Source organism: Herpailurus yagouaroundi, unplaced genomic scaffold (genome assembly GCF_014898765.1).
Source record: "Herpailurus yagouaroundi ecotype Mexico unplaced genomic scaffold, PumYag 139, whole genome shotgun sequence".
NCBI lineage: Eukaryota > Metazoa > Chordata > Mammalia > Carnivora > Felidae > Herpailurus > Herpailurus yagouaroundi.
The window spans coordinates 73056272-73128360 of NW_024412394.1; positions in this window are offsets into that span (position 1 = coordinate 73056272).

Consider the following 72089-nt stretch of genomic DNA (forward strand, 5'->3'; position numbering starts at 1 on the left):
TTATCAGTTTTAAACAATGGATGTATCCCCTATTCCCCCTCCCACATACACACGCACAAAATGCAAGTCAGAGGCATCAGCAGATAATACATATTAAGAACTTAGCATGGAGATAATGTGTGTACCTGGCACATGGTATATATTCAATAAACACCAATTGTTTTTAAAGAGGAAAAAAGAGAACTTCACCTTTAAAAAGATGGAGCCTACGGGATGGAAATGGAAATTCATTTACATTTGCTTGCTTTCCATACCTTCCACAGGATGGAGCACAGAGCTTTCAACTAGTAGGCGGTTGGTATATGTTTGCTGAGTGACTGAGCGAGCTTGGGCTTAGTTACCTTGAAGGGGTTAGTGTCACCTCTGCGTTCATAAGGAAATAGCCTAGTAGCGTTAAGTAATAAAGAATGACTAAGCTGTTCGTAAAATAATAATAATAATAATAAATAATTTAAAAAGCAGTAGAGAAATAACTGTAATTCTAGATTTATGGAAGTACAGAATGTTCCAGCTAAAAATAGGAACTTTATTGTAAATTCAATGAGGAAATTGGGGTCAGGAACATAAAATGAAAAGGAATGAAAAGAAAATCAAGTAAAAATGAGTTAGCTGAGGCCAACAAGAACCATGCAAACATCTGTCTTTATTAGTATCATGGATTCAGAGAGCATTGCCTTACGCTTCTCCTGAGCCTAGCGCACTGCTTTGTCATATTGCACGAAGTAATTAGTAATACGTGTCGATCAGTAGATTCTGGTATCTGTTCATGAGCTAAAGGGGCATACTGCAAATAGGAGAGGCAGAAGTGTAAAATGTCCAATCCCTTTGCCTAACATGTTTAATTTCTATTAGACAACATTAAAAATAGGAATCTCGGGGCACCTGGGTGGTTCAGTTGTCAGACTCTCGGTTTCGTGAGTTTGAGCCCCAAGTCATGCTCTGTGCTGACAGTACACAGCCTGCTTGGGATTCTCTCTCTCTCTCTCTCTCTCTCTCTCTCTGTCTCTCTGTCTCTCTGTCTCTCTCTCTCTTTCTGCCCCTTACCCATTCATGCTGTTTCTGTCTCTCTCACAAAGTAAATAAATACACTTTAAAAAAAGTAGGAGTTTCTACATAGTCATCTGAACAAGGTTGGTTTATCCTTCTAGTTTATAGATATAAACCTTTGAAAAAGCAAAATCACAAAGGGAAGATCTACAGTTTAAGAAAAAATATATTGTGGTAACCATCCTTTATTAATGGTAACTGCATCCTATGTTGGAATATAGTTGCTATTTTGTTTCCAAAAGCATGCTAAACAAACAAATCAAATACCCCTACAGGCCTCACCAGAACTACTAAATAAACCATGACGGCAGCATATGAAATAAACAAACCAAATTAGAAGAGAGGACAAAAAAAATTAAATGCTGTGGATAAAAGTTAAAGACACAAGGTAGAATTGGGCAATATATAGACTACATTTCTTTCTCTCAAGGACGTAGAACCAAAACAATACAGCCTTTGTCTATAGTACTCTAATTTTAATAGAAAATTTGAACTTTGTGACAATTATATGCATTACACTAGAAAATGAATAATTTTGTCCTTGAATTTTCTATTTATAACGAATTTTCCTTTTTTATACCTATGAATGTTTTTACATTCAGAGACTCAGTTTTTAACATGAGAATAAATTTTAAATTTTAATTTGTAATTATTCTAAAAATATCATTTGACAAAAAGAAATTTGTTTTTATACTCAGATTTGCGGGGGAGATAATTTCTTTTAAAATTCATTATAATTTTATCAAAACTTACAATTATCATTTATAAAAATTATACTATAAGACAGTACACTCCTCTCTTAAAAAGAAACTATAAATACTTTAGCTTTGCCTAAAAGTGATGGAATGAGCAAAATTATTTTCCCAATACCTTTTTAACCCTGTGACTAAGTAAGATGATCGTGTATATTCTTCAGATATTACCTATCATATATTCCATCTTTTCCACAATGATCCCATTAATGTAATTATTTCACGTACTTCTAGATTAAGTTGATGATAAAAAAGCCTATTAGAAATTGCTTATTTATTTATTTCATTAACATTTATCATGCAGTTATTTTGTCTATGCGTCAAAACCAGCAATTGGGGGGTGCTTGAGTAGCTTAGTCGGTTAAGTGTCCGACTTCAGCTCAGGTCATGATCCCACAGTTCATGAGTTTGAGCCCTGCATTAGGTTCTTTGCTGACAGCTCAGAGCCTGGAGCCTGTTTGGATTCTGTATCTCCCTCTCTCTCTGCCCCTTGCCTGCTCACACTCTGTTGCTCTTTCTCTCTCTCTCTCAAAAATAAATAAAAATAAAAAACTTTTTTTAAAAACCAGCAATTGGGTGGGCCTGGGTGACTCAGTCAGTTAAGCATCTGACTCTTGGTTTCGGCTCAGGTCATGATCTCACAGTTTGTGAATTCAAGCCCCACATCAGGCTCCACACTGATAGTGAGGAGTCTACTTGGGATTCTCTCTCTCCCTTCTTCTCTCTGTCCCTCCCCAGCTCACTCTCTCTGTTTCTCTCAAAACATAATAAATAAATTAAAAAAAATTTTTTTAATTAAAAACACCATTTAATTACAACAAGCCCACTATGTACTATAAATTCAATATAAAACTTTAAGTAATATAAGTCATCAACACAGCATTGAAACTTTATTTTTACTGCCTCATAAACAATATTTATATTTATTTTTATACAAAAATATTTTTTTTCTCATTATACTGTCTTGGTAAACCAAACCAAAAAGAAGTTTTTCTCAGGATGCCAAGTATGATTCAAATTCTCACCATTCATCTGAATTGATAATTTGATATTTCTTTGAACAATAAATGTATTGGGGGCATATACTGAATGTCAGGGAGGGTAGGTGCCAGGGGTGCAAGGATGATACAGAAGATCCATGGTCCAACCTGCATCACAAAGAAGTTCACAGAACTGTGAAGAGGATGTTCATCATTCCCTTCCTTGGCTACAACCGGCATAATCTGCCTGGAGTTATAGCCACTTCAAATCTAAAGTTTTGTCTGGTACTTTGCAGTCGCCCTAGTCTAGCATTTGTCATGTTACCATGCTCTCATCTTTGATATCTACCGTTACTTCCCTGATACCGACCGTGTAGCCTGTCTACAGTACAGAACGTGGCCTGATTAAGATTCTAGATGTTGCTTTGTCTGCCTTTTGAAACGCCCTGTTCCATCAATAGGCTAAGCTGGACATCCTTGATATCCACTGCTTTCCCCCCCTTCCCCCAGGTACCTGCCACTTACATTTTAAGACATCAAGCTCCATCAAACTAACCACACCAGTATGCATTTCCTGAACTACAGCCCTCTGTTGTTTGTAACGTTCCATCAGTCAGTCTTTTTCATGGCAGTGTGGGTGGGAGAAAGAAATATTTTTCATCTAGTCATTTCCTCCACAGAAGGAAATTCTACCTGAATAAAAATTCCATCCTGGGTCTGAATAAAAAGCTTCAAGAAGCCTACGACTTTTTGTTCTCTCCTGAATGTCTTTTTTAATCGTTCTAAACAATAGTTAACACATTTTTTTCAAAATATTACCTTGAACCTTTCCAAACCCAACTTTTTATAAATGTAAATAAAATTCAAAGTGATCAAATGACTTTTCCAAGGTTGTAAGTAACAGCAGAGGTAGGATTTTTTTTTTACCTCTAACATTGGCATTCCATGATCAAAATCAGACTTAAAAGAAAGGCCAGTTAATGAACTTGCCAAAGTTTTATTACTTGGTGGCCAGAACTTTGATCTTTAAGATAGAGTTTATAAAAAATTATCCTCAATGTATCTAACCAATTATACTATAACTGATTATATATCTCAGAAGTTTCTGATTTTTCCTAGGTAATGTGCAAGATAATATGCTTAACACAGACATTTGCTGTATAATAAAGAAGAGAACAAAAGATGTTTGTAGGGAAAATGTAGTCAAAACAAAAAATTTGTATGTCTATATATTTTTTGATCATCATTTCCCATATAAGCATAAAACATATATTTTATATACGTACATGTATGCACACACACACACACACATACACAATAGCAAGTACAATGTCTTAGATCCTAAGATGTTAAAATAATCAGCATTCCCTAACCAAGCTATCATTGTGGATTTGCTATAAAATGAAATTAATTATACTAGCCCTCCCCAGAAATTCACCAATTATAGGGCCCACTGAAAACGGTTTAATAGCAAATCTTAAAGAATCAATACAACCAAGTGGCAAAAAATTCCTTCTAAAATACAAGATCTGAATTCTGAACATGTAACACTGGCGGTACTATCTGACATCCATATGAAAGAGGTTTCGCCCCAAATATGCAGCTCATGCTGTGACAGTGACAGTGATGTGCACTGTGTAATGTCAATTCAAGAGGAGAGGCCACAGCAGAGTGGAAAAGACTCCTTTCAACATGCATTTCATGGCACTATGAAATCGCTTAAGAACCTTGACTGGAAAGTGACTGAACAATAGGCCAGACGTGACACTTGCTTTTTGGCCGTTTAATGAAAAGAATCTAATAGGATGTCTATCTATTTGGTTAAAAGGGCAGATTCACTCATTTTACCTTTCCATATATCCAAATATTGGTCATGCTTTCTGTATACTCTGTGGAAAATAATATATTTGTCGAGAAACGTCTGTCATCATGTGGAAAAATATCACTTTAACCACCTCGGTTCCTCTGTGAGAGAGTGCCATTGTGGAAAACAGGCCGGTCGGGCTCTGAACCAAATATTTAATAAAAGAATACAGCCATTCTAGTCAACACCAAGAACTTAATTATAAAATACTTTTTTTGTACTATTGCTAACTGGTGATTATCCATTAGTTAATGGCTATTCCAATACTGTGACCTAATTTATTACACCAATAGTGGAGTCCCTTCTTTGTGACCTGCAAGCCCTCATATGGTAGTCATCTGCCACCATGCCTTTAAAATCCCAGTCCTGGTGTGTCAGGTGAGATTTATGCTTCTGGCAAAAGACTGTAACTACCACTACTGGAGTAAAGCCTTCTTAACCAAGTATCTCAGGGGAAACACGCTTCTCATCAAGTTCCTTTCAGCTCCATGAAGTGAGCCAGAAAGATTAGTGACCTTTATAAATTTGAAGGTCACTTGGGGGAAATTCTTTATTTTATTTTATGCGGTATTTATCGTATGACTAAAATGCAACCACTGGTAAAGCCCAACAGCCATGTTCTTACAATACTACTTTGGAATTAAGGAAATCGTTTTTTAAAAATATTTTGTCATTTTGAATTACAGAAAAAAAAAATGCCTTTGTGTGTCTCTAGGTATGGATGAGTATTTCATCTTACCAAAATCACTATCTTCTTCAAGGACACTATCTTGACCCAATTGTACTACCTCATGCATGAAGGGGGACTCACCTCATGCAAGTCCACAATTCTCATGGTTTCTTCGATAAGAAGAGTTTATTAATTCATTTATCACTTTGTTATCTTTGACATCTTTAATTTCTCCTATTAATGATACTCTTCATGGACATAAAATGTGACCAGATTTGGAGGAGTGGCCATTTTATGAGCATCGGATGTCTGTTTTTCCATTTCTCAACAGATGCATATTAGAAGAAAATGTCAATACTGTGTCATCTCTAGTTCAGATTTGTAGGCAATAAAGCTCTATGTGTGGGAATTTTACAATCTGGCAGGTAGACTAAGCTTCCATATCAATAAATCCAGAAGGCTTACCTGGTAGAGCTCCCCAGTCCCTGTGGCTTAACGAGAGTCTCAGAGAAGAGAAAATGCCTCCCAGCAGCCCCATCATTAGCTTGCATTCTCATTGTGGTTTTCTCCTTCTACTTCCCTGCAGTGATCACAGTATAACTGGAAATGCAGAGACAGCTTCTTGTGAGAAATGGTTTAGGGCCTTCTGTTGTAGAAGCAATCATCTACAAATCTTAACGATTTGCTTCTCCACAAGTGAGAACATTAGCAGGTATACTTTGGAATACAAGAGAAAAAAACTAACTTTTGGCTGAAATTATTGCTTTACTAATTTACTTAAATCATAGATTTTCAGCTAAAACAAACTAACTTACTCCCTTTTTTACTCTTGGCAAGGAAAAACAAAAACAAAAACTAACTCAAATCGCATCTTTTCTTAGCAGTTTGCAATTTAATTAATTTAATTAAAATAAATTAGTTTTAAATTTAGAGTTAGAATTTTGCAGGAATGCCTGGGTGGCTCAGTCGGCTAAGTGTCTAACCTTGGTTCAGGTCACGATCTCACAGTTCATGGGTTCAAACCCCACTTTGGGCTCTGTGCTAACAGTGCAGAGCCTGCTTGGGATTCTCTCTCACTCCCTCTCTCTCTCTGCTCCTTTCCTGCTCTGTGTGTGTGTGTGTGTGTGTGTGCGTGTCCCAAATAAATAAATAAAAAAAGAATATTGCAGATGGCCACTCTCTTTGTCATTTGTGTCTCTTGGGTGCTTATGGCCTTCTGCTGTGTGCTACACACAGAAGATGGGGCATTTATTGACGGGAATATTTTAAAATATGAGCTTTAGTCCTGAAAATGATGAAAAGAATATTTTACAATGTATTCACACAAATTATTTTTTATATAAATAGATAAAGTTTGAGGACAATTGCTTGGCTGAAAGCATCTATTTCTCAGGGTGATGTGGTGGGAGAGAATCCCACAGCCCCTCCTGCCTCCTTTCTACCCAGGCTAAAACAAGAAGTCTTTGATTTCTGGTTACAATTGTCATTTGCCTGTTCTGGTGTTTTTCAAATTTTGCCTCACAATTTGGGTTGACCTCTGCTTACTATGACTTCTATTTCTGAGTGCTACAATTATGACTGTGTCCTCAGGAGATTTCCTTGTTTCGAACTGTAACTCAATTTGCCTCTCTAATAGTTCTATGGTGTTGAGACAAGATAAATATGAACAAGAAGGGCAGAAGCGTTTCCTCTCTTCTGGTGCTGGCTGAACTGGAAGAATTCCTGAAGGAGCTTGCATTACTCATGTAATCCTGAGAAACTATACCTTTTAAGAGCTAGAAAAATTAAGAACGCTGGATGTCTCCAGCCAAGATTTTCGTAGGATTAGTTTCATCACAATGGAAATTCGAAAATAGCAAGAGCCAGACCAGTCAGAGTCAGAGTTGTAGACTCCCATTAGGCTGCATCAAACTCAGTGACAAACTGAACCTAGATATCACCCACACTGCATACAGTTAACCCAAAGGTGGAATTGTTTAATCTTTGAAAAGGCCCTGGACTCCAAAGAAAGCGTCACACATTTCATGATGAAAAGGAACACCCATTCATTCACCCACCAACTCATTTATTGGTCAATGTCGTGCTTCTCTGCATGCCAGGCACTCATGTTATGCTGAGGATACGATAAAAAAGAAAATAGACAAATAAAGCTGTCACCTTTTGGAAACTGCATTTTACTGGGAAGAGATAAACTATAAATACCTAAGTATTTATGGGGTAAATGTAATGAAGAAAATCAAGGCAGTTAAGGGGACAGGGTGACAGAGGGGATTACCATTTTAGCTAGCTAGCATGGTCAGGGAAGACCTGGAGGAGAAGGGGGAATGTCTTATGAGGAGAGAAGAAAGAGAAGTGACAAGTTACAGAGACCAAGTAAGTGTTTGATTCAGATGATGTGGCCCTAAGAGTGCTCTGAGGACCACCCAGGCATCACCCAGGAGCTTGTTAGAGAGGCCCCACTCCTGACCTCTTGAGTCAGAATCTGCATTTTCACAGCAACCCTCTGTGTACAGTTAGGTGTGAAAGTGCCTAATGTAGGAAGTTGTTACCCAAACAGTCCTGGAAAACAGATCTCCTAACCTCTCGTTTCTTCTATCCCTAAGCTTCATCTCTACATTACAGATGCATCTTTTTATCCTGCTTATTATAAAACAGATAAAAAGAAGACTATCTTATGTGGATATTTTTTCAATTCCGTAAAAATCATCATATTCTTTCAAGATGGTAAGAAAAAGTTCATCTTTTCCTAAATGTCAGAGCTGTCATTCGTACTACTGAACCCAGTCAAATTCATGGCGTTATACCCTAGAATTGAATGTGGAGTTAGAGAGTAGCACCTGAGCTGCATTCACAGCTGGGCTACCTTTTCATCGTGCATCCTGGAGCTCGGCACAGGGCCAGATGAGAAAGCAGCAGTGACAGAGAAATGGGAAGAAATGCATCCACTCAATTCTTCTCAACTTCTTATCCAGCTAGAGCCAGGCAGCACCTCTGCTCCTGTGCCATGGCTCGGAGCCTGGGAGGCTCTTCCTGCCTCAGCCTACAGCTATCCTTTCTGCACCCCGGAGCCTTTGCCCTGCCACCCTGCCCAACCTTCCTTCATCCACTTTGAAAGGCAAAATCTTCTGCTCATAGCACACTTAAATAATCCTTTCCCACCCTCTAAGAGCGAGGTCTTTCCACAAGGTGCCAGAGAATCTGAAGTGGAGTGACTCACCCTCGGGCATAAGCCATCACCGAAGCAATGCCACTTGCTGGCACTTAGTACAGTTCCAATTCTATATTTATAAAATCGACTCAGACCTTCTGCCAGAAAACAAAACAGCATTTAACAAAGCTGAAAAAAATAAAAATAATAAAACAACCAAGCTTACATGCTAATTTATGAAAAGCAACAAAGTGCCATCCTTTTCCTTTTTCTTGCTCTGTTCTTTTGAAGTGATTTCCCAAAATGCCTTCCTGTAGAGTGCTGTTCTTCAGAAATGTACCAGAGGGCATCTTACCAGCTCATTCTTGCTCTGTGCAAGTCTATAGACTTCTATCCCCAAAGCACAATGTTCAAAGATACCATGGTGATGTGTTGGGGCAGTTTGGCGAAATTCCAGATTATTTAGCAAGCCCTCCAAGTGTTCAATAATATGGGAAAAAAATGAGTTATTCAAAGAGTTCCAATATGAGCAAAGGGGAAAGCATCATAGTATTTTTTCTCTAGATATACCAATGACTTTTTCTGGAGGTATTTTTAAGGATCTTATATATGCTATATAAGCAGTACATTACAATGCACTAATTTCTTTACCCCCTAGAAATTCTAAATAAAGGATTTTTTTTTGCCTACTACAGTATGAAAGAAAGAAAGAAAGAAAGAAAGAAAGAAAGAAAGAAAAAGAAGAAACACATACACAACAGAGGAAGATGATGGAATACCTGAGAAAGATAAATCACAAGTGCTGTCACAGACAATAGGCAGAAATATTCTTCACCAGACTTGGATTCCCTAAAGTTTTCTCCTGCTAGATGTTCTGTGAAGTAGGAATTCATTGTCATCCTCTTCAGTTCCCCATTTTTAAGCCCTTGCTTTATGCCTGGCTGGTCAGCTGCACATAGGCTCCTCCATGAGAGTGTTAGGTTCCTCCCTTTAGCAGCCACACCTCTGAAAATTTGTTGCAGCCACATTTCCTCGGGTGAAGAGCGCTGGACTCTGAGGAACTCCCCAAATCAATATGAACAAGAACGGATGTTGCTAAATTTCAGGTTCTACAATTCACCACACCGCTGTCCCAGGGCGAATCTGAGATCTCTGTCACTTATAGATATAGAAAAAGACTGGAACATATTTAAGATCAAGCTACCTTCCAGACAATATTATTTTCTTCATTATTTATTATTAGCATCCATTCTATCACATCATTTATATTATACCTAATTCCTAAAGAATATTTAAAACATTTACATTGAAACACATTCATAACTTGACTATTAAAATATGAGGGGAAAGAAAACAAATAACATATGATTTCACTCATATGTGGAATTTAAGAAACAAAGCAGATGAACATAGGAGAAGGGAAGGAAAAATAAGATAGAAAGAGAGGGAGGCAAACCATAAGAGACTCTTAAATACAGAGAACAAACTGAGGGTTGCTGGACGGGGCCTGGGTGGGGAGATGGGCTAAATGGGTGATGGGCATTAAGGAGAGCACTTGTGATGAGTACTGGATGTTGTGTGTAAGTGATGAATCACTGCATTTTACTCCTTAGACTAATACTACACTACATGTTAACTAACTTGAATTTAAATAACATCTCGGAAGAAAAAAATATGGAAGGAAGAGAGACAGAGCCTCCAAAGTAAAGGTTCTTAAGGTTTTATGAAAATTTGATGAAAACTATAAATCTTCTCCTTAGAAAAATATAGATATGCACATTTGACAAGTGAGTTTTAAAAAATGCACACTCATCAAAAAAAATTTCTCAAAATTCCCGTTTGAAGGAACTAAATCGTTGTGCGCTAAGACTACAGGTTGCAAACTCACCTGCCTAGGAGACAGGCAGATCGCAGTGAAGTGGGCCGGGAGGAACATGTTAAGAAGCCAGGAAGCCTCAAGAGAACCAGACCAGAACCTCATCGATGCCAATAGGCTGTTCAGCAGCTACTCAGGTCCTGCCTTCTATTGCCAGGTGGCTACATGGCCCGTTGCTACTGCCAGACTTTCAGGCTTCTCCAGAGAACACCCAAGTCTAGATTGCTGTGTAAAATTTCTCAACGCCTGAGGTTTAGCCACTAAATTAAAATTGGTTTCAAACCCTGTGTCAAATTTCTCAACATCTAAATTTCATCAAAGAATTCAAACTTGTTTAAAATACTGGGCAGGACAGGGGTGCCTGGGTGGCTCAGTCGGTTAAGCGACCGACTTCGGCTCAGGTCATGATCTCGCGGTCCGTGAGCTCGAGCCCCGCGTCAGGCTGTGTGCTGACGGCTCAGAGCCTGGAGCCTGTTTCAGCTTCTGTGTCTCCCTCTCTCTCTGACCCTCCCCCGTTCATGCTCTGTCTCTCTCTGTCTCAAAAATAAATAAATGTTAAAAAAAATTTTTTTTAATACTGGGCAGGACAAAAAAGCAAACAAAATTTAAAAAAGCAACCACCACTGTGGCTGAATGGTGAGTGCCTGACGCCTATATATTCTGTTTTATTTGAAAAGAGATTGATATTGTTCTGACAATAAGTTCTCATTAGAAAAAGCCTGTATTTTCTCATAGAAAATTAAGAACCTAAAATGTTCTTGCCACTTCACCTTTATAGGAGGAAAACTTCAGGAATATTTGGAGAAATACTTGGCAAGGCCAAGACTTTCCTAAGGAAGCAGGTCCAGAGCTGTGAAAACTTGTATCATTAAAGTCACGGTTTTCCATAAAACAAAAAATTGTGTCCTAACAATTCCTGAGGGTAGTAGCTACAAATCAGTGACTTCAACCTTTAAAAGGTCTTAGTGTGGCTACTATAGCACATTTGTTCTTGAACAGGCTTCCTGCTGATTGGTCAACCAAGATCCACTAGCTGCAAAATGTTCCCTCAGATGACTCTGGGAATTGAACCGTGAAATGGAGTTACTCAGAATTGTCCTTGCAGGTGATGAAGAGCATCCGCATAAAATAGGCATTTTGTTTCTATCACTAAAGGCAGCACTAAGGATTTCAGCCTGCTTGGCTTGAGGTAAATTACTACTAAGTAAACCTAATATGACTGCATTTCTCAGAGAGTTTTCTGTCCCCCCGCCCCACCGCCTCCACCAAAGAGGTAGGTGCACTCGATGGCATAGATCAAACCATCTGCAGGTGCCTGGAGAATCAGCAAGAATAGAGCCTCAACCCTGCTCAAAGTTCATTGATATAGATAGATGCAAAGTAAAGACACTGTTAAAATCTCCCTAGTATTAACCGATGTATGTCTGCCCCCAAATGTTATTGTGCCACAAGGAAACAGTAAATCAGACGATAAACTTCTGTATCTCACAAAGGTCTCCCTGTCCAATTAGAATGGTCCCATGGTAGATGGGCATTGATCTGGCTGCAAAGCATTCAAACTCATTTTCCTGGCCCCTTGGGAAATTCTATAAGCTACTTATTGCCACATAATGTACCTGTTTTGTTTAAACCGCTTACAGCCAATTCCTTTCCAACAACTTTGAACTCTAACTGATAAAATACCTGAGCTTCAACGGAAAGGACTTTTCTTATGTTTTACAAGTTGGGAATGTTGCACTCCAGGCACATGGGCTCCCAGCCTCTCTAGCGTCCCTCCCCGAAGATTGGCATGAAAACAGCAAAGCCACCAAACCAGAAAGGAATCTGTAGTTCCATCAGTAACCAGTTTGTTTGACTAATTGCCATTGACTGGTAAGCCCAGATCGATGCTTTGGCTCTCAGGAAGAGCTGAAAAATTTTGCACAATTCTTGTTGAGGGGAGGGGTAGCACAACAATGACAGCATTGAATTTCTTGCTGGCTAAGCAAGAGAGGAGCTCGGAGATAAGCTTGAATTGATACTTTTTCAAAATAAAAAATATTATTTATTGCACTCTTGAGTTTACTGAAGAAAGTTCATATCCATAATAACAATGGTAATAATTATAATTATAACATATTTAACAGCATTGATATATAGCACATTTTGACTTATGTAGCACTTTCATTTATATGATCCAGACTGCAATCAGCCCATGTTAGTATCAGCATTTCTCCAAAACACACAGCACTTCTCATCTGTGTTTACTAGATTATCGACAACCATAAAGTAGGATGATCAAAGAGAAATTTAAATTAAGAAAATGGAAGAAACAGCCATTGAGCATCAAGTGAAAGTGGAAATGAGCTAAGAGATCTTACTAAAGAAGAATATAAAAAATCAAATATATTTCCAAAACATATGATTCTTGCCATATTAAGAACTAAGGAATAGTTTCCACTTGTTATCTTAGACGAAAAATTTACAGCGTCCTAGTATGAATATTATTCTCTCAGAGGAACATACTGTTGTGCAAATCTTGTCTGTATTAATGCAGTAAGCCCAATGCTCCTTGGTATTCTGACATAATAGTAAAATTAGCCTCCTCAGATATAAACCCAGGTTCTTACATTAACCTAGAGGCATCTGGATGAGACAGGAAAACTATTTTAGGAAATGAATGATGCAGTTTTCTATTGAATCTCAGTGATTTGGCTCAGTCCAATACAAACAAAAATGAGTTTACCTCATAGAACGCACCACTGAGATTGGCAAATGTGTCGTTTCAAATAACATTTTGAAATTAATTAAAATATGCATTTTGATAAAGGAATTTTGTTTATTCAGCAAATGTTTACTAAGGTCTTACAATTTGGCAGGCACTATTCTTATACACACACACACACACACACACACACACCATGTGATGATGAATTCTATAAGAAAAGTAAAACAGGTAAAGAACTTGATAGAAACTGTTGTGAGGAGTTCTATATGAGGTAGTGTATAGATGATCAAGGAAGGCCTCTCTGTCCTCATAGATGAGAGATTTGATCAGGGATCCAAATGAAGTGAAGGCATAAATCATAAAGATATGTCAGAGGAAACGAGGTAAGCGGCAAATATGAAATGCAAAAGCCTTGAGGCCAAGAATGTCCATGTGATGGCAGCGCATCCTGAAGGCCAGTGTGCAGGAAGCACGATGGTCAACATAAAGATAGAAGGTACAATATGAAATCACTGATGCAGCAGAAACCAAACCACCTAGGTTGTGGTATGGCCTTGAACTTCACACACACACACACACACACACACACACACACACACACAAATGAGAAGCCTTTGGGAGGATCTTCAACTGAGTAAATGGTATGATTTTTATATTAAAGCGTCAACCAGGCAACGGAGAGGATAAAAGTTTGCGGGAGGCAAAAGTGAAGCAAGCAGGTCAGTCAGAAGCTCTTGCAGTAATTAAAGAAATAAATGATAGGGGCGCCTGGGTGGCTCAGTCGGTTAAGCGTCTGACTTTGGCTCAGGTCATGATCTCTCGGTTCATGAGTTCAAGCCCCATGTCAGGTTCTGTGCTGACAGCTCAGAGCCTGGAGCCTGTTTCAGATTCTGTGTCTCCCTCTCTCTCTGACCCTCCCCCGTTCATGCTCTGTCTCTCTCTGTCTCAAAAATAAATAAACGTTAAAAAATTAAAAAAAAAAAAAGAAAGAAATGATAATTGCATGGAAGAGTGTGGTGGTAGAAGTGGAGCCTAAGGATAGATTGCAAAGACAGAACAATTTCCTCTTAGACTGGACGTGAGTGTGGAAAAGAGAAAGGAGGCAATCATGGCTCCAAGTTTTTGGCCTGAGCACCTGTGAGCGGGCTGGAGTTGCTACTTTCTGAGTCAGAGCACACTATAGTAGGATCAGTGGCAGAAACAAAATTCATGTTGGACATTTTAAGTTTGAAATGAGTGTTAAATGACCAAGAGTGATGTCAGAGGGTAATTTTATGCATGAGTCTAACATTCAGTAGTGAGGTTAAGGCCTGAGCTACCACTCTGAAAACCATGGTATTTACGTGGCACTCGAAACCAGGCCTAGATGAGGACCCCGAAGCTACACATGTTGATAGAATATGAAAGAGGACTCAAAGCCTTGTTGCAGTGTCCAGAGTTTACAAAGATAGGAGGATTCAAAATATGTATCATTGTAACCCTGGAAAAGGAAAACAAGGCAATAGAACAGAATTAATGTTTAAAACTACATTTTAGGTGGGCCTAGTTGGCTCTGTCACTCAAATGTCCAACTTCGGCTCAGGTCATGATCTCGGGGTTTGTGAGTTTGAGCCCTGTGTCAGGCTCTGTGCTGACACCTCACAGCCTGGAACCTGCTTTAAGTTCTCTCTCTCCCTCTCTCTCTGTTCCTCCCCCACTCACTCTCTGTCTCTCTTTCAAAAATAAATTAGCATAAAAAGATTTTAAAAAAATTAAAACTACATTTCTAGAAAAGTTTCTGGACATAAAAAATTACCTGTATATATATTACATACAATATACTATCTACTTGGGAAAATCGACCAAGAATGGTCAATTCTGAGACATATTATATTAAGCCTCTTAGACGTCAAAGATGAAGAAAAAATCCTCTGGTTCTACAGGAAGAAAACAGCAATTGCAAAAGGAAGTTAGGCTGGCATCAGACTTCTTTGTAACAATGAACAAAAGAAGACAAAAGCAAAACAAAATTTTAAGAAACTTGAGGGGTGCCTGGGTGGCGCAGTCAGTTAAGCGACCGACTTCAGCTAGGTCACGATCTCGCGGTCCGTGAGTTCGAGCCCCGCGTCGGGCTCTGGGCTGATGGCTCAGAGCCTGGAGCCTGTTTCCGATTCTGTGTCTCCCTCTCTCTCTGCCCCTCCCCCGTTCATGCTCTGTCTCTCTCTGTCCCAAAAATAAACGTTGAAAAAAAATTTTTTTTAAATAAAAATAAAAGTAAAAAAAATAAAAAATAAAGAAACTTGAGAAAAGAAGATATGAGGAGATGGAGAATAAACAAAAAGAAAACAGAGCACATAGAGAAAAAATATAGTATATAGTAAATATAAAAGGATATGAGTAAATATAATGAAATAATTTTTTAAATATCACCAAAGTTAATTGTTATGATAAATGTAAATGGGCTCAACCCAGCCACGCAGTGAAAAAAAATTACAGATTAACTAAAAAAGCAAATTTCAACTCTATACTCTATACAAGAGAAATATCTAAAAGGACTATTCCAGAAAAGTTAAAAAAAAAACAAACTAGGGAAACAAATAGAAAATGTAATTTAAACAATGCAATTTACAGTATCGTCAGAAAAATTTAAGTAACAAAGAATGTGTATATAGAATGTTAAAAAGTTATAAGAATTCACACAGAAGTGAAAGTTAGAAAGTCAAAGCAAACTTGAAGAAGCACAAAACCACATGGTATGAACATGTAGTAAGTTATACCAGTTACTATTGTACAGTGTGGCACAATGATAAGTAAGCAGACGAATGAAACAGAGTAGAATCCGGAAGCATAAGTGCACAGATAATGTCCACTTTATTTAAAAGAGAATAAAAATCTTACTGGACCTAATTGTATATCCATAAGTGTATATTCAAAATACATCTATATCGTGATCTTCTACCTACCATCATACCAAAAAAAAGTTATTTCCAGATGAGTCACAGAAATAAGTGTGAATGGTAAAACAATCAAGTTTCAAAATGGAAACGTCTACATGGTCTTAAATGTAGGCAAATTTTCTTAAACAGAACACAATTACTAGTCATTAAAAAAAATGATAAAGTGATCTATATTGAAATTAAGAAGCTTGCTCATCAAAAGACACTATTAAGAGAGTAAAAACAACCAAGAAAGTGAAAGATGTTTACACTATACATAATCAACAAAGAATTTGTGTTCTGAATATATGAAAAACACCTATGAATCAATAAGAGACAGATAATTCAATAGAAAAATAAAGGGGGAAAGACATCGAACCTTTCACAAAGGAGGAAAATAAGCACTTCACTGAAGAGGCAAAATAAAAATATATAAAAACTATAATGTGATACTGTTTTAATGCTCACAGTGAGAAATAAATGTTGTTGAAGGATATGGAGCCATAAGAGGAGAAGCTAAGACAACAGAGTCAAAGGATTACCCTAGGCCTGCCTGGTCCCTTGAATGCAGCTAGATAAATATCAAATCATTCTGAATATCTAAGAAAGCAATGTGAAGACTGACAGAACAAACTGCACAGCTAGAGGGAGAGAAGAGACCACATCATGGAAGTAAGAGGTGCAGAGATGCAATTTGAGGGAGAAGTGGATGGCAGGTGCCATGGAAGGGAGCAAGCCCTTGTCTTGGAGAGAGGAGAGTGAGGAGCACACAGGAGATGGCACAAGGAAGATTTCCTTAAAGCCATTGACCAGGAAAATGACAGGAGCTGATTTTCATGAGTTTTCACAACCACCGGGCTCAAGGACCAGAGTTTTAGAGGTCCACAGCATGGCAGATGTGGAATCCAGCTGGCGCTGCAGTGCTCCTGTGCAGAAGGAGGGCAGATAGCCTGGGGGAGGGACTGAGTGATCTGAAGATCCCTTGGGATGCACCAGGAGAGATGATTCCCCCTTCTTGTAGTGCATCTGAGAGAGGTGGCTTTACCTCTCTGGGGACAAAGGAGCAAATGTTTCCATTTCTCTTCCTTACCTCTCAGCATAAACTAACTTCAGTAAGCATCATAGAGCCAACAGTGGTGGCAAAAACCTATTACACCAAGCCACTTCCCCCACCCACGCTCTTTAGGTGCTGCTTTTCTTGGGCAAGTGTGCCTGTGAAACACTTCCTCAGCACAAACACCCTCCCCCCGCATGCACCACATCTACAGATCATAGAGGTCTGCAAACCTTCAGCTCTAATGGAAATAGTATCAGGTCCCTTTTAACAAGCACACCGGAGTACATCTAGTTACAAATCACCCACAATTTGGCCAAGGTCCAAACACTCCCCACTGCAGGCAAGGCAAAACTCAGTCTGCAGGTCAGACTGACCTGAGGAAAAGAGTAGCCAAAACCCAGCAGCAGAGGGCACACAGCATACACTAGAGACACTTCCTGAAGTGCCAGGCCCTGGACAGTATATAACCTCTCCTTTATAAAGCCAATACTCTCAGGAGCATAAAACATAACAGGCTTTCCTAACACAGAGAAGAAGACAAAGACCTAGACAAAATGCCAAGATGGAGGAATTCATCTCAAAAGAAAAAACAAGAAAAGGTCATGGCCAGGGATCTACTCAAAACAGATATAAGTAATAGGCTTGATCTAGAATTTAAAGCAACAATCTTAAGGATACTAGCTGGGCTTGAGAAAATCATAGAAGGCCCCAAGGGGTCCCTTACTGACGGGATAAAAGACCTAAAAACTAGTCAGGCTGAAATAAAAAATGCTATAACCAAGATGCAAAACCAACTGGTTGTAATGACCCCAAGAGGAAGAGGAACAAATAAGTGATATAGAAAATAAAATTACAGAAAGTAATGAAGCTGCAAAGAAGAGGGAAAGAAAAACTACAGGATCACAAATGTAGACAAGGAACTCAGTGACTCCATAAAGCATAATAAGATTGCTATCTTAGAAGTCCCAGAAGAAGAGAGGGAAGAGGGGGCAGGAGGTTCTTTTGAGGAAATTATAGCTGAAAATTTCCCTAATCTGGAGAAGGAAATGGACATCAAAATCCCAGAGGCACAGAGAACTATCAAAATCAACAGAAGCATGCCAACACCAAGATACATCCAAGTTACATTGCCAAAAATAAAGCTAAAGAAAATTTCCCTAAAGCAGCAAGGGAAACTAAATCTCTAACTTACAAGAGAAGACAAATAGATTAGCAGCGTGTCTCTCCACAGAAACTTGGCAGGCCAGAGCAAAATGGCATGATATATTCAATGTGCTGAATGGGAAAAATATGCAGCCAGTAACATTTTATCCATAAAGCTGTCATTTAGAATAGAAGGAGAAATAAAGAGTTTCTTGGTCAAACAAAAACTAAAGGAGTTTATGACCACTAAATGAGCCCTGCAAAAAATATTAAAGAGAACTCTTTGAGTGAGAGAGAAAGATCAAAAGTGACAAAGACTAGAAAGGAACAGAGGAAATTTCCAGAAATAACAGGTAATAAAAATTGCACTAAATTCATATCTATCAATAATCACTCTGAATGTAAATGGACTCAATGCTCCAATCAAAAGATACAGGGTATCAGAGTAGATTAAAAAAAAAATTATATGCTGTCAACAAGGGACTCATTTCAGACCCAAAGACACCTGCAGAATGAAAGTGAAGTATGGAGAACCACTAATCATGTTAATGTATGTCAAAAGAAAGCCAAAATAGTCATACCTACATCAGACAAACTAGATTTTAAACCAAAGACTATAACAAGACATGAAGAAGTACACTATATCATAATAAAGGAGTCTATTCAACAAGAAAATCTAACAATTATAAATATTTATGACCCCAACTTGAAAACTCAAATATATAAAACAATTAATAACAAACATAAACTCATTGACAATAATACAATAATAGTAGGGGACTTTGACATTCCATTTATAGCAATGGACAGATCATCTGAGCAGAAAATCAACAAGGAAATAATGGCTTTGAATTACACAATGGATCAGATGGACTTAACATATATTCATAACATTTAATCTAAAAGTGAGAGAATACACATTCTTTTCAAGTGCAAATGAGTATTCCCCAGAATAGATCACATAGCCAGCCACAAATCAGGCCTCAACAAAAACAAAAAGATTGAGATCATACCATGCATATTTTCCAAGTACACTATGAAACTTGAAGTCAACCACAAGAAAAAAAAATTGGAAAGACCAAAAATATATGGAGGGTAAAGAGCATCCTACTAAAGAATGAATGCATTAACCAGGAAACTAAAGAAGAAATTTAAAAATACATGGACGTGAATGATAATAAAAACACAACAGTCCAAACCTTTGGGATGCAGCAAATGCAGTCATAAGAGGGAAGTATATAGCAATACAGGCCTACCTCCAGAAGCAAAAAATTTCAAATACCCAACCCAAACTTACACCTAAAGGAACTAGAAAAAGAACAGCAAATAAATCCCAAGATTCATCTGAAGAAAAGAGAAAGAACCCAAATAAATAAAATCAAGAATGAAAGAGGAGAGATCACATCCAACAACACAAAAATAACAAGAGAATATTATGAAAAATTATATGCCAACAAATCAGGAAATCTGGAAGAAATGGATAAATTCTTAGAAACATATAAACTACCAAAACTGAAACAGGAAGAAATAGAAAACTTAAACAGACCCATAACCAACAAAGAAATTGAATTCGTAATAAAAATTTCCCAGCAAACAAAAGTTCAGGGCCAGATGGCTTCACAGTGGGAATGTTACCAAATATTTAAATAGCTAATTGTGCCCCCCCCAAGAAAGAGAGAGAGAGAGAGAGAGAGAGAGAGGAGAAAGAAAAGAAAGAAAAGAAAAGAAAAGCTCTCAAACTCATTCTACAAGGCCATCATTACCTTGACTCCAAAACCAGACAAAGATCCCACTAAAAAGGATTACAAGCCAATATCCCTAATGAAACAGAGATGCAAAAATTCTCAGCAAAATACTAGTAAATCAAATCCAACAGTACATATAAAGAATCACTCACCACGATCAAGTGGGATTTATTCCTGGGCTGCATGGGTGGTTCAGTATTTGCAAATCAATCAGTGTGATACACCACATTAATAAAAGACAGGATAAAAACCATATGATCCTCTCAATAGATGCAGAAAAAAAGCATTTGACAAAGTATAGCATCCATTCTTGGTAAAAACCCTCAACAAAGTAGGGATATTGGGAACATCCCTCAACATCATAAAAGCCATACATGAAACACCACAGCTAATACCATCATCATTGGGGAAAAACAGAGAGCTTTTCCTCTATGGTCAGGAACAAGACAGGGATGTCCACTCTCACCGCTATAACATACTACTGGAAGTCACTGCCACAGAAATCAGACAACACAAATAAATAAAAGGCATCCAAATTGGCAAGGAACAAGTCAAACTTTCACTACTCACAGATGACACGTTACTCTACATAGAAAACCCAAAAGACACCACCCAAAAATTGTTAGAACTGATACACAAATTCACTTACATTGCAGGATACAAAACCAACATACAGCAATCAGCTGCATTTTTAATGCCAATAATGAAGCAGCAGAAAGAGAAGTCAAGGAATTGGTCCTATTTACAATTGCGCCAAAGACAATAAAAAACTTAGAAATAAACCTAACCAAAGTGGTAAAAGATCTGTACCCTGAAAACTATAGAACACTTATGAAAGAACTTGATGAGGACACAAAGAAATGGCAAAACATTCCTTGCTCAGGGATTGGAAGAACAAATATTGTTAAAACGTCTATATTACCCAAAGCGATCTACACTTTCAATGCAATCCCAACCAAAATAACACCATTCTTTACAGAATTCTTTACAGAGCTAGAACAACCTTAAAATTTGAGAAGAATCACAAAAGACCCCAAATAGCCAAATCAATCTTGAAAAAGAAAAGCAAACCTGGAGGCATCATAATTCTGGACTTGAAGCTGTATTACAAAACTGTAATTATCAAGACAGTATGGTACTGCAACAAAATCAAACACATAGATCAATGGAACAGAATAGAAAACCCAGAAACGGATTCACAACTATGTGGACACCTAATCTTCAACAAAGCCAGGAGGAATATCTGATAGAAAAAGACAGTCTCTTCACCAAATAATGTTGGGAAAACTGGACAGCTACATACAAAATAATGAAATTGGAACATTATATATGTGTATAACATATAAATCTCTATTATGTGATACTAAATGGAATATTGTTCAACCATGAAAAAGAATGAAATCTTGCCATTTGCAACAAGGTACATGTAGCTGAGGTGTATGATACTAAGTGAAATAAGTCAGAGAAAGACAAATACCATATGATTTCACTCATATGTGGAGTTTAAGAAACAAAACAGATGAAAATGGGGGGAAAAAGAGATAGGCAAACCATAAAATAGACTCAAGTATAGAGAACAAATTGAGGATTGCTGGAGGGGAGGTTGGTGGAGGGATGGGTTAAATGGGTGATGGTTATTAAGGAAGGCATTTGTGATGAGCACTGAGTGTTGCATGTGATGAATCACGTAAGTCTACCACTGAGACTAATATTACACTATATGTTAACTAACTGGAATTTAAATATGAACTTAAAAAAAAAGAATGTGGAGCTCTCTAATATATTTCTAGTAAGTATAAATTGGTACACCTTCCATGGAAAACTTTTAGCTGGTATCCACTAAATCTAAGCATACACTTGTCCTTATGACCAGACATTTTATTCTTACATATATAAAAAATGCACACTTTTTTATTCTTACATTTATAAAAAAATACACACTCTTTTAATCTTACGTATAAAAAAATACACACACATTGACACATAAACATGTATCAAATTTTACATCTCCAAAGTAGAGAATATTCTTTCTTTTCAAGTGGACATAGAACATGACAATTGACCATATATATTAAGTAACAAAAGAAAAATGTCAATGATTACCATAAGGTAAGTATAATACAAAAAGTATTCTCCAATTACAGTGGAATATAACTAGAAGTTCAAAATAAAGCTAGAAATTCTTATCATGGGACATTGAAAAACTGATTGTTAAGTAACTCTTAGGTAAATAAAATGAAGAAATCATCCTTGAAGAAATAGCAGATTCCATGTCAAGGCCAGAGAGAAAGCGAAAGGATATCTTATGCCAGGAAAAGATTGAGGATATGTCAAAAAGACATCAAAGGCAGCTTAAAGGAACTCCAGTGGCAAATATGAAATATTTTCAACATTAAAAAAGTAATAATATGGGACGCCTGGGTGGCTCGGTCGGTTGAGCGGCCGACTTCAGCTCAGGTCATGATCTCGCGGTCTGTGAGTTCTTGCCCCGCGTGGGGCTCTGTGCTGACCGCTCAGAGCCTGGAGCCTGTTTCCGATTCTGTGTCTCCCTCTCTCTCTGCCCACCCCCTTTCATGCTCTGGCTCTCTCTGTCTCAGCAATAAATAAATGTTAAAAAAAAAATTAAAAAAAAAAAAGTAATAATAGTAAAGTGTTACAACTTACCGAATCTGAAAATGCAAAAAATTATAGTGATATTCAAAAAAAGGGGAGGGGAAGAATATCTAATAGAGCAATGCCAATTAATAAGTGTAAAAGAAGCAGTGAATTTGAAAATTACCTTTTTTAATCCATCAGTGTAATAATTGAGTGAGTAAAAGTTCACCAATGTATACTAAACTCATCAGATGAAAGATATTGGCGAACAGGATATTTACACATTCTCAGAGTATCACTCCACCCAAATACTTATTAATTATAAAGGGAAAAAAGCTTTTTCTATGATGGAGGCACCCGGTGGACTCATCTTAATCCAGAGATTTTAACAACGGGCGTTATGGGTCTTTTGATTCAATGCAATAAGAATACATACCACCTCTCTAATATTATTGTTTAACCTGAATCTAATCATTAGGAAACAATCAAGGAAAACCAGATTAAGAAATTTTTTACAGAACAATTTATTTGAAATCGTAATGAAAACCAAATAAGGTGAAAAAACTCTTTTAGAAAAAAAACAGAGTAGAGGTGCCTGAGTGGCCAAGTCGGTTAAGTGTCCTACTTCGGCTCAGGTCATGATTTCCTGGTTCGTGCGTTCAAACTCTGCGTCAGGCTCTAATGTCAGTGCAGAGCCTGCCTCAGATCTTCTGTCTCCCTCTCTCCCTGCTCCTTCCCCACTTGTGCTCACTCTTTCGTTCTCTCAAAAATAAATAAACATTAAATATAAAGAAAAAGCAGACTAAAGAAACTTAAAAGCCAAAACCAAAGAAACTATTTTTAATTGGACTCCAAACTTAAAAACAAAAAGTTTTAAAGCACATTATGGGAATAATTGCAGCAATTTAAGTATTTGCTGTATAATAGAAAATGCCGTATCATTGTCTAAGTTTTCCATGTGATAGGGTTATTATGTTTACGTTAAAAAATATTCTTGTTCTTGGGGCACCTGGGTGGCTCAGTTGGTTAAGAGTCCAACTTCAGCCCAGGTCATGATCTCACAGTTCATGGGTTCGAGCCCTGCATTGAGCTCTCTGCTGACGGCTCAGAGCCTGGAGCCTGCTTCGGATTCCTTGTCTCCCTCTCTCTCTGCCCCTTTCCTGCTCATGCTCTGTCTCTCAAAAATAAATAAATGTTAAAAAATATATATTCCTGTTCTTAAGAGACTTATGATGAAATACTTTATGAAAAGTGAGAGAGAAGCACTTTGGGAAAAAAAGGCTGAAATTGTGTCATTCCAAATGACTATCACATACCAAAAAATTCTGTAGTAAAAATTAAAATGATCTAGTGGCTTAAGAGAATGGAAGGGAAAAAGGAAGAGAAATTCGGTGGATGTGCCAGACAGCACCAAACAACCTGGCTGGTGGCCTTCAGTCGGTCGTGAGCTAGTGTAAATGGTTCTATGTTTTCCTTCAGCCACATTTAAGGCTAAAGTGCAGGAATAGGGTGAGCGGTTCAGTTTTCCTCAACCCGGGCCAGGGTTTCACCCAGTGGGTTTTGTCATGGAGAGGTCCGCAAATGCATTATGTTTATGAAAAGAAAGTATGATGGAAGAGACCCCTGAACTGAAGGGGTAGAGGGCTATGGCTCTAGAGTTGTGTTCCTCAGCATAACACCCTGCTGGGTCTCTCTTCCAGACCAAGGAGTCTGCCTCTGAACCGCCCTACATCCCGGGAATCCTATGTTCCAAACGTCTCTCCAATCTAGATGTCTTCTCCATAGATGCTATTTATCTCCTTTCTTCTTATCTTTCATCTTATTCTTCATTTTGCCCCCAGAATGATTCCTCAAAAGCCCAAATATGATCACATTACCCCTGCAGTGTCGGGGCCAAGGTCATACTTCTTCACATAGACCAAGGAGGCTTGACCCAGGATCCCCAAACATACCTATTCTATCAACCAAAGCTGCTTACAGTCTCTGCCACCACATTTCTGTGCCCTTGTACATGCTGCTCTGGAAGCTACAGCTGACAGTCATGTCTGCCTGCTTATGGCCTATTGCATACCTGCTCATCATTCCAGACTCAGCTTAGATCCTAGCTCCTCCATGATTTTCAAGCGTGACTCCTCTGTGTCTCACCACTCAGCGATCTACACTGAGTCCTCACTCAACGATCTACACTGGTAACCACCCTGTCCCTTGACCTCCTATAGAATCTGTGAATTTCTCTAAATTTTTGGCTTTGCTTTGTTTTTACTTTGTTATATCTTTTTTAAGGGCTTCAACATCAGACAAAGCTGAATTTAGACTCTGACTCTGACATTTATTATCTCTGCAACTACGAGCATATTCCTTAACCTCTAATTTCCTCAGTTTCTTTATCAGTTAAAAGAAAGATAAGAGCACATATTGCCTTGGTCCCTCCCTCTCAGCACCCCCATTTCTGGAATTTCTTTCCATCCGACAACAGAGCTAAACAGCACGAAAAGAAAAGATACCCCCAAACCATTTTTATGATGAAGCAGAGTCTATCTGAAGAGAACTCTTTAATTAAGGTATGTATTTCAGTAACTATAACTAATACTGCGAATATCACCACTATAAAACCATTAACTAACTGAAAAAAAATTTTAATGAAGAAATAACAGCAAAAACTGTAATTATGCCCCTTTGAGGACACTGAAATTTTTCAAAAAGTATACCATATATAAAATACCAACATGTAAAAGAGGTTGGGTGAGGGGTTCAGCACACAAGAAAATTTTACAATCACTCCTTGAGAGTTTCTGTGTGTTGTATTGGGATGTATGTGGGACGGGCAGATGGTGGTTAAAAAAAAGAGAGAGAGAGAGTCTTGATTCTGTATTGTGTTACCTACTGTCATCAATGACAGCAAATGGATCTCAGCTCCAAATCTGCAGTCATAGACTCAGAGCGGTTAGCCCCAGTGATTACCTAGGGTAATGTTGTGTGCTGCGTTTCCCTTGCTTTTAGTGGCAAAGCCTTTTATTTCACTCTGGTAGCACTAATTAATTATGCATTACGATTGCCAAGTAAGAGAAAGATTTCACCCTAAATTTACAGAGACATAAAAAAAGGTTAAGTAACCTTATCAAGGTCACACAGCAGGCAATCCACAGAGTGAGGCATAAGCCCTTTGAATATTCACCAGTGAAATATTTAATATTAAAAACAAGTTTTCCCAAAGTACCGTCAAATGTAATGAACACTGCATTTTTAGTATAGAATGAAAAATGAGAATGCTCTGAGGGAAAACAGTGAAATGACTCACTGTTGGTTCTAGTTGAAAGAAAAACACTCATTACAAATGTCCCTGTGTTGCAATCCACTTTCTAAAGAAATTTTGAAAACCTTTTACAATTTGTAAGGTTAAGACATCCCACGCTATTGTAAAATGGTCTATAGTCAAAAATGCCCTTAGCTATATTTAAGAGTCAAAAGATCTGGGTTTGAGTTCTGACTTCAATTACCACCTGTGTGACCTTGGACAATCACTTGTGCTCTCAGAACATCAACTCCATTATCTACAAAAATGAGAATAAGACAATAACTACCAGGGCTATCACAAGGGTTAAAGGGGATAACGGAAGTGAAATTGTGCAGATTGCAAATGGCTATACAAATAAAAGGTATTATTATAGGAAAAGAACACAAAGGGTTTTTCTCAGTTAGAAAATGATAAATGTGTAACTGCAGCTTGGAATGTCACTTTGGTTTTAAGCAGAAAAAGCCCTGCCAAGTGGAAATGGAGATGTGAAGTCAGGAGTATTTGGCTACTTTCAACTGCATTGGAACAGCATGCCCTTTTGGGTCTGAACAAATCTGTCCCTCACTCGTTGTGAGCCAGCCTAAAATAATAAATCCTGAGGGATGTGCTGAACTCATTTGGCCAAGGTTTTCAGCTTGGGGCTAAAAATCTTGTGGAGCAAGCACTCTGGCCTCACAAAACCACCGTGGAGTCATTAGTGTCCGTATTGAGCAGATCAGGCTCTGATTCAGGTTTTATCACAAGCAATACCTTTGATATATTTTTCATGTTCACTACATTAAACATTAATATGTGAATGTCACAATAAAGAGTGCGGTTTTTCATTAAATAAATAAATAGGCACCAAACTTGAGCCAGAAAAGAACCATTTTAAATCAGATTTCATACAGCCGTGAAAATAAACCAGTGTTGTCATCACACATAAGAACTGTAGAAATGACTTATAGGGAGAAGGTAAAAAGGTCAGACAGAGGGGATAAAATCCTTGACATGCCAGGTAAAGAAAATCATTTCTGCTTTTTCCCTTCTGAAGCCCATAATGCTAATCAACACAGATACAAAAAGAAGGTTCAACTAAAACCTGCAAGTGAGTCACATCTAGAAAGATAGCATAATCCATGTAATACCCTCCGAGATTTCCCAGTGAACATGGTATTATCATTTTTGCCTTCCAACAGTTTCAAAGATTACATTAAAATTAAAAGCAGGGACATCAATGTAGCACATGTTCCAAAATTTCTTCAGACAGTTTTCTAAATGTACTGTCTTTAGAAATAGCCCACCATTCCCGTGTAGTAGAACTAAAATTTATTAAATGATTAAATTTATTAAATAACTCCATTTTAAAAATGCTATTAAGCCACAGTAACTTTATTTGTTTGTTTGTTTGTTTGTTTGTTTGTTTTGAGAGAGAGAGAGCTCATGCACGCCAGCAGGGGAGGGGCAGGAAGAGTGGGAGACAGAATCCCAAGCATGTTTCAATGCAGAGCCCCACAACAGCTCAAACTCAGGACTCAACCGTGAAATCATGACCTGAGCTGAAATCAAGCATTGGCTGCTTAACTGACCATGCCACCCCAGCACCCGTCAGCCAGAATAATTTTTAATTGTTTCAAAAGAAGGACTTACAAAAGTGTTTGGGTATTTTTTTATTGTTGGTCTTTTTCTTTTGGTCAGATAATATAATCTGTTTTATTAAACTGCCAAGTTCAGAATTGAACAGAGCTTATTCCTATTGCTACTATTGCTATGATGGCTCAACTGAAACTACAGTTCAGTGGATTCCCTGCACAGTAAGCATATGACTTTTGATTCCCCCAAAAGTTAACCACTAAGAGCCTATTGTTGACTGGAAGCCTTACCAATAACAGTTGATTAACATATATTTTATATATGTATTATATATTGCATTCTTATAATAAAGTAAGCTTGAGAAAAGAAAATGTTATTTAAAAAATCATAAAGAAGAGAAAATATATTTATAGTACATACCATAAAAAAAAAAAATCTACATATAGGTGGGCCCATGCAGTTCAAACCCATGTTGTTCAAGGGCTTAAGGCAAAAGGGACAATTTTGCCATTTCCAGGGTAATTGGGCAACTGCTTTTCCACTATGAGTGGAGCTTAAATTGCTGAAAAGTGTATATATATATATGTGTATATATATATATATATATATATATATACACATATATATATGTGTGTATATATATGTATACATATGTATATACATATATATGTGTATATATATGTATACACATGTATATACATATATATGTGTATATATACACATGTATATACATATATATGTGTGTATATGTATATATGTATACACACACACATATATATGACATATACACATATTATATATGTATATGACATATACATATACATATCTATATCTCTCTATATACAGAGAAAGAGAGAAAGAGGGAAGGAGTTGGAGGGAGAAGGTGGTAGAAAGTCTATATGTGTGTGTCCTGCTAAAAAAACAAAAAACAAAAAACAGATGTTGCCCACAGTTCTCTCATAATGCCTATATCAGTTAAGACCCAAAGTTGGGAAAAATTGGAAATAGTTTTCAAAAGAAAATTGGATGGGTTGGAAGTGGGGGAGGGAGTAGAGGGAGAAATAGTTGAGAAGTTGGAAAAGAAGCCTTTGTTCCTGGGAAAACTTTCTTCCTGAGTTCAAAATATAGAAAGAGCCATTCTGGGAAAATGATCATAAATTCTGTTTGCAAGGGGATAAAAGCTGCCTCTGATTCAGCCAGATGGAGACATAAAGTCAGTATTGGGAACTACAAATCTGGAGTCAGAGAGGAATCTAAGGCAGAGCTTCTGAAACTTTAATGTGCATAGAAATCATTAAGGGATCTTGTTAAAATGCAGATTCTGATTCAGCAGATCTGTGGTGGGAGCAAGATTTCCTCATCTCTTACTAGTTCCCAGGCGATGCAAGTATCACTGGTCTAGGGATGAAAATTGGAACAGCAAGCCTCACACTAAACAGGAGTAAACTGTTCAAATAGGGTTCCTCATGTTTGAGGGAGTGAGCCTAGGATATGGACAAGCCAGAGTGGTCTTTAAACTGACAGAGAAATCAGATGGCACCAATTTAATACAGTATCGTTCCATTTTGTTTCATAGCTTTTACCTTCTAGATGGTGAGTCAACAAGCGATACGTAAGTTCAATTGCAAACAAAAACTTTCCATTTAACATGACCACATTCAAGACAAACTTAGGATACAATTTGGTGAATGCTATAATCTCGGAACTTGCAGTGCCGAATCAGAGGACATGGTGATGAACATGTTCACAGATTTCCCTAAAGGAAACTTGGTTTCCAGTCCCACTTGTGGAGCCAGCTTACTGTGGGACTGCGTGAGCCTTCCACTTCTCATCCATTAACTGAAGAATTTAATCTAGCAGATTTTTTTTCCCCTCTGTCTCATTCCTCCCCTGAACTTTGCACCCCTCTTAAATCATTTGTGTGAGTTGGCTTCTATTGGTCATTTGGGTGGGTGCCTCTGCCCTTCCACAGGGTTCCTGTCCAAGAAAGGCAGAGACCATATTTGGCTCATTTTTATGTTCAATCCCAAACCCTCACACACAGCCTTTTTCTCACAATAGCCGCTCACTAAATGTGTGTCTGTTAACATCCATCTCTAACATTCTATGATTCCTTAATTCCAAAGTTAGCACCATTATAATTACTGTCATCTCTCAGTAAAAAAGATGACACAGCAACTTGGAATAGTCTGTTTGTTGTACAACTGTCCACTCAGTGTGCACCTCTGTGCTGCAGTGTGTTCTGGGGCAAGGAGCTGTCTCAGAACTTGGCCTAAGAGATGCCTGGAAGCCTTGGAGGTATGAGCATTGATTCCAATCCTTCCAAAATTTGCTTGTGGCTTTCTGATTTATAATCACAGTAAGACCCAGATTCTAGCCTCTTGGAACTATCGTCCAAATATACAGACATTCTACTCTGATCTCTGGGGCCTGAGACATCAGCTGGGAAATGAGCATGCACTGGCTTTCTACTGACCACAACAGCAAGCTGTGGATAAGGCCTTCCCAGCTCCTTGTTTACAATAAGCCTATTTAATTCTCACTCTCTTGCATATGATATTCCTTCCAATAGGCCACACCTGGCTACCCCCATTCGTTGGAACCCAGACAGCCCCTGCTAGTAGAAGGGACTTCTTATGCAGACATACTATATCTATATTCCTTCTGGCCCCAAATAACAGTCATTTTTGAGCAATATATATCATTTCTATGAGTTTCTGACTCTTCCATATACCCCAAATACAGAATATGCTTTTTGCTATCTTTACCGTCACTTTGTACCCAACTTCATTTCTTTGTCTTTCCACTACCTATGCCTATTACTGTTGTGCATCACGAATCTCCTGTCACAGTCTTTTGATAATTTAAGTTGTCTTAATGGCCTTCCTAAACACCCTCTGCAGTACAATCTGTTCCTCTTGGCACTCACAAGCACCACCGGCTTCTTTGGGTACATTCTGTTCATAATCCTTCCTGGCACTGTCATCACACCCCATGACACAGCTCATTGCCCCAGTGTTCAGTGACTGCCACCATGAGAGAGAAGCTGTGTGAGGTACAGGAGGCTGCTCATCCAGACTCCAGGCTGATGATCACCACACCCTCATTACAGCCCAAACGACTTGTGAAAGTGCCATTGGAACACATTGGCATGATTATACACTTCTAATTTGAGAACCCAGTGCAGAGCAGCAAAGAGGGCTAGAGTGAGGCACTGCCGAATGGCTTTGCTCCTTATAATATGATGACAAATCTCTACAGCAGGTGCCAGGCCACTGCTAATGCTGCTCTTGGATGGAGCAGGTTTGAAAACAATATGAACAATAACTTCTATTCTTCAATCAGTCAAGAGTAGCATGTACTGAGCACTCAGCCAACACAGGTGCCCAACTAACACTATAAGGCTTACAAACAAGAAGGACATGGTGCCTTTCCCAGAGGAGTCTGCCACAACAAATGTCTTCCAATAGCTTCAAGGAACAAAAGCAGATTTTATAAGCCATCCTTAATTACCATGATGAAGTTAAATGATCTTCATTTCTCCCTCTGACTTCCCCTATTGATCTTTGCACCCTATTAAATCATTCATTTGAGTTGGCTTTCTATCACCCTTTTGTGTGGCTCCCTCTGTCTTTTCATAGCATACAAGTCTGGGAAAGACAGAGACCATAAATGGCTTCTTTGGACACTCAACCATTAACCCTCACATAGTCCTTTGCTCACAGTAGGTGCTCAGTAAATTTGTGACTAAATTCATGTTCTAATATTCTATGACCATTTTAAAATAGGTGAAGACAGTCTATTTCCTTTTATATCTCCCCTTATATGGATCAATAAATAAACATCCACCAATAGATCTTGGAGAATTATATAATACTAGAGCTATAAAATGTTTTACTTTTTTAATTAATTTATTTATTTTGAGATAGAGTGAGCATGAGCTGGGGAGGGGCAGAGAGAGAGGGGAGAGAAATCCCAAGCAAACTCCATGCTGCCAGCAGAGAACCTGATGAAGGGTTCAAATTCATGAACGCTGAGATCATGACCTTAGCTGAAATCAAGAGTCAGATGCTTGAGAGGGGTCAAGATGGAAGAACAGCATGGAAGTTTTTTTGCATCTCTAGTCCCTGAAATGCAGCCAGATCAACACTAAACAAACTTGCACACCCAGAAAACTGATCTGATAATTAACACAACAATCTGCACAATCTGAACTACAGAACTTGGCAGAAAGAGAAAAATTTTATTTTTATTTTCCATTTTTATTAAAAAGGGTTTTCTTTAATTTTTTTCTACTATATTTTTTACTTTTTGTAATTTTTTAAAATTCTATTTTACTTCCATAATTTCATTTTATTCTGTTTAATTGTACCCATTTTTTGAAATTTTCACTTTTTTTTCTTTTTTCCTCTTTTTATTGCCTTTCCCTTTTGTCTCTAATCTATCAAGGTTTTTCAACAACCAGACCAAAACACACCTAGGATCTAGCATCCTTTATTTGATTTTTTGTGTTGTTTTTATTTTTTTTTTTACTTCATTAGTTCCTTTTCTTCCTTCAAAATGCTGAAATTAAGGAATTCACCCCAAAAGAAAGAACAGGAAGGAATGATAGCCAGGGACTTAATCAACACAGATACAAGCAAGATATCTGAATCAGAATTTAGAATCACGATAATAAGAATACTAGCTGGGGTTGAAAATAGATTAGAATCCTTTTCTACGGAGATAAAAGAAGTAAAAAGCAGTCAGGATGAAATAAAAAATGTTACAACTGAGCTGCAATCTCGAAAGGATGCCACAGAGGCAAGGATTGAAGAAGCAGAGCAGCGCATCAGCAATACAGCGGACAGACTTATGCAGAATAATGAAGCAGAAACAAAGAGGGAGACTAAAGCAAAAAGCCACAATATAAGAATTAGAGAACTCAGTGACTCATTAAAAGGAATAACATCAGAATCATAGGGGTCCCAGAAGATGAAGAGAGAGAAAAAGGGGTAGAAGGTTTTTTGTGATCAAATCATAGTAGAAAACTTTCCTAACCTGGGGAAAGACACATACAACAAAATCTAGGAAGCACAGAGGACTCCCATTAGATTCAGCAAAAACCAACCATCAACAAGGCATAGCATAGTCAAATCCACAAAATACACAGACAAGGAAAGAATCACAAAACAGCAAGGCAAAAAAAAGTCCTTAACCTACAAGGGAAGACAGATCAGGCTCTCAACAGACCTATCCACAGAAACTTGGAAGGCCAGAAATGAGTGGCAGGATATATTCAATGTGCTGAATTGGAAAAATATGCAGCCAAGAATTCCTTATCCAGCAAGGCTGTCATTCACAATAGAAGGAGAGATCAAAAGTTTCCCAGAGAAACAAAAATTAAAGAAGTTCATGACCACCAAACCAGCCCTGAAAGAAATTTTAAGGGGGAATATCTTAGGGGAGAAAAGTTGAGACAAACAAAAAAGATCAAAAGCAACAAAGACTAGAAATGACCGGAGAACACCACCAGAAACTCCAAGTCTACAGGCAACTTAAAGGCAATATATTCATATCTTTCTGTACTCACTCTAAACGTCAGTGGACTAAAAGCTCCAATCAAAAGACATCTATATGCTGTTTACAAGAGACCCATTTTAGACTTAAAAAAACACCTTCAGATTGAAAATAAGGGGATGGAGAACCATCTATCATGCTAATGGTCACCAAAAGAAAGCTGGAGTAGCCATACTGATATTAGACAATCAAGATATTAAAATAAAGACAGTAACAAGAGATGAAGAAGGGAATTATATCATAATTAAGGGGTCTATTCACCAAGAAGACCTAATATTGTAAACATTTATGCTCCAAGCATGAGAGCACCCAAATATGTAAATCAATTCGTCACAAACATAAAAAAACTCATTGATAATAATACCATAATAGTAGGGGACTTCAACACCCCACCTACAACAATGGACAGATCATCTAAACAGAAAATCAACAAGGAAACAATAGTTTTGAATGACACGCTGAACCAGATGGACTTAACAGATATGTTCAGAACCTTTTATCCTAAAGCAGCAGAATACACATTCTCCTCTAGTGCACATGAAACATTCTCCAGAATAGATCACATACTGGGACACAAATGAGCCCTCAACCAGTACAAAAAGATTGAGATCATACCGTGCATATTTTCAGACCACAACTCTATGAAACACGAAATCAACCACAAGAAAAAATGTGGAAAGATAACAAATACTTGGAGACTAAAGAACTTCTTACTAAAAAATGAATGGGCTAACCAAAGAAGTTAAAAAGGAAATTAAAAAGTACATGGGAGCCAATGAAAATCACATCACAGCTCAAAACCTACGGGATGCAGCAAAGGCAGTCATAAGAGGAAAGTGTATAGCAATCCAGGCCTTCCTAAAGAAGGAAGAAAGGTCTCAGATACACAACCTAATCTTATACCTTAAAGAACTAGAAAAAGAACAGTAAATAAAACCCCAAAACCAGCAGGAGACGGGAAATAATAAAAATTAGAGCAGAAATTAATGCTATCGAAACCAAAAAAAAAAGCTCTGACAGCTCAGAGTCTGAAGCACTTTGGATTCTGTGTATCCCTTTCTTTCTGTACTTCCCCTGCTCACACTATGTTTCTGTCTGTCTCTCAAAAAGAAATAAATGTTAAAAAAAAATTTAAAGAATGAAAGAGGAGAGATCACAACCAACAGAGCAGAAATAAAAACAATAGTAAGAGAATATTATGAGCAATTATATGTCAATAAAATGGCAATCTGGAAGAAATGTACAAACTTCTAGAAACATATAAACTACCAAAATTAAAACAGGAAGAAATAGAAAATTTGAGCAGACCCATAGCCAGTAAAGAAATAGAATTAGTAATCAAAAATCTCCCAAAAAACAAGAGTCAAGGGCCTGATGGCTTTCCAAAGGAACTCTACCAAACATTTAAAGAAGAGTTTACACCTAGTCTTTCGAAGCTGTTCCAAAAAATAGAAATGGAAGGAAAACTTCCAAACTCTTTCTATGAAACCAGCATTACCTTGATTCCAAAACCAGACAAAGACCCCACTAAAAAGGAGAACTATAGACCAATTTCCTTGATGAACATGGATGCAAAAGTCCTCAACAAGATACTACCCAACCAGATCCACAATACATTAAAAGAATTGTTCACCACGACCAAGTGGGATTTATACCTGGGATGCAGGGCTTGTTCAGTATCTTCAAAAGAATCAATGTGATACATCACATCAATAAAAGAAAGGACAAGAACGACATGATCCTCTCAATAGATGCAGGGAAAGCATTTGACAAAATACAGCATCCTTTCTTGATAAAAACCCTCAAGAAAGTAGGGATGGAATGATCATACCTCAAGATCATAAAAGCCATATATATGAAAGACCCACTGCTAATATCATCATCAATGGGGAAAAACTGAGAGCTTTCCCCTAAGGTCAGGAACACAACAGGGATGTCCTCTCTTGCCACTGCTATTCAACATATTATTGGAAGTCTTAACCTCAGCAATCAGACAACACAAAGGAATAAAAGGCATCCACATTGGCAAGGAGGAGGTCAAACTTTTACTCTAAGCTAACAACATGATACTCTATATGGAAAACCCAACAGATTCCACCAAAAATCTGCTCAAACTGATCCATGAATTCTGCAAAGTCACAGGATACAAAATCAATGCACAGAAATCAGTCACATTCCTATACACCAATAATGAAGGAACAGAAAGAGAAATCAAAGAATCAAACCCATTTACAATTGCACCAAAAACCATAAAATACATTGGAATAAACACAATCAAAGAGGTGAAAAATCTATACAGTGAAAACTGAAGAAAGGTTATGAAAGAAATTGAAGAAGACACAGAAAAAATGGAAAAATATTCCATGCTCCTGGATTGGAAGAAAAAATATTGTAAAATGTCAATACTACCCAAAGCAATCTACATATTTAATGTATTCCCTATCAAAACAACACCAGCATTCTTCACATTGCTAGAACAAGAAATCCTAAAATTTTTGTGAACCAGAAACGACCCTAAATAGCCAAAGCATTCTTGAAAAAGAAAACCAAAACTAGAGGCATCACAATCCCAGACTTTAAGATGTATTACAAAGCTGTAATCATCAAGACAGTATGGTACTGGCACAGAAACAGACACTCAGATCAATGAAACAGAACAGAAAAGTCAGAAACGGACCCACAAATGTATAGCCAACTAATCTTTGACAAAGCAGAAAAGAATAGCCAATGGAATAAAGATAGTCTCTTCAGCAAATGGTGCTGGGAAAACTGGACAGCGACATGCCGAAAAATGAACCTGGACCACTTTCCTAGACCATACACAAAAATAAATTCAAAATGGATGAAAGACCTCAATGTAAGACAGGAAGCCATCAAAATCCTCGAGAAGAAAGCAGGCAAAAACCTTTTTGACTTTGGCCACAGCAACTTCTTACTCAAGATGTCTCCGGAGGCAAGGGAAACAAAAGCAAAAATGAACTATTGGGACCTCATCAAGAGAAAAGCTTCTGCACAGCAAACGAAACACTCAACAAAGCTAAAAGGCAATTACAGAATGGGAGAAGATATTTGCAAAAGACGTGTCAGTTAAAGGGTTAGTATCCAAAATCTTTACAGAATTTATCAAACTGAACACCCCCCCAAAAAATAATAATCCAGTGAAGAAATGGGCAAAAGACATGAATAGACACTTCTCCAAAGAAGACATCCAGATGGTCAACTGACACATGAAAAAATGCTCAACATCACTCACTCATCATCAAAGAAATTCAAATCAAAACCACCTCACTCCAGTCAGAATGGCAAACATTATCAACTCAGGCAACAACAGATGTTGGCAAGGATGTGGAGAAAGAGGATCTCTTTTGCACTGCTGGTGGGAATGCAAACTGGCTCAGCCACTCTGGAAAACAGTATGGAGGTTCCTCAAAAAATTAAAACTAGAACTACCCCACAACCCAGCCACTGCACTACTAGGTATTTATCCAAGGGATAGAAGTGTGCTGTTTTGAAGGTGCACATGTACCCCAATGTTATAGCTATCCACAATAGCCAAAGTATGGAAAGAGCCCAAATGTCCATCGATGCATGAATGGATAAATGTCCATCAATGCATGAATGGAGTATTCCTCAGCAATCAAAAAGAATGAATTCTTGCCATTTGCAACTACGTGGATGGAACTAGAGGGTATTATGCTAAGCGAAATCATTCAGTCAGAGAAAGAAAAGTATCACATGACTTCACTCATATGAGGAATTTAAGATACAAAATAAATGAACATAAGGGAAGGGAAGCAAAAATAATATAAAAACAGGGAGGGGGACAAAACAGAAGAGACTCATAAGTATGGAGAACAAACTGAGGGTTACTGGAGGGGTTGTGGGAGGGGGTGAATGGGCTAAATGGGTAAGGGGCACTAAGGAATCTACTCCTGAAATCACCATTGCACTATATGCTAACTAACTTGGATGTAAATTTAAAAAATAATTAATTAATAAAAAAATAAAAGAGGTGCTTAACTGACTGAGCCACCCAGGCACCCCAAGAACTATAAAGAATCTTAGCTATATCATCTAATACCATTCTAGGGCCCTTTTGGTGAAGGAAAAGAAAACTCCAAAAGCCAAAAGAACTTCTCAAAGTAGCAAGGCTCCTTTGTGGCAGAAATGACTAGAACCCAGGCCTTATCTTTTCCAATATAATACTCACCACACTCACTATTGTATGATGCCTCTGAGCTGGTTGCCATTACTGTCTCCATCAAGCTTCGTTAAGTTCAGTTTGCTGGACTTCTAACTCAGACATGTCCATTAAAAATAGTAACATTTCTTTCCCATTAGCATCCAAGGCTGCAGCCTTATAAGGCACAAGTCATAGACAGCTGCACCCCCAAGTTCCCAAGTATCTTAAGGCTATGGCAAAAGAAAAGAAACTTTTCTTCAATAAGCAAATGTTTTTGCTTATAAGAACTGGTCATTCAGAGAAAAGCCCTGGGCAACTGGTCATTCAGAGAAAAGCCCTGGGTAACTGGTCATTCAGAGAAAAGCCCTGGGCAACTCCGATTGGCATTACTCACAAAGCAGTCCTTTCAATGGTGATGTAGTTACTAGGGGATATAGAGTCCTGGTTCATCACTTGTTCAGATTCACAGCAATTATCAGGGCAGTTGTTATGCCAGGATCCATAGAGGTGGCAAACAGTTCACTAAATCCTTTCCTTTGGTCTAGTATGAATTTGATCAATGAGCAGAATTGAGTAGGGGGGATATTTAGAAGAAGAGTGCCTTTCTTCAAAACGTACTGGTCACAAAGACTATGAAAACTTCTGTCTAAAATTTGAATGACAGGATAACAATGAGTATATAAGATTGATTCTCAACCCTTCCCACATAGCAGGAATTACAACAGGACTCTTAAAAGTACCAGTAGCTGGGTTTACTCCAGACCATTTAAATCAGAATTTCTAAGGGGCATTATCGTCTTTTAAAAGCTCCTCAAATGTTTAAAAATGGGCAGAGTACCCCTGAATACATATTCTTCCAAAGAAGGCACACAAATGGCCAGAAGACACAAGAGAAGATGTTCAGCATCACTAATCATTATGGGAACGCATATCAAAACCACAGCGAGGGTAGCACCTGGGTGGCTCAGTCGGTTAAGCATCCTACTTCCTCTCTGGTCATGATCTTGCAGTTTGTGGGTTGGAGCTCAGTGTCAGGCTCTGTGCTGACAGCTGGAAGGCGGAGCCTACTTGGGATTCTGTGTCTCCCTCTCTCTGTCACTCCCCTGCTGGTGCTCTGTCTCTGTCTCTAAAAAATAAATAAATATTAAACACACACACACAATAAGATGTCATCTCATGCAAGTCAGAATGGCTCATTTCAAAAAGAGAAGATATAATGGGTGTTGGCGAAGATGTGGAGAAAAGGGAACACTCGCGCACCTCTGCTGGGAATGCAAACTGGTGCAATCGCTGTGGAAAGTGTTTGGGTGTTCCTCAAAAAATTAAAAATAGAAATACCGTAAGATCCAGCAGTTCCACTGTTGTGTATTTACTCAAAGAAAACAGAAACACTAATTCAAAAAAACTATGTTTATTGCAGTATTGTTAACAATAGTCAAGATATGGAAATAAACTTAAGTGCCCCTCAACAGATGAATGGATAAAGAGGATGTAGTGTATATGTACAATAAAATACTGTCCTTCAGTCCTAAAAAGGAATGAGATTTCGCCATTTGCCACAACATGGATGGACCTAGAGGGTATAATACTAAATGAAATAAATCTGACAGAGAAATACAAACACCATACGATTTCACTTACATTTGGAGTCTAAAGAAGAGCATAAATGAATAAAGAAACAAAAAGCAAAAACAGGTTCATAAATACAGGGAACAAACTGGTGGTTGTCAGAGGGGACGGGGGAGGAATGGGCAAAATAGGTGATGGGGATTAAGAGGTATAAACTCTCAGTTATGAAGTAAATAGTCCCAGAGATGCAAAGTATAACATAGGAAATAGAGTCAATGATATTGTAATACTGTTGTATAGTGACGGATGGTAACTACACTTATCATGGTGAGCATTGTGTAATACATGGAATTGTCGAATCACTCTGTTGTATACCTGCAACTGATATAATATATTTCAACTAGACTTCAATAACAAAAATTTTAAAAAAATAAAGTTACCTCTTTCAGTAATAGGGGCTCACTAAAGCATTGAATGGGGCAAAGGAGTTGTTTGTGAATGAGATAAGATGGGTATCTTCTAGGAAAGCATGTTAATCTCATCAGGGAGGGAAAGGCAAAGAAATGCTTCACACTTCCACCCTCCCTGATGGTCATAGACCTTTTGCAAGATTTTCTCTTCCTCCTTGTTAAAATGGAAGTAACATCTAATTCCATCTCACCTTGCTCCAGGCTGTGGTGCAGAAAAGTATTAAAGAAGTCTCTTTGTTTTTCTTGATGCCCTCTCCAGATCAAGTCTGGTCTTATCGCTTTTGGCCAAAGGCTGTTTCAGAGTTTACAGAGCAAGTCTCTGTAATCTGATCTTCCAAGTGAGTTAGTTTGGGACCGAGCACTTAAGTATGCTAAAGAAAAGAAAATGTAGCATTTTAGAGGCAGTTTTTAAAATAAATCATTATATGTGTTATGTTTTCCCATCTAAAATAACTTTACCTCTGATTTTTAAACAGCCATTTTAGAAAAGCCTCTTAAATTTATGTCTGTGTTAGGTGAGAGACAACTTACTTTTTGAGTGGAGTATTGATCGTGAGTAAATATTAGTTGAAATTTATTTGGAAAACATTTGATATGGAACCAGGCACATAAGTGAGAATATGTGTGTGTGTATATATAAGATCTGCTCCATCAAGCCTCCAAATGCAGGCCTACTGGCTGGAGGAAGATATCAGTTGGTCATAAAAGTGTGAGTTTAGGAAGAATAACAGTGTCCAGAGAGACTAAGCTCCTATGATCATTTTGGTTCTCCAGCCCCACCCTTCTTGAGGGGAAAATACATTATAAGAAAAGAAAATATCAGTCTCAAAAACTAATGATAATAATAAAAATCGGTCACGCAACCATGGAAAGTGAGCATGCAATTTATGCACTCTCATTAATCCCCTTGATTATCTATCTTCAACTAGTACAATTTTGTCATGGGTTTGTGGTGATTTTTTTTTTTTCTAAAAGGAAAGAGATGTATGTTTCAATTAAGAAAAGGACACACACGCACACAAAAGTCAAAAGGTAAATATAATTTCAATCTGATTAGATCTGTTTTATTTACTAATAGTGCTTTCAGTATTAGAGGTTACCTTGAAAGAAGGGGAAACAAACTATTAGCAACATATTTAACTCATTTAGCACAAGGAAATATTCCACTAAATTCAGAAACATATTTAGAGCATCTATCTGGAGACAGACAATGTACTTCGAGTCCATAATGCCTTTTCTCAAAAAGTTTACAACAAGGGTCACTTCCTCAAGTGAGACCTCCAGCCCTCTAGAGACCAGAGGGCTCTGTGACACTTTCTCACAGCAAACACATTTCTCTTTACAGCACTTCCTGCAACAGTCTCTTAGTCACCTGTTTTGAAATGAATCAGTCTGTCTTCCTAAAGAACATCAGCTTCATCCAGAAAGTCACTGTGTCTTGTTCACTAATATCCCCCCAGAAACTAGAACAGTGCCTGGCACACAGACCATGCTCAATAAATATTTGTCACATAACTAAACAAGTAAAGAACAATAACTAAAATAGAAGATAGAAAATAGTAAGAGAGAGAAGGTAAGAAAACAACGGTTATGCATCTACTTATTAACATAAAGGAGGAATTCATAGAGTGAAAGACTCTTTTTTTTGACACCACATATTGTTGAAATGTTTCTTCAAGGAAGGATATGAATCTGTTATTTGCCTTTTGCTCTCATAATAGTGTCTTCTGAAGAGCCCAGAGGTTTTTCATTTTGATGAAGTCAGAGTCATGTCTCAAATATTGCAGAAGCTATAGAGAATCCTGTCTGACTAAGTAGCTGCCTGCTTTTTGATTTACCAAAAGGAAGTGGAATCACTGTTGAAATCATATTCAAGAGCCAATAATTTGAATCTACATTATTAGTCATCATGCTGCCTCATCAGATCTAAGTTTTAAACTAGAAAAGTAGGGCAAGGATATCTCTAAGGAGTCATGTTGTGTACCCTTCCTGGGCCTGAACAGCACCCTAGTATCAGGCATTCGCTTAGTAGACAACCTGTCTCACAAGACCACTATCCACCCTAGTGTATTACTGATTTTCAGTTCTATCCCTTGGCAGGTTTAATGGTGATAATCCAATAAGGAATATGGCTTAGAAAGAAGTTTCTACCTTTGTAGTTCTTCAGACTTAATGTAGACTATAGAAAACCTATTCCCTAGGTGTTTGGCTAATTGCACACTGTCATCGGGGTTAGCATGTCCCTTTGTTCTTGCAAAATCGGTTGGAGTAAGCCATTAACTTTCTATTAAACCAGCATTAGTGGATTCACTGTGTTGATCCCCTTCTGATAGAAAATTTATATGCAATAAATAATTTAACACTGAAATTTACATTACACAGAAACTTCCTGGTGTGATATCAGGGATTATTATCTGGAACAAATTATAGGCAAAGAAAAAAATCATTTGTACAATATCCGTACACCAAAGATAAGGTTTAGAAAATCACCATTAAACCAACAGACCATGAAATGACAATAGGCACTATTAATTCAAAGAAAAAAATGATCAACTCTCTTATTTAGACATTGACACTAAATTATGAGTTACATTTGGGACATCAGTGTGTTTTTAGAATTAAAGAAAAGCCAACCAGAAGAAAAACGCTCGCAAAGGCTTTTTAAAAATCCTTTATTTAAAACTATTTGTGCCCTGTTAGCACAGTTTCAGTCCTAACTTGTGAATGGGAAAATCATTCCAGGATAAAACATTCAGCATCAAAAATACACCAAAAAACATGCAATAATCTATGTCAGAGGAAAAGTAAGAACTTTGACGTTACTAGAAGAGTAAAGCACACAAGCCTTTCTAGATTTAGAAATATTGCGCCTACGTATTTTCTTTTTATTTCAATATATTTCCTTTCCTAATTGCAATATTGTGAAAAATAGCATCTATAATAAGAGACAATCTATGATAATGTAAGTAAATTCCCAGAAATGTTTTCTAATGCATGGCTGCCATTTGAATAAGAAAATGAGAGGAGGAAATGCATTATTGCAACATTAAGCAATTAAGGAAATATTATCAAATTAGAGTGTCCAAAAAGTATTAAAATTTGACATAATTTTTCTCCCTGTCTTGGTCAAGCATCACTCATTTAATTCAGAATACTTTTTAAATAACATCAGTGTAATTGTCTTCTTAGCCTTCAAAGAAGGTGTAAATAACACTCTTCTCGACATACATGGTTGACGGGGGTGGGGGCGGGGAATCTGTCTTCCCACTTCCATCAAAATCCAGGTGACGTTTGCCCAGAGCTGGCACAGAATTTCTTGCCACGTCTCAGTAGTCACCCACAAAACAAATTCCAGAAGATCCGTACATCAGTATGTCAAAGCAGAAGTTGTGGTGTGGCAGCTGTGTGATGAGAGTGTGTCACCGGCAAAGGACCCAAGGAAGCCAGGTTCTGGTCATCACCTATCACATTTGTTCACCTCCTGTAGCATAAGAGCCATGGGGAAGACAGTGGTGTGGATTTATTTCCCCTTCTTCCTCCTCCAAAAATGTTAGCACAGAAATGGAGTTGGGGGGGTGAGATTCTATGCTGTGTATGGACATTTTCTGACTGGAATAACAAAAATATCACAGAATCCTTTGTGGATGATATTGTTTTGCCTATAACCCATATGAGGGAAATATGGTGAAGGATAGTTGAGGCCCATGTGTGCCTTCTCTCAGAAAGGCCCTTTTGCATCTGAAGTGTCAGTCTGGGCCAGGCCCTGGACCAGGGGAAGACAGCCAATCACTGGTGCTGGTCCTAACGTGTGGAAGAGGGGTAATGGTGGGAAATGCATGGCAGTGTTTCTGCCTCCTTTAAATAATTAGTACATGTTTCTTTCAGTGGCCAGCAGGACTGGTGTGAATACCTTTGAGGTGGGGACATCAAATATCACCTAAATATTGTGGGATTTCACATAAAGCTAAAGAGATCAGAGCAGGGAGAAAATGTTGAGAGGTGCCTGGGTGGCTCATTCGGTGAAGGGACTGACTTCAGCTCGGGTCATGATCTCACGGTTGGTGGGTTTGAGCCTCGCATGGGGTTCTGTGCTGACAGCTCAGAGCCTCGAGCTTGCTTCACAGTCTGTGTCTCCCACTCTCTCTGTCGCTTTGCTGCTCATGCTCTGTCTCTGTCTGTCTCTCTATCTCTCAAAAATAAACAAACATTAAAAAAATAAAACTTTGAAATATGTGACTGGTAGCAGCAGTCAACATTTTTGTAGGATTTTAGTTTACCATGTACATTAACCTTCTTCTTCTACAAAATCGTGAAAATAATATTACCCACATCATAAGATTGCTATGGAAATTAAATTGGATAAAACTTGCAAGAATCTGAAACAGTACCTGGTACATACAATATTATTATGTGTTATGCATTTTAACATTATATGTTATTATTATTAGTTTTCATACTCCCCTATATTTTATTATCCCAATGTTATGTACAAGAAAACTGAAATTTTCTAATTGTACATTTTGTGGGTTTTTGATACACCATACTATTTTAATAACACTAATTATTACTATCATTACTAATATAGTTAGCATTTATTCGGTGTTTATTATGTGCTAAACTTGTCATACATGTTAATCTGGTTTGAACCTTGTTGCTCTCACAGGAGGTAGACAGTATTATCTGCATTTTACTAATGAAATGACCCAAGCCCAGAGATCCTAAAGAGATTCACCAAAGGCACAAAATTCAGATGTTGAGCAGAGATATGAAAGCTTAAATCCCTAACTATTCTTGCTACTGTCTCCTATTTTAGTATAATTCCTCTAGGATTTGCCAGTTTTCAAGTGAATCACCAACTGACACACAGATCAAATGGGTGGTCTTGGTGCACCTTGTATTCTCTCTTACTCCAATCCTGATCTAACAAGGAGGAAACTACAGATACCCGGTGCCATGCTTTCGGCACTCGCTCACCATCCTCAAAGTGCCAGTCCTGCTCTTTGATATGTGGCTCTTAGCTTTGCTGGAGGCAGGGTGGGGATTGTAAGATATGAAGCAGCGCCCCTAACCTGTACCTTCTAGATCAAGCACACCATCACAATAGTGACAGTCAACAGCGTCTCCAGATATTGCCAAAATCCCCTGAGGGACAAAAATCACCCTTGCTGAGAACCGTTCGTCTATACTTCCTTGTTAAAATGTTCACACCTATTTCGAAACTATGAGCTTTAACCAATAACAGGGACTGAAACCCAGATTATAAGGCAGGATTGGGTCCGGGTTAATTTGGAGAAGATGAGAAACGTCAGTTGCAACAGGACTGGCCACAGGGATGAACTTCAGCTTAAATCAGTTGAACAAATATTCACCAAGCGCTGACAAGACTCCGGCTGTGGACTGGGCCTGTAAGAAGGAACCAGAACAACTCCAATTTCAGGATCCACCATCAGGCATCACCCCTCCACCCTCCCCAGATCCGCCTGAGGCCTGCTCCTCTGCAGTGAGGCTTTCTTGGATGTTTAATTTCTGCGACTTTGATTTGCTGACTCATCACTTGCTCTTCCTGTCGGAAACTGTCTGGAGACGGGAACTGGATTTAAACTTTTAGTTAAAAGGCACAGAGTAGAAAATCTATGTTTCCTGAGGTCATAGTGACAGTCAGCTCTAATTTCAGAAGCATAGAACTCTACTCAGGTAGAAGCAAAAATTATCCTCTGTCCAAACCATGGCAGACTAAGAGTGTGTCACCTCCAAAGGTTTCTACAGCTATTTTAGAAGTTCATTAGGTTTGGGGGGCTTTGTTGGTTTGTTTGTAGATTTGCTGCTGGCTTTGTTTCTATTATTTTTTAATATAATTTTAAATGAGCTTGCTTTTTTCATTGCCTTAAAGCAGACAATATGAGTTCAAATTCTGGCTCTGCCACTGTTTGTGTGTCCTTGGGCAGATTACTCAAGTGCATTACAAATTGGAAAGAACAGTGCCTGAATCTCGGGTTTTATATCTACAAATATGGAGACAGTATTTACTCTGAATTAGGGACTGTCCATATGACTCTTGGTTTCAGTTCAGGTCATGATCTCACAGTTTGTTTCGTGGGATCAAGCCTGTGTCAGTGCCGAGCTTGCTTAGGATTCTTCCTCTCTCTTTCCCTCCCTCTCTGCCCCGCCCCTGTTCGCACTCAAGCACTCTCGCTCTCTCTCAAAATAAATAAATAAACATTTAGAAAAGAGGAAGAAGTGGCAATTAGACATTGACACAGGATGAGGACAGCATCAAACATAACAAAGTCTTTAGAGGCAAGCAACTCTGGGTGTGTGGTGCCATTTTGACAGGTTTCTTTCATAAACGGTTATTTTTTTTATAAAATATTATAAATATTTTTTTATAAATGGTCGATTTTGTTTAATATATAAATGGTCAAGGTTTTCCTAAGTTCTGTGTCACCTGAAGGGGCATACTTCTGTCCTTTGGAAATTTCAGTTACAAGGGAGAATATGAGGTAAAGGATACTAGGCAGAGAGTTACAAAGACCCTTTAAAAAATAGCTTCATCTAGTCATCCGTTCAGTGTGTGTATAATCATCAGTATGTATAATAATCATTATGGGTTGAATCGTTTCAACTTCAAATGTTAATGTCCCAATCACCAGCACCTCAGAATGTGACCATATTTGGAAATAGGATTGTTGCAGATATGATTAGTTAAATCAAGATGAGATCATACTGGCACGATGTGGGCCCTAATCCAATATGTCTGCTGTCCTTATAAAATGGGAAAATCCAGGGGCGCCTGGGTGGCTTGGTCGGTTAAGAGTCCGACTTTGGCTCAGGTCACGATCTCACGGTCCATGGGTTTGAGCCCCGCGTCGAGCTCTGTGCTGACAGCTCGGAGACTGGAGCCTGTTTCAGATTCTGTATCTCCCTCTCTCTCTGCTCCTCCCCTGTTCATGCTCTGTCTCTCTCTGTCTCAAAAATAAATAACATTAAAAAAAAAAAGATTTAAAATGGGAAAATCTGGACCCAAATAAGCATAGAGGGACACTGATACGCAGAGGCACGCCCATTGAAAGATAACCAAACACAAGCCAAAAAAGTCTACAACTGACCCTTCCCTGACAACCCTCAAAAGCCCTCAACAGCCCTGAAAACACCTCAGCTTCAGAATTTTAGCCCCCGACCCTGTGAGATGGCAATGCCTGTTGTTTAAGTGACCCAGCTGGTGGCACCTCGTTACGACAGCCCTGGTGACCTAACACAATTGCCAACTGTACCAGTCACATGGTCTAGGTTATGCTACAATAACAAATGACACCCATGTCACAGGGTCTTCTTCTAACAAAAGTTTACTTTTCTCTCACACAAAATCTCTGTCGCTCTCCATGGAAGCTGTCCTGTACGCCGTTGTTTAGCATTTCAGGCTGCTTCCAGCTTGTGGCACCTTCAGCCCAACATGCTAATTGAAGATTTTCCTCAACATGAGAGAGCATTGGAGGGTCTCACACTGGCAAGCAAATGCCATCCCTGCCATTGCCTAGAACGTGGCTCTTTCCCACTGTAAGGGGGCTGGTAAATATAAGCATCCTGGTTCCAAGAACAGGAAAACCTGTAACACCCCCAGACCAATGACATGCTCAGTACTAGGCACACAAAAGTTTGGAAAAAACAGACGTGGCTCTCACCCTTCCAGGAATTCAACATAAAGGAAGCACGCTGGATACGTAAAAGACAAATGCAGAAAGAATTCAAATGGTGGTAAGTGCCTTGAAGGAAACGAAGTGGGTCCTTGATAATGAATAAGAAAGGAGCAGCGGACTATACAGGGTTATCCGGGGAGGCCCCTCTAAGATGTTATTCAAGGTGAGGCTTGATGAATGAAAAAGACCCATCGATGCAAAGAGGAGGCAGAAGAGTAGACCAAGAACAGACCTTTTTACATAGTATGATATCAAACACGTATATGGTGACTGCACGTACATGGTATACCAAGAGCGGTATGCTCTATATGCCCTAAATATAACCCCATTTTGCAGATAAGAAAGGAGACAGATGGTCAAAGCGATTGCCAAAGGTCACAGAGCTCGTCAGCAGGGGAGCAAAGATTCAAACGCATGCACTTCGGTTCTAGAGCCTGTGTGCTGCATCACTATGCCTACTGCCTACATGTGAAGAGGTTGGCTTGTTCAGAGAACTCAGTGGAGGACAGGATGGGCCAAGAGAGTGAATCGAAGAATGGCTAGAGGGGTATCACAGAGTATGTAACCAGGGAATAGATCACGTGAGGCTTTATACATTTTTGGCAAAAGTTTAAATTTTATCCTTTCAGGGCAGTTTGAAGCCACTCAGAGTTTTAAGAAGAGCTGGAAAGTGAAACGATTTACATTTTAAAAGACAAGTGAGCATTGCATTGGATCTAGACTAAAATCTGGAAAGGCTCTGGATAGCTGAAATTAGACCTTTTATTTGTTTTCTGGTGCTGCTCCGACAAATTAGCAAAACGTTTGTGTGCTAAACACACACATTTATAATTTTGCAGTTATATAGGTCAGCATCGCACAAGAGATCTCATTGAACCGAGATCAAGTTGTGGGGTCCTCTCTGGAGGCTCTACGGGAAATCCGTTTCTTTGCCTTTCCCATTTTCTAGAGGCTGCCTGATTTCCTTGGTTCATGCACCCCTTCTTTCATCTTCAAAACCAGCAACGTCAGATGATCTGGCTAAGTACATCTTATTCTGCCACTGACTGACTCTCTCTTCAGACTTCTCCTTCTACTTTTAATGACCCTGATGGTGACGCTGGACCCCTTCTGATAATCCAAGGCAATCTCTCCCTTTTAATGTCAGCTGATAAACCTTAGTTTCATCTGCAATCTTAATTTCCCTTTGCCTTGGAACTTCACACATTGACAGGTTCCCAGAATGAGGATGTAGACGTCTTTGGAGGGCCATTATTCTGCCTGCCACACTCTTGAATGACGATCAAGAACGGCTTGACTTAATAAATTATGGTATAACCTTATAATGAATATCTCGGCAACCTGTAAAAAACAAAAAAGTTTCTGACATGGAAAGATTTATGTGATAAAGTGCTATGTAGTGCGGAAGTCCATCATCTCCCACTCCTGGATTTCTCCACCTAGTTAGGTCAGTGAGGACAGGTAAGGAAATGCTTTATGTACACCAATTGTGAAAAGTACCAGATAGCAACAGCAGGAAAGTTGGTGCTGAGAATGTCACCAACCTGGTACCCTTGACCTGAATCCTTGCCCATAGGACCTCAGTCTTCCTCCTCTGCACAGACTCTTCCCACATAATTCTAATTCACCTGTCTCTGATAATCTCAAGAATTTCAAGTCTGTTCAGTCTTTCCGCCTTTACCATATCTGTTCCCAAAAAGCTTGTTAACCAAAATACACTTCTTTTTTTTTTTTTTTAATTTTTTTTTCAACGTTTTTTATTTATTTTTGGGACAGAGAGAGACAGAGCATGAACGGGGGAGGGGCAGAGAGAGAGGGAGACACAGAATCGGAAACAGGCTCCAGGCTCTGAGCCATCAGCCCAGAGCCTGATGCGGGGCTCGAACTCACGGACCGCGAGATCGTGACCTGGCTGAAGTCGGACGCTTAACCGACTGCGCCACCCAGGCGCCCCAAAATACACTTCTTTTAATGACGACTGTTTTCTTAATGATCACACTCATGTTTTTCTTTTTATTCTACCAATTCCACCCTTTCTATTTTGTATAGGAACACATAAAAAAGTTAAAATAATATATTCTTTAACACATATGACTACCTATAGAACCACTTAGAAAGTACAGTTGACAAATTTTAATCAATATATCAATAACTCTTTATGATAATACGATTTTTCCCTCTGATTGAGATTTTCTATACTTCATTGGGTGCCTGGGTGGCTCAGTTGGTTAAGTGTCTGACTCTTGATTTTGGCTTAGGTTGTGATCTCACAGTTCATGAGATCGAGTCCTACATCAGGCTGTCAGTGTGGAGTCTGCTTAGGATTCTCTTTCTCTCTCTCAAAATTAAATAAACAAACATTTAAAAAGATTATCTATACATCTCACCTGTTGCCTACATTCCTAAGTTTTAGCTTCCAGTAGAAAGCTGTATTTCTCTACATTCTCTGTTCCTGACCAACCTCAAAGTAAAAACAGAGTTTATTCACATCACAGCATTTTTATCATGCCACTAGGTAAGTGTGCTCGGGTGTATGTGGAGAGGTGCACGTGTGCACATAGGTCTGAATGTGTTGAGTCCATAAGATATATACCACATCATGATCAATGTTACCTGTAGGTGGGGAATATAAATGAGAATTGAGTTTTTATAGCTCTCCTCGTTTCAAAATAAATATGTATATAAACAGAGAAAAAGTGAGGGGCTCCTGGGTGGCTCAGTCGGTTAAGCGACCGACTTCGGCTCGGGTCATGATCTCGCAGTCCGTGAGTTCGAGCCCCGCGTTGGGCTCTGTGCTGACTGCTCAGAGCCTGGAGCCTGTTTCAGATTCTGTGTCTCCCTCTCTCTGACCCTTCCCTGTTCATGCTCTGTCTCTCCCTGTCTCAAAAAATAAATAAAATGTTAAAAAAAAATTTAAAAGAGAAAAAGTCATTTCCATTTGTCAATAAATATGTTTTAAGAAGATTAGAAGTACTGGGTGCTCTACCTTATGTTCTGTGTGTAACTCATATTTCATGGCACTAATGGACCTATCCTCTGCTATCCCTGGGTCACAGGTCACACTGGACTCTGTCCTCAGATTGTGAAAAACGCTGACCCTGGTTAAATAAATAATAAACTGATGCTGAAAGCTAATAGATTTACCATCAACAAATCAACAAGATTCCAGCAGTACCAAAGCTCAATAAAGGGAAGAGTCCATTTTTGCCTCATTCACTTTCTGAGGAAGACTGTTTGTACCTCATTGATTTTTCTCTCTTCATTGAATAACGTTTGCCAGTTCATTTAATTTAAAGTTGGAGAGCCAGGGATTGTACATCTGTTTTTTTATTTATGTTCCCTACCCGTTTCCCCCCGCCTTCAGTTTCTTAACTCTTTATTTTACAATGACCATAAATGCCACCTAACACCTGAAGCTGAGATGGGGTCCACCATTATTTAACTGCAGAGCCTGCAAAATAATTCTGAAAATAGAATGCACAGGTGTATGTGCTTCTTGATTGGCCTTTTCCCTTTTATGAAAAAAATGAAACATGTTAGTAAACTACCTTTTTCTAAGATCATGTATTTATTTTGTGAGAGAGAGAGAGTAAAAGAGGAAGAGAGAGAGCATGGGGTAGGGACAGAGAGAGAGTGAGAAAGAGAATCCCAGAATCTGCACTGTCAGGACAGAACCCGACATGATGCTCGAACCCACACACCATAAGATCATGACATGAGCCAAAACCAAGAGTCAAACGCTTAATCAACTAAGCCCAAAATCAGACATGTTAAAAAAAAAAAAAAAAAAAAGGGAAGGTGAATCAATTCTATTTTTTAAGTAGAAAGAACTAGAACAAAATGCTAAAATATTATATGAGTATGAGACTTATTGAGCTAAGCCTGACCTTCAGGATTATAGGAAATGAAGGCCAGTTTGCTAAGAAGATTCTTATAACTATATGTCATAGACTGTAATTGCCACCTTTTTGTAAGTCTGTATAATTTGGTTAGTTTTGTTGCCCAAGTGTGTTTGTCACTCCAGTGTCTCCATAAACTTCTTAAAATGCACAAGTCCATACACCAGATTTTTAACTAACTTGTGCATTTTAACATGTTTCATCGTTTCAGAATAGTACATCTTACATGTGTCAGGTTCATTCATTCCACAAAAATAATATCGTATACCTCTTGTAGGTCAGATACTCTTCTAGGTGTTGAGGATAAGCAAAACAAACAAATAGGCAAAAGTCCCTACCCCAAGAGAGCTTATGTTTGAAAGGGGAGAGACATAGAATAAAAATATATTCTTGTAAATATATAGCTTGTATCTAGAGAAGTAACACGGCGAAAACAAAGCAGGGTAAAGGCAACAAGAAACGCCAAAGTTCAGGGTCAGGTGAGTACAGATGTCACTCCTCTGGATGGCCCCTGATGGGTTTAAAAGTGACTGAATGATTTTTCTAGTTGTGTTGCTCCTTAAATACAAACGCATTTTACTCTTCACCATTAAAAATTCTAAACAAAAGTATATCTTTAAACTCCATTTCCTCAAAATCCCTGCCTATTGTCTCTGTCTCCCTTTTCCTTCAAAGCTAGGTGTTATAAAGACAAGTCCACATGCAATTTGTGTCCATTTTCTCACTTTCCATTCAACCTCAGAACTTCTGCCATGTGACTATCCCCACCTCACAGGGAAGCAGCTCCACCAAGATCATCACTGACTTCCCAGTTGCCCAACTGCCTAAACTTCCTTTAACATCTCTGAGTCATTTGTCACCGACCATCACTTCTTCACTGACATTCTTTCCACAACTGCCACACATGTTCTCCTACTTCTACTCCCTTCTTCTTGACCTTTTTGCAGGCTTCTTTTCAGGCTTTTCTGTTATCATCCACTCATCCCTTCAACCTGGGTTCTCTAGAAAAGGTAGCTAAGGCAAGATTTAAAGTGTGATTACTTTATTTAGGTCATGCAAGCCCAGTCAGGGGGAGAGATTAAAAAAGGAAAGCCTTATGGGCAATGAATATAAAGAGCAGTTTGCTCAATAGATGCATTGACTCAGCAAGCTGGACTCTTCAGGAAGGCTAATACAAGAAATTGCCCTCAGAGTAGTACACAGGAGAGAAGAAGGAAGACGATTTATCTGCTTAGTTCCTCACACCTTCTGTTTCCTCTTGGCTGGAGTCCCAGTAGTATTGACTTTCTTGAACTGGCTGGTGACTTCATCCAAACTCTTCAATGCCCCCACATGGTTCTTCATCATCTAGTCCATCTTTGATGCTGCAATCAGAGTGTCCTTTCTCAAAGAGAACTATAGCATTGCTACGTCCCTGGATAAAATCCTTCAATGGCTCTCCATTGCAGCATCACTGTTACCTGACCTATGGTCCAGCTCAAGGCATTCCGTGGCATGCACGTTCTGCTCCAGCCAAGTTTTCTGAGGGCAGATACATCGTGCTGACTCAAAGGTCTGGCTCTAAGGTTCAGCAAATCTAGCACACTGCTTACTTATGTCTAGCCTTTGAACTAAGGATGATTTTTAGAATCTTAATTGTTGCATAAAAGTATATGCAATAGCGACCTCAGTGGCCTGCAAAGCCTAAAGTAATTAATGTCTGGCTTTTTACAAAGAAGTCTGCCAAGCTCTTGTCTGCACTCCTTCTTTTCAGGTTGCTGGGACAGTTAACAACCAACCTCCCAAACAGAGTGCAGCCAGCCCTCCTGGGACAGACACCACTGGGCTTCTTCAGTCTCATCATGCTCTTATCAACCCCGTGCCCTGTGCTCTCGTTGTGAATTTGCATTTCACGTCTTTGAAAATATTTTCCACCTTTCTGTATGGAATTCACATCCCCCAACCCCATTTTGTCTGCCTGAAAAAACTGCTATTCACAACTCAAGATCACGTATCATTTTCTCCATGAACTAGCTCTGGCTTCCCACACCACACCCAAAACAGAGGCTCTTTTATTTCTACCTCCAACTGTTTCTCCTTCTTAAATTTGAATTTCTGAGTCCAAAATAATACTAATAATAGCTAACACTTAGCATGTGACAGGTTGATTCAGTGTGATTTACATAAATTAAGTCATTTTATAATCACGACAATCCATGAGATAAGTACTTCTATTATGCCCTGTTTACAGGTGAAACGACCAAAAATAAAAATAAAAACAAGTTCATAGGTGTTAAGGAACTTGCCCGATGTCACAGGAGTTTAAACCAGCCATTCCTGCTCTAAAGTTGAAACTCAACCACTATGCTATTCTCCCACTCAGTAGTAACTTAAAAATAAAATAACAAGGACGTTATGAGTAAAGCGGAATTGAAAAACATCTTGTACTGGATTCTGAAATGGGATTTCTACTCTCCTATATTCATCTGCATCAGACACAAACAGAGGTGCTTACAGTAAGACCCGCTCTGATAGGTTTACCGGGTTCATCTTCAGGCAAGAGAGGAGTAAATAGGGCAGGAAAATTAGGAGAGACTGAGAATGTGTAGCTGGAAGTTGCTATTGTATGGCCAGGATAAACATAAAATGATGAAGAGGGGCCTGACAAATAAGGGTTTGACTAATAAATAAAATGTTGAGAATATTCCAATAATCTTATCTCATAATTGGACAGGGTCTGAGTCCATGGTTGAAAGTCCTCTATAATATTCCCAGCATTCCTGTTGAATCATTCCCATCATTGGCAATTCACTGCTCCCCAAGGCATTCTACTGTAATTTCAAATGGCTCAAATTATTAGACAGTTCTTTATATTTTGATGGTGTCTATCCCACATCTACTTTGACTCATTTGCCTTGGTTCTGTTCTATGGAGATAAAGATAAGACGTGATTACTTCTCCCACATGAGAGACATATGGTAGCCAATTCTAAATTTGTTCTGGTCTACACTACATGTCTCTCGTTTCTGCATGAAAGACCAAGGTTTCCTGCCTCTCACTGTCCAGTCATTTTCCTGTGAACCTGACCTCATCTGCCAATGTCTCTTCTACTCTCCGGTATCCCAAACCAGACACAATATTATAGTTTCAAAGTCTCACCAGTGCTCAGACTAAAACTATTACTTCTGCACTGAAGAAGATAGTTACCATATCTGTTCTGTCACCAGAGTTCGGTTACCATGACTCACAACTGATTTGTCAGGAGATGGCCATATGATACTGTTACTTCAGATTATGCTTCTGGGTAATAAAAAACTGAGGTTCGTTTTATTTTGTTTGTCTCTTTGTCTGCCTTTGTTATTAGTAGCACTACCGTCTAACTGTGACTTACCCAATCTCTACATGCCCAGTAGTTTGGGATCTTTTTCAAAGAACATGCATAAAAAGCTATGGATGTATGCCTAAAGTATCTCATTTCACAGAACTAGCCCAATATTTCAACTTACTGAAGATCACGTACATTTCTGGTTCTGGTATATGGTCATTCCTCCATCTTCAGCTCTCCGTTTGTTCATAAGCATGCAGGGAATATGCTAATAAATCGTTCAACTGCTCATCAACGCAGATGACCCTGGATAACTTCTTTCGCCAAGCTTGCGCAACTCCATGTGCCTAAAATGTAAGAGATTGCATTTTTTATAAAGATTCCGGAAGGAACTGAGACGTCTCGCTCTACAGACTGGCCCACTTCTAATTAGTGGAAATTATCGAGACTCTTCAGAAATTATATCAATGCAGTTTGTCAGCAATCTGTAAAGTGATTTGCCATTGCATCTGGCACTGACAGTTGGGAGCAAGTGTACCTCTCTTTTGAATGGTCTGGTGACAGTTGATAACTGTCATTCAGTCAGATCCTGAGGGCACCTCCTGTCTTAAACTGAGGCGGTTTCAAATATGAGGCCATGGAATCAGTAAACAGACTCTTTGACATATTCAGAGGATATGCTAACAAATTCTTTATTCTGGTTGTTACTCTTGATATCACGGAGCACATATTAATCCGCTCTCTCATTCACTTAAATATGTTAGGTATTTTTAAATCTCAGCTTTCTGTTAATAAGTGATTTATGGAGATCTTAGTAGAAAATTAATAGAGCAGCTATTGCTATTTTTTTTAGAATCAACAGATGTTTTCCAGTATCATTGATGGCATAGGAGAGGATTCTAAGAAGGCACTGAGGACAATAAATAAATAAGACTTATAACCTGCTCTCAAGGAGTTTCCAATCTATTGAAAGAAAAAAGAGATAAACACTTACTAGGCTAATGACACATAAGGGGAAATGCAAAAAATATATAGTAATACATGATGTATGGCACAAAATCAGTAGAGGAGACTCATGGAGGGTTAATGATATGAATCGAGGGGCTTGAGGTTGATTAACATTGACAAGATGCAGATGATAACATTTTTATGGGGGAGGAACTATGTGAGCAAGGTTTGGAGGGGACAGCTTAACTGTAAAATGATAAACTATGTAAGTGAGGAATAATAGAAACTAATAATTTATATTCTCTAACAAACCTTTTTCCATCAATAAAATATTGATTAAAATTGAACATTCACTTAGCTGCAGTGACAACAAAAGGCCTAGAAAAAGAAACACTCTGCCCTCTAAACAGATGAAAACTCAACAGAATAAACAGAATATATATATGTATATATATATATACACACACACACACATATGTATACATATATATATATGTTTCTTCTTTTCATACATATATATATATATATGGAAGTGACATATACATGGAATTAAAGATGAGATAATAATTACACAAAAATCCATGCATTTGTATGGAACTTGTAACATCAGTGGTGGAGCAAATGTCATGGTCAATCCATTTGGGATTGAGTTATATTATATTATATTATATTTATAATGTTTTATACTTGAAATAGTTACATTTAAATTATTCCCAAAATTAGATTACATGACCTCTAATTTTAAATTCCTTGAAATCAGGTTCTTGTAACATGATCGTTGCTTCGTTATCTTTTTCTTAGGAACGAAGAATTTATCCTCACTTTTCTTTTGTGTATGGGTTTCTATAAATCCTTTGATTCACAGAAAATATATTACGGGCTGGGACCCTTTATGTTCTGTGTTTCAAGAATACTAATTGTTATTCAAGGGTCTCTTTAACATTCTGTATAATGAAGAATAGTATTACTCTTTAATCATTGCTTGATGGATTACAATCAGCACGTCTAGACAAAGTGAGTTCATGTTTTTCTCGCAAGAAAATTAACAAGCAACAATTATGCAGCTTGTCCGCTTTTTTTTGCAAGGGAAGCTTCGAGAGCTTCAGTAACTCAAGCTCTTGGAAGATGACAAATCGATCGATAATAATCTTCTGGCTTTAAATGGCTTCAGGTATTCTCTGCATGTACACAGTTACTACTACCAACGAAGCTGCTACCTTAGATTGCCTTCAGTCTTTAATATTTTTCTACTGATAGGAAGAATATTTGGTGTTTGAGGACCTGGAGAATAACTTACTTATGCTGAATGAACTGCTCTTTCAATACACTGCTGTTTTGTTCCTAGCACTTGCCTTCAGTAATTTATTTTAGGGCAAACCAATGAGATCATTAAAAATGGGGTAAATGAATTTTATCTAGACTACAAAATTGGATGGTATCTAAAAGACAAATCAACTATTCCTTCTCTTTCTTCCATTTGATTTTAAGATGCATGTCTTTATGCTAAACAGTGTAGGTGGTAATTATTTGTTCTCCCTAATATCTGAAGTTCTCCATGATTGCATAATCTAAGAGTAGAAACAACCATATAAGCAAAAAAAAAAAAAAAAAAAAAAAAAAAAAAAAAATCACAATCCAATGCAGTAGAAGCCATAACAAAAGTGTCAATGTTGGGGCACCTGGGTGGCTCAATCAGTTAAGCATCTGACTTCAGCTCAGGTTATGATCTCGTGGTTCATGAGTTTCAGCCCCACGTCAGGCTCTGTGCTGACAGCTCAGAGCCTGGAGCCTGCTTCAGATTCTGTGTCTCCCTCTCTCTCTGCCCCGCCCCCGCTCATGCTGTATCTGTCTCTCTCAAAAATAAACATTACAACAAATTTTTAAAAGAAAAAGGTGTCAGGGCACCTGGGTGGCTCAGTTGGTTAAGCACTGTCTTGGGCTCAGGTCATGGGCTCAGGTCAGGATCTCATGGTTTGTGAGTTCGAGCCCTGCGTCAGGCTCTGTGCTGGCAGTTCAGAGCCTGGTGTCTGCTTCAGATTCTGTGTCTCCGTCTTTCTCTGCCCCTCCCCTGCTCGCACTCTGTCTGTCTCTCTCTCTCTCTCTCAAAAAACAAATAAACATTAAAAAATTTTTTTAAAGAAAAAAGTGTCAATGTAACAAATAACTTCAACTTGGAGACAGGAGAGATTTCATAGAGGAGATGGCATTTCAAGTGATCTGTGAAGGATGAGTATTATTTACCGGGTGAGGAAAAAGGAGAAGGGTATAGCTAAAGATGTAAAAGCATGTGCAAATAAGGAATGACTACTTGGCATATTCAGAAAGGAACAAGTACCCTGGGGTATGTATGTCCTGAGGTCTTAGTCCGGGCTACTATAACAAAGTATCATAGACTGGATGGCTTAAGAAATTTTTTCTTCATAGAGGCTGGAAGTCCAAGATCGGGATGCCAGCATGGTTGGGTTCTGGTTGCAACATCTTTCAAGTTCCAAATGGCTGTTTTCTCATTGTATCTCCACACTGGAGAGCAGAGAAGGAAAGCAAGCTCTCTGTGTCTCTTATATGAGCCCTAATCCCATTCACAAGAGCTCCACTCTCATGACCTCATCTAATCCAAATTACCTCCCAAAGGCCCCACCTCTTGATATCATCACATTGGACAATAAGGTTTCAACATATGATTTTGAATTTTGGAGGGACACAAATATTCATCTGTGTTGCGATATAGACGATGATATAAATACAGATAGGTATAGATATAAATATAGAGACAGATATAGATATATACTTATACCAAATCATTATGCTGTAGATCTTAAATTTATATAATCTTGTATGTCAATTATACCTCAATAAAACTAGAAGAACCCAAAATTCACTTGCTAAATTGCTTAGAATTTATGCTACAAGCAGAGGGAAAACAATCGTTTTAGAAAATAAGTGACATGGAGAGGTATACACAGGGACATGAATCAGATGAAAAGTGGTTGGAATAGATATTAGCATCTGTATGCTTGTAGATATTTTTTATAAAAATATTATGAAATTTTTATATCAAACCTACAATCTTGATCTCCCTGGACAGTCTTTTTGCCTTGGTCTACATGTTCCACAAACGATAGGTCTTGAAACAAACTGGAAGATCATCTAGTTCAATACTCTCTCTCATCTTCCAGATAAAGAAATTGAACGATAAGCCACCCCAAACTTGGTAGCTTATAACAAGTGCCACTGATTTAATCCATGCATCTGTGGGTGGGTAGCTTGTCCGCTCTGACTGCTGATGTAGGCTGGGCTCACTCATGGCAGTATGGTCAGTTGCCAGGAAGGATGGGAGCCGACTAATCTAAGATCAGTCACCTGGCATGACAGCTCGTCTTGGATGCACGTGGTGTCCCCAGCAGGTCAGCCCGTGGTCTGTGTCTGGCCTCCAAGAAAGCAAGAGGAAGTATGAAAGCCCTCCTGAGGCCCCCACCTGAAACAAGTTCAGCTTTGTTTCTCCCATCCTATTGGTCCAGACAAGGGACAAAACCAGCTCAGGTTCTAGGAGTGCAGAAATAGTCTCCACCTCCCATCTCTGGATGGAAGGACATGCAAAGAAGTACGGCTTTTTTTTTTTCTTTTTAAGTCTACTTGACCTACAGAAGTTTTATGGCAACTTCTACATCACTCTAGCCATTAAGAACACCAGAAATTAACTCTTTCCATTTAAATTGAGTGATATCCCTCCATTGTTTCTACACTCACCCAGTTCACCCATATCCCTTTTTATCAGACATGTTTTTTTAAACTACCACATTTATGTTAGTAAGAATTCGTTTTCACGAATCATTTGTCCTTGTACAGCTTTCGTGAAAGTTTTTCAGAAGAAATGCAATATTATTAAACATTTTCTGTGTCTCAACCAAGCCTGGCCAGTTAACTTGCTTCCGTCTGAAATCTTATCTCAACGCAGGAGAAGAACAACCTTTGGACCTTTCTGCAGCCACCCAAACAGCCCTCCTGTTTACAATGGGGCTCATTTGCAGATACACGGAAAGGCATAAAAATATGAATGCAAATGTATTCTCTTCTTTAAAAACAGATTTGGATCACTTTAGTATATTTTTGGAAAACTTTGTTCACTTCATCTTTTTGGCATTTCATTATACTTTACGATCACAAAGTCAACTCTCCTGCAACAAAGCGAAACATGGCCCTTTGAAATAAATGTTGTCATTAACAAGCCATGCCAGGCATGGTGACAGATTTGCAGCTGTAATGAATAACATTTCCCGCAAAGTTCTTCTGTCTGACAGAAAAGCTGTGACATTACTGCAGGCAACAGTGTTGAAAACTAAAAGATTGATTGATACAAGTGGATAATTGAAACCTCAGTACTGTCACATGCATGTCAGCCTAACAACCAAACTACTACTCTAAGATAATATTTATCATGATACAGCCTCTCTATGAATAAAAAAAACCCACTTGTTGAAAAACGTAGACTATATCCCATTAAATATGATTTAGAGGATGCCATTGTAGATGAGCCCATCAGCATCAATAAATTACACAGGGCTCAAACTTACTCAAAAACTCACATTATAGTTGAAAATTAGTTCCTGCAATAAAATTCAGTCAAAGTAGGCATTTAATTCTCTTTTAATAGCAAAGTAGAGGGTACATTTTTTTTAGTTCATCTGTGCTTAACCTTGCAGTGATCCAGTATTTAGGAGGCTGAATTTGAAAAAATAAACAGGATAGAGCCTCGATAAAATTTTCTTTTCAAACCATATCTCTTCACATCTATTCACTTATACCAGATTTATTTCTAAATACTTATAGGTCTATATGTATACAGAAAACATGTGCTCTTGCAGAGAGAAATTACATATAGAAAAGGGGAACATATATTTTTGCCTGTGGTAACTGTTTCATATTCAACAAATTAGAGGAAGAGATGACATTACTATAGAGAGCAAAGATTATAACCCGTGAACTGCTTATTCACATGAAAAAGGCAGGAACCTGGAGGCCTCAGCTTTTCCAGCAAATTTGGAGTCTTTGGAGATTGGTACCAGTTCTCTGGGTGTGCTTGCATATATATAAAAGGATTATAATAGTCATTAGGGGGACCAACCGGTGGCAGTTACCTGGGATGTTTCCTAGATATATAACTGAAGGTGCTGCATCTGGGGAAACCCTCAGTCCCAAGCAGAGATGACTAAGCATGTACTAGTAATATACATATAACTAATCATGAATGTCTTCTGTATCATAGATTCTTTTAAAAGCGATGAAAAGTGTGGGCCCATTCTCAGAAAAATGTACACCCCAATTCACAAAAGGTTCCATTAAATTTCAAAAGGTCATTGACCCATTTACAAATTGCAGCTTAATCACCAATTCCACTAGATCATTATTCCATCTCTTTCCAGCTGACGTCATATCTATAATTAGTGAGAAGATCTTCTGTGCTTATTGTTAAGGTATCATTTGCATTGTACTGAACAAATAAGAAAAGGTGAAATGAGCTTTGTCACCCCAGGGCTTTATAATTCCAAGAACACACAGAACAAGAAAAGTGACATTTTTTTTCCAGTGAGTATAATGGGGGAAAAAATGGACAAAACAGAATAAAAATGGCCTTCAAAATATTTTTAATCAAATTTGCCTTGTAGGTTTTGTAGTACTGTTAATGTCAGACATCTTCTAACCTTTTCGCTGGATTTCTCATTTCCTGCTACACTGTCCATCAAAGCCTGCATGCCTTAAAACCTTATCTTTTTTTATTTTGTTCAGTGATGCAGGGTGGGTTTTTTTCTTTTGAGCTTTTGTTTTACTTCAATTTTTCTCTAAAATGATATTATATGTCTACATGTCTTTTCCTTCTTTCCTAAACACTTTATTTTGGCTTGGTAACATCACCTGGGTCACATTTTCATCTTCTTGTTTACATCTCTTTCCTTTTGATCTAACATCGCAAGAAGATTATTGTGTATTCAGGATTCTGGAAGGAGCTCACCTTAGCTCTGATATATGAGAGTTCATATTAAGCACATAGTTCTGCAATTTCTTACCAGAATCCTGACTTTAAATCTTTATTTAGTGTCCTTCTTAGTCATCACAACATGGATTTTGGTGCAGTACAACTTTCTCAGGCAACCATGGTACTCAGCTTGCCTTTCAATTTCCTACTGCTCTCTTACACTACGATGGTTAATCACAGCCTGAAATTTGATGTGGTCACCTATCTCCATGGCCCTGCCTCTCATATTCTCATGTATCCATTATTTAAATACTGCATGGCCTTTAAGTTTAAACTCCTCCATGGTTTGTTCACTCAATAAATTTTTACTGAACGCCTGATATGTGCCAGGTACTGCTTAGAGCAAATCACCAAAAAAAAAAAAAAAAAAAAAAAAAAAGGAAGAAAAAGAAGAAGAAGAAGGAGAAAGAGGAGAGAAAAGAAGTCCCTGTCTCCATGGAGCTTTTCATTCTAGCATGAGAAATAATAAACAGTTAACATGATCAAGAAGTAAATTATACATCATTTTTAGAGTATAAGCCCTTTGTAAAAAAGAAAAGAGCAGAATAAGAGATTGGTGAATTCAGGAGGGCAGAATGGTGGTTTAAAATTTTTTTAAGTTATTTATTTATTTATCTATTTATCTACTTATTTAGAAAGGACAAGTAGGGGAGGGGCAGAGAGTGAGGGAAAGGGACAAAATCCCAATCAGGCTCCACACCATCTGTGCACTGATGGTGCGGAGCGTGACTTAGGGCTCGAACCCATGAAACCATGAAATCATGACCTGAGCCGAAGTCGGATATTCAACCAACTGAGCCACCCTCTTGCCCTGGCAGTTTTAATTTTAAGTTGAAGAAATAATTAAGTGACTAAGTGATGGAGGCTTCCATCAGGAGTCAACCTTTGAACAAGACCAGAAAGAGGTGAGGACATGGACATATCCATTTATAGATTTGTGGGTTCTGGAGGCTTCCGGAGGTTAGAACTTGACAATGCTTGCACTGGGTGTTTTTGAAAAGGAGGGATGGTTAGCTGAATAGCTTTTCGAGGTTAGTTTTCAAGATCTCACCCAGGAGCAACATCAGTATCTCACCATTACACTGCAACTAACAGGTGCATTACTCTTCCTAGATAGTGTCATGCCCGCAGTGACCCCCAGGCTTTCCAACATGAGACCAGTTTTGCCCAACTCCCTCCTGAATTGTTGAACTAAGATAAGATAACACACATACTGAAGACCTTCAAGGACAGCCTCTCTTTCCCTGTCCTTCCCATTCCTCAACTCTGCACCCCCAGTACCTTCTTAGTTCCCTTTGAATGCCTGTATGTAGAAACTAATCACACTTTTTAAAATTAAATTCCTATTTATCTGGACCATGAGGATGAGGATATATTTTTATCTTTGCATCCTTAGCCATGATGCTTGATAAATATTTATTGAGTGAATGAACTGCGGAGTCCATCTAATAGCCTTTTATATTTATAAATGTGAAAAACAAAATTTAGAAAAATAAAGGGATCTACCCCAGGTTGAGCAGAGAGTTAATATCAGAGCCAGGAGATACTGGCAAGCAAAATAATGTGGAGTCACCAACTTAGAAAAAGGAATATCTATTGCAAATCTTTTCAATGAATACAGAATGAATTGTTCTGCCATCTAAAATTATATGTCTATGTAGTAAAACATGGCGCTAAATAAACCAAGTACTTATGGCCATCATTCTCATTAACTGCTTTGATAAAAAGCACCGACTCATGCTAGGGCATGTGAGGTCTTCAAAAGCCTCTGCTCTCTAACTTACCTCATTTTTCTTTAGTTTATTCCTATTAGATCGGTTATTTGCAAGCCATCCAGCCAACCCTTTTCTGGGGCACATAAGAAAATATAAGGTCAATATAATAAGAAATTTCACCCAAGATACCAGCATATTTTGAAACAATATCTAAATTTTCAGTTGAAATGTGAAGTCGTATGTTTCAGAGACTGTATCAGCACTTCTGTGTATGTGTGTATGTGTAGAATAACTAGACATTCTACCTGCTGCCACTGTGCAAACCTTTCCCACTGTAGTCCAAGCCAAGAACGTTGCCAAGCCTAAGTATGTGTCTGAAATGTGCCTCTTCTTTGTTTTCCATTAGCTTTTATTCTCCTAGAGGTCTCGCCCTGCCCTCTTGGCTTCCATTTCTGGAACAACCTTATTTTGCATCAAACAAACCTATGACTTCCATTTTTACATGAAGCCACCATAGGATTCACTATTCTGGGAGACATACCTTGGCTATCACTTTCCCACATGGACCAAATTGAATATGTCATACCCCTGCTTTGTTTCAGTTTCTGATTATTGTCCCTGCCCCCACCCCAGCTCACTAAGTGAAAGGGCATTAACTCCTATCTGTGCTTAATTCGGTCATCCTGTTTTTTCCATGTCACCCATCCACAGTGAATCACAGCCCCTTCTCTGCTCTGGTCTGCATTATGCACTTGGCAAATTTGTCCTTATGGAGAGCTGCCATCTTTTTCTTCACGCTCAGTATCCCTTCCCAACTTGTGAGATAAATTTCTTGCATAGGCAAATAAAACTAAGTCTGGTTAATTTAAGGAGAAAAAAAAAGGAATTTATTGGATGGTGGATGGTGATTCATAAAATTGAAGGAATGACCGAGCAATCACTTTCAGGATAAACAAGAACCAGGCAGCCTCTTGTATCTGGCCTCTGGATCTATTAAGTTATCTCTTCAAGAGTCCACTATGAGGATTAATTGGTATGGTAGGCAAAATAATGTCCCCTCCCCCAAAGATATCTACGCTCCAATCCCCGGAACCTGTAAATACGTTATTTTACAATGGCAAGAGGGGCTTTGCAGATGTGATTAAGGATATAAACCTTCAGATGGAGAGATTATGCAGGATATTCTAGCAGGCTCAATATAATCACAAGAGTCCTTAAAGTGGAGAACTTTTTCTGGCTGAGTTAGAGAGAGCTGTAATGATGGAAGAAAAGTCAGAGGGAAGTGATGTTAACCAGTTTTGAACATGGCGAAAAGGGCTCAGGAGCCACAGAATGAAGGTAGCCTTCAGAAGCCAGAGAGGGCAAGGAAACACATTCTCCCATGGAGCCTTCAGAAAAGAATACATCCTTACCAACACCTGGGTTTTAGCCCAGTGAGGCCTGTGTTGGACTCCTGATCTACAGAACCACGAGCTAACATATTTGTGTTGTTTTAAGCCACTAAATTTGTGGTAACATAGCAGCAATAGAAAACTAACACAATCAGCTTCGGGAGAACTTCTACAAAATAAAAGACAAATCATTACAATTTTTACCTCCAACCCGTTAAAAAGAGAGAGAGAGAGACTGAGATCATTCAGAATTTTGGAGGCAACATGAATCACATTTGGGTGGTCTTCTCTGATCCATTTCCAACCTGAGGGGAAAACCCTGCCTGCTCTTCAAAGTTTAGACCTTTTTGATACAGCACGTATTACAGTGCTCAAAATGTCAGTGTGGATTAGAAGTATTTAGGGGATTTATATTAAGCTCTGAGAAAAGAATCACAGCATAGACGTCTGGAATTTTAGAATGAAACAAAATCCCCCTTGACAAGTACTCCTTTCCCCTGGGAAATGGTTCCTGACTTCCTCCTAGGGTCTGATGGATGCTGAACACAGGCCTGGGTCACTGGGTAATGTGTAATCGGAGCTGTTCTTCCAGTAAGTGCTACTTCTTCTACTTTACCATTAGGGTGGGCAGTCCAAGTGTACATGGGGCAGGACTGCACAGGTTTTGAAGGCCCAGTGAAGTACCTAAGCAGGTGGTCCTCACTAGGCGATGGTAATCCAGACACCATCATCTCATGCTCAACAACACCTGTGGCCTCACGGCTAGGACTCCGTGTGAGTCGACAGGGGATGAAAACATACCGTCTTAGGTTAGAGGTGGTTCTGAGCAAAATGCTGGCACCAAGCAGAAGTTTACTGCTATGGGGTTAATTCTTCACTCGGAAGCTCCTTGAAGATGAGTGGGCAGAGCATCATGACTGGAGATTGGCAACAAGATGTGAAAAAGGAATGTGGAGTTCTGGGCTGCAGGACATATCTGTTGCTTTTCCCTTTGAGCATTGCCTCTCATATTGCCAACATCACATTACTTTTACCTTTGAGGAGATAGTCCCCTCCTATTATAAGATGTCTCCAGACTGTTGCAGGGAGTATGGCCAGAGTCTCCAAAGATGAATTCGCTAACAAAGTGCAGTGAAGTGAAGATCCTCATACTCAAGGCCCTGACTCCAGAATGAAGCTTCTTTTTATTAGGATAATTGCTAAAGACTATGCGCATAAAATCAGCTAAGAAAGTGTGTGAATCAATCTAATGGTTTAGCTTTTCAAGGTTGAATTTCAAGTTAATTGGTTTCTATAACACTAGGAAGGGTCCGGTGTGAAGAAGGATCCGGCCCTGGACAATATTAATGGCTCTAGGCGTTCCTTACAAGCCGCAGCCGCGTTCATCTGTGTAAACATGTCCTAAAGCCTTGCGCCTTCTCCAGCCCTTCCCTCTTGAAGCCTTTTCCTTTGATGCTTCTCTCCTGCATCTCCCACACCAGACCTCTCAGTATAGTGCTCTGCCCTTTACTGAGGACAAGCAGCACCCCTATTGCCAGCTGGGGCAATCACACATGGAAGACCTTGAATGTTTGTAGCTTCAGCAGCTGGAGAACAGATTAACTTGATTCATTTTAATGGCAAAACCCCGAGAAGATTGTTCATCAGTTTCTCCTTCAAAGATTCCTGGAGCTGCCTGGTTCTTGATCTTTCCCTAGCCTGAATTTTGTTCTTTTCCTTCAGTAATGTAAGCTATTACTTACCTTACTAGTTAATTCTCCTTTTAAATGACAAGAGTTAATTGCTGTTGTTGTTGTTGTTGTTGTTGTTGTTGTCACTTGCTGCAAATCAACTCTGACACACTTCCTCACTTATCCTATAAACTGTGCATGAAAGAAAGTGTATTTTATACAATTACTGCAAATCCATTATTTCTGAAGAGTGCCCGCGCTGGGATGTACTATGGCAATTCACACACCGGGAAATACCTGCCCACACAGGAAGCATCTTCTCAGGCATTTTGTCAGTCTTCCATTGGGTGGAATTCTTTGTGCCCTTAGGAAAGAGTTGTCCATTTTTAGGGGGTATTCATTCTTCTTTGGAAACTCTGCCAAAATGGAGAATTATTGGGTCTCCACCTCCATATGTTGTCAGACCCCTTCCTTTAGTTACAATCCAGGGATAACCCACTCCGTTGAAGGAGTGGCAACTCATCAAATCATGAACTTTACTGTCAAGAGGGAGGGATGGGTGTACCGTCACCAAACGCCTCCACCATCACCACCTCACCATAAGTTTCTTAATTTATAAATGGTTGTTAGGATCCATTACCTTAACAGCTTCAGTTCTGAGGAACCATCCCACATTACTAACTCGCAAGAATCTTGACTACTTCACCACTATATAGAAGCCTCTTCCATGGTCCACTAGCTTGTATCTACCATGAGTATCTAAAATGTTCAGTAAGACCCCATCTTTGGGCTGCATCTCCTTGCATGTCAGTGGAGTTAAGGTGTCTTTGCTGATACACAGCATTAAGCTGAGCTGCCCGTGCTAAGCATTTGATGGTATTCAGTAACTTGAATGTTTCTCCTTGTTTTAAGTGCATAACTGTTCAAACTATTCATTTGAATTCCCCTGTTGGCCAATGAGTGTCTTTGGATCCATCTTAAATATCAATAAACAAGGAGGGAAGTTGATAACATTATACTAGTAGCACTGTGTGCATGACACGGGAAGCCCACATGTTTGTTTCTGCCTAATAGCGTCTTTATTTCTGCAGTCCAGAATATACTACAATCCGAGTTTTAGAAGACTTAAGCACCAAAAATATTATGGAAGCACCACTTATAAGTCAAAATAAAAGTGATAAGTACATACGAAATAAAGTTCAACTTAATCTTGTTTTTTCATTAGTATTATGTTGACTCTTTTCTAAACTGTTTCGGTGTTTCCACTTTGCTGGTGGCATACACATGTACTTAGTTCATCTATTAGATAATCACTAACCCCCCCCCCCCCAAAATTAACAGATCTTCCAAATCTCTCAGCTCCTTTGATGATTTTTATCAAATGAAATAATTTCCTGTAGCAACTTACTCTCCATTTTTCTTCTCTGTTTAGAAGAGATCTGATCAGGAAACTTATAAACCTGGATCTGAGCAAGTTGTGTGTAACTGAGAAGTTTTCCCAGAATGCTTGCTGTGATGTTTTCTGTCTAGATGGAAAATTCTCTGATGTAACATGTAAAGTGGCCTACTACCGGCAAGGTTCATATTCTGAATATCTACTTTTAGAGAGAGAAGTGGAATGTGGGTAAGTCACTTTTAAGGAGACTGACTTGAGGAACAATAAATGTGGCTGAATGCATTAGGTACAGGTAACATATTTTTCTTGAACTTCTTTTATTTACCTTCTTGGGTTAGAGGAAAAAGCTATCTCTAATTTTCTCTTGCCTCTTCCCTTCTAAGATAAGAAAACCTATATCCACAGCAACACCACACATAGTTCACTATTCATTTGCGCTATTTCCATCCGTTTACAGAGTAGACTCTCCTGAGGTTGGAAAAACACCTATATCCCTACACTATCAGGGTGTCTTTTTTCCTTCCATAAACAGCTGCAGCTGTGAATCACCCCCATAGTACACTGTATTCACTCTCTCCATGCTCTCTCCTCTCATCTGGAGACAGCAACAAAGAAAATGAGGAAATATGAGTCACTAATGCTGTGGCGATGGCTCAGGGGTTGTAGCCCAGAGCTTCTAGCCACACAGTCTCTCTTTTCCCATAAGCAGCCCTTTTGCTGACCCAGATGGCATAAAATGGCATATACCTCTCTGCTAGATATGGTGTGAGTCCACATGGAGGGGTCTCTGACACAGAGCATGTACAGCTCTGATACTTAACCTATCTCTGACCAATATGCAAAATATAACCCTCTAAGAAAGCTACTCACTCTACCCATAATATCCAACTTAGCGAAGGAATATTTGTGAGGGGGTTTTCAGACCTTACTTAGAAAGAAGTCCCCAGGGGCACTTGGGTGGCTCAGTCGGTTAAGCGTCCGACTTCAGCTCAGGTCACAATCTCGCGGTCCGTGAGTTCGAGCCCCGCATCAGGCTCTGGGCTGATGGCTCAGAGCCTGGAGCCTGCTTCCGATTCTGTGTCTCCCTCTCTCTCTGCCCCTCCTCCATTCATGCTCTGTCTCTCTCTGTCTCAAAAATAAATAAAACGTTAAAAAAAATTTTTTTAAAAAGAAAGAAAGAAAGAAGTCCCCAAATAAAGTCCTTTAAGTTATGCATGATATACCACTTTAGTCATAAACATTAAGTTTATAAATAAGACATCCCGCTGCATATCAGACAGACTATAACTAGTGGCTAGACTCTTTACCCAAGACTCTTATATAGCCCCACATTAGCCTAGCCATGTGGATGTCAAACTGTGTAAAACACAGGGACCTACGTTTCCCAGAATGATAGACTTCCCCGGGTCCATAGGCCAGTGCCACATCTCTCTTCCTGAGCCTTAAGCTGATCCTGGCCATTCCTTGTCTGGCTAAAGATCTGAGTGCCAGGACACAAACTTTGAGTCAAAAGAGAGAGAGGTTTGTGTAGGTAAGTCTGATATTTACTTCTCCACTCATAGTAACTGGTGGATCTTCCAAGATGTTTGCAATTATCTAACATTTTTTAGACAGAACCAGTTGGAGGGAATAAAATGGGTTAAGTAGTGCCCCCTCTAAGAGATATATCCATTTCCTAATCTATGGAACCTTTGAATATTACCTTTTATAGCTACAGAGTGGATATTACCTCCCAAGAAATGAAACGTAATCATTCCTCTTGGGAGGAAGAGTTTATCCTGGATTACACAGGTGGGCCTTAAATGCCCTCACATGTATCCTATGAGAGAGAGGCAGAGGGAGTTTTGACACAGAGAAGAGCAGGAGGCAATGTGACCACAGAAGCAGAGATTGCAGTGATGTGGCCATAAGCCCAAGAATGCTAAGTCAGCCACCAGAAGCTAGAAGAAAAAAGAAACCCATATTCTCCTACAGCTTCACGGGGAACACGGTCCTGCTGAGATCTTGACTTCAGATGTCTAGCCTTTCTACACCTGTGAAAGAATAAATTCCTGTTGTCTTATGCCACCAAGTTTTTGATGATTTGTTACAGCAGCCACAGGAATTGGACACGGATAAAAAGTCTCTTCTGGACTTGTGTTCATACTTTGTTCAGAGATACTTTGTTTCATATCCTCCAAGAGCAATAGAAAAGACATTTGACCGGTGACGGTTTCAACATTATCCTTCAAGGTAACTAAAATCTCTCATGCTTTGAAAGGGCTTGCCAACACACAATTGCCATCACTTGCAAATAGTTTATGCTCCCTGATGGAGGCTGGTAGGGATGTCAGTGATATGCCGGAGAACCGCCTGAACTGGAAAATTTATCTTAATGGAGTTTTGTTTTCCCTTTTATTTCTATGCTAATGGGAATACCTTAATAAAACACTCAGTATCACTGGGTTTCTAGTCAGCAAGCAAAGATATCCTCAACTTGGAGTGTCATGTACTGTTCAGAATTAATTTTTTTTTTTCAGTCTTTAGAAATATATACCCATCCCAGGCACCTGGGTGGCTCAGTTGGTTAAGCATGTGACTTCAGCTCAGGTCATGATCTCGCAGTTCGGGAGTAAGTTGGGGCTCTGTGCTGACAGCTCAGAGCCTGGAGCCTGCTTCAGATTCTGTGTGTCCCTCTCTCTCTGCCCCTCCCCTACTCTCACTCTGTCTCTCTCTCAAACATAAATAAACATTCGAAAAAGAAGAAATATACAGCCATCCCGATTATGCCACATTTCTTCAAACCACCACGATCAGCAAGTAGTGACCGAGGTATAATACATCAAGTAAAGGCCACTCAGCCTGATGCATTAAGTCGCCGAATTCCCCTAGATTGCTTCCCATTAGCAAGACTCCATCTCTGTACAGTGTTGCCCCCCTTTCAAGCAGCCCACGTCTCAATCAAGAAAAAAGCATATCATCTCCACCACCACCCTCCACAGCTCCTCCTCTAGTTCTTGTTCATTCCTCAAGTGTCAAACAATCTCCAAAGTCAAAACCGCTGAGATTACATAGGCTGGTTCTCCTCCACTCTATCACAGACTGTGTGCTGAAATACATTAGGAAATTCTTCCTGATCTCCTGGCTTATATTTGACCGTCCTCATTAGAACACAGGCAGATACATGTAGTCTGGTCAGATACCACTTCACTGTAATTGCCAACGTAAACAATAGAACATGTGACATAAGTTGGAATTTTTCCTGATTAGTACACACCTCCCTCAAACGTGCAGTACCTAAGCAAAGACCTCTACCAGTTCCCCTCATTTGTCCAAATTGCAGAGGTCAAGTTAAAGTGGATTAGAAGGACATGAAGATGTTGGGTGCTAGTTGCTTTGTCTTTTCTAAAAGTCAAGAACTCTCCTGAAGAGCTGGTCCAGAGCCTGGCCTAATGTGACTAGAATGTTATGAAAACCTCGATACAAGATTTAACATCAAATGAAAGAAGATATCGAAGTATTAGAAGTCTGTAGATCCATCATTATTGAAAATAAAACTCAAGCGAAGAAGGAAAACGGAAAAAATACTAAAATGACATAACTAAGGAAGTCTAGAAATCGAACTTTTGTGTTACCACCACAAACGTAGAGTGGTGATTTTCAAACTTCAGTGTTCATATAAAGCACCAGAGGACCTTGTTAAAATGCAGTTTTTAATTCCATATATCTGAGGTTGGGCCTGAAAGTCTGCATTTACAACAAGCTTTCAGAGGATAATGATCTAAGGACCACGCTATGAGAAGCAAAGCTTTATACCGTGAAGGCTTGAAATAGTGTACTACCTTTCTCCAGTTAATTATGACAGCACATATGCTGCTCTTGGGTCTTGATTAGTTCAGCACACTCAACTACATGCTTCTTTACAAGCTTAGAAGAGCAATATTAGAAAGCTGATGCCCCGGGCCATCTGCCATGGCAGATTCACAATTATGTTGTATATTCTTTCCATTAGAAACTGTAATGTTACAAGATATCCCTGACCGAGCTCTCTGGTTGATCAAATCACAGTGACTGGTGCCTGAAGGTGGATGGCCAAGAAGGTAAGAAAGGGCCTGAGGAATCACACTGGTCACAAGCCATCAACATGAGTTAATAGCATATAAAAGAAAGGGACTCTCATTTCTCTTCTAGAAAGCAGCTGTCATTACAGTGTCTTGATCAATGAACTTGTTGTTCTTTGCAGAACTGTCCCCACCAAAGTATTGGCTAGAAGCTTTACCTTGCAGGGACATATGAGGAAGGAAGTAGAATTAATGTTGACTCAGAAACTAGAAAATACTTGTAAGCGTTTATAAAATGCTAAGCTATTCAGCATCATTTGTCCAAATTTTCTACATTTCTATGGAAAGGGCTCAAGAAACTTTAATGAAGAACCATATTGAACAGAAATGTCTTTATTGTGTTTCAAAATTCAAAGAGTTTCTGATTTTAAGTCAAGCCATTACTGCAACAATTGCAGGTTTATGCCATTGGTAGTGGTTTGGAGTTACCTCAGGTGAGCTTGTTCTGTCAGTGATGCCTAATCTGAGCACTAGCAAAGGAAGACACTGAAGGAAGTAGAAAGCCCAGACCTAACACTAGTCCTTCCTACAGGTGTCATGGGACAGCGTATGATAGAAGCCCCTGAAGCCCCTAAAGGCTTATTCTCAGAATTAACAGTGTGACAACTCTCCAAGCTTCCCATATATGAAAGTAATATTATTATTTTTTTATTACATTACCTCCGAATCACTTTATATTATAAATTATGACTTTTTAAATACCCTGCAATTTTTGAAGTGAGACATCTAAGAGGATAAAAGTGAGGCTCAAATGTTAAGTAATTTGGTGAAAAAAAGAGGCTAGTGACATACAA